The 60,948-nt window shown below is 41.6% G+C and overlaps 1 protein-coding gene across 1 annotated transcript; it reads left to right on the top strand.

Moving 5' to 3' along the window:
- Positions 1–18,611: 18,611 nt before the first annotated feature.
- Positions 18,612–56,415, top strand: CNOT10 (CCR4-NOT transcription complex subunit 10). Its single transcript, XM_020799481.3, has 19 exons — positions 18,612–18,841; positions 19,601–19,695; positions 21,867–22,028; positions 23,391–23,541; positions 24,587–24,729; positions 25,140–25,226; positions 27,589–27,672; positions 28,315–28,432; positions 30,249–30,398; positions 31,612–31,814; positions 32,694–32,815; positions 34,272–34,445; positions 40,496–40,576; positions 49,928–50,041; positions 50,532–50,662; positions 51,543–51,578; positions 54,069–54,196; positions 55,039–55,114; positions 55,839–56,415. Exons 1-19 carry the CDS (start codon positions 18,820–18,822, stop codon positions 55,991–55,993), a joined length of 2,232 nt encoding a protein of 743 aa, XP_020655140.3. The 5' UTR covers positions 18,612–18,819; the 3' UTR covers positions 55,994–56,415.
- The last annotated feature ends 4,533 nt before the right edge of the window (positions 56,416–60,948 follow it).

Raw genomic sequence — 60,948 nt, forward strand, 5'->3', positions numbered from 1 at the left:
CTACTCTATAGAACCACTTCCTAAATGTACTTTTGGTTCTTAGAACCATTTGTTGGCCTGAGATGAATGAAGAAGGAGGGGCCAGGTGATCAGCAACGAGCGAGGGGGAGGGGGCACAATTAGCTGCCTCCCTTCCCGCACCACACTGAGCCGTCTGAGGTGGGGTGTGGGTGAGAGAGATAAAATTTATTTATTTATTTATTTATTTATTAGTCATTAGGACATAGAACCTGTTGTTAATTTTTTTGAATCCCACCACTGGTTGCAACTACAGTAGACCTATTTAAAGCAATGGAACTTATAGAGGAGTTGACTTACCAAATCCCCACTGATTCAATGGGTATAGGTTAGTGTGACTTTCTATGCTAAGCAACAGGATTTCAGCCACTGTGTCAGTAGAATCAGCCTCTAGTTATTTTTAACATTCTCTCGAAGCTTACCAAGCAGATACAGTTTTAATCCGTTCAAGGATTTCCAGTTATTCCTAGCTTAATAAGAGAGTGTGGTGAAACAGAAGCATTAAAGTGCTGAAATAAAACTCTTCTTTGTACGCTTTAGAAATAAAAGTGAACTCTAACTTTAATATATTTTAATAATTATTTATAGTCACATTCAGGTCACTAGGATAGGTAGAGTTCTATCCCATTAGAATTTTTATTTGAAAACATTGTCTGCTTTCCTAATTCAACTTCTGACCTTGTTTGCAGCTACTCAGTGAACCAGAGTGGCATGAGAGAGGCCATTTATCAGACAAGCACTTGAGTTTCAATTATTCTGAATTGCTCCATATCCAGAAGGTGTTCTATATCTCCAGATCTTACTGGATTTTACTGTACTTTCTGTACCACAGTAAGTTAATGAAGGCATCGAATGTGACACTATATACAAAATAAATTTTTAGCAAGGAAATTCCCAAATCCACTTTGCTAAATTTGGCTATTAGGAAAAAAAATACACAATTCTCAGGCTGTATAACTGTTGTAATATTTGGAGGCTTGTGTAGGTGTTTTGTGCAGCATCTTATTGGAGGAAACTCTTGGGAGACTCTTAAAGGACAGAAAGACAGTATCTATATGTAAGAATAACATAGTTAATAAATACAGCCAAAGATGGTGAAGGAACAAGGTGGAGAAAATAAATGAATGGAAGGATAGATTCACTTCCAGTGTCTGCTTGAAGAAGAATGTTATTTTATTAAAGGAGGCAGCTTTTCCACATCTTCACAAATGTAAAAATCTAAATGTAAAAATCGAAACACCCAGAGAAATGAGTATGGGGCAGGAGAGCAGAGAAGCACCTTTGAACTATGCTTGAAACTCTAATTAGATGCCAAATAGCAACTTTGTATGAAATACAGTCATCAAAATGGGCTATATGTAGCTAAGAGAGGGGGTGGATATCTATCCCTATTCCTTCATTCATTCCCTCCCTTGTTTTTTACCTGGCTTTGCCTTTGCCTCTACTTTTCTTTCCTGTGGTGGTTCTTCTTCCAGCCCTTCTCTTCCAGGCCCCTCATTTCTTGCACTCTATTTCAATGACCTTGCCTTCCACTGTATAAGTCAGAGGCTGAAACTTGTGGTCCTCCAGATATTGTTCAACTCTACTGTCTCTTGGCCCAAGTCACCATGACCAATGATTAGTGAGAACTGAATTGAACAATAGCAGCAGAGCCACAGGGTTTCCACTCCTGATATGATCCTGCCAATTCTGCTCGCCACTCCCATTTCACTCTGGGGTCTCCTCCTTTTTCTATACTCAGTAGTTTCATTTTGCCTTCTTTGGGCTTCAGATTCCACTGAAGTCCCGTTTTCTGGCTGCACACCCTGTGTCACAGAGCAGCAGCCCTTTTCCCATAGAGAATCAAGTCCTCTTGGGTCCAGCTGAGTAATGTTAATGAAGGGTAAGTAGATCTGAAAAACAAATATGACTTTGTGCTAATGTTTTTACACTCCACTACATATCATGTGAACTGATCAGGCTCCTAGAGTTGTGAGTGAGTCCTGGGGCAATCCATGTTCTTCTTAAATCCTGTGTAGTTAAAGTTTTGAGAAGTGCTGCTTGAAGTATTAAAGTGGGATGGGCAACATGCAGCTCTTAGCAGCCATGCTGTTTGGAGAACTGCAGATGTGGCACAAAAAAGGGGTGCTCTAAAATCCTGTAATGAGATCATTTCACAACTGCATCATCTCTGGCATACCTGCATGCTCTCCTGGACTCCTAAAGACTGCACTGCATAATTATTTGCAATATGGAAGGAAGATCTAAGGCAGTGGTTCACAACCTTGGGTCCCCAGATGATGTTCTCGGGTGACAGTTTGCAGAAATCCTGGCCAGCAGAGGTAGTGGTGAAGGCTTCTGGGAGTTTTAGTCAAAGAACATCTGTGGACCCAAGGCTGGGAACCACTAGTTTAAGGGATAGTCTCACTTGACAGAGGACAGCCTTGCTCTGTACATATTGCAATAAAATAGCAGCTTTGTTGACTGTGATGTTATGGGAAGAGAAGAAGTATGAAAACACAACTTTTTTAGTGCTCTAGATATGAGTTTCATGTGATTTTTATCTGATTTATTTTTTAGTTTTCACATTCACTATACAGGCATGGATACTTTATATAACAACCATGCCACTTGGCAGGATATCAGTAGTTTATTATAAAATGGCTTACTATTGTTGCTGAGATAGAAGATGCTTTATTCCCCTGTGTATTTTAACCTAAGGGCAAAATACCACAACACTGTTAAATTCAGCGGTTGATGATTTTATAACAAATTTGACGATCACATGCATATTTTGTTTTTGTTAGATGGATAATGTTTTGTGCTCTGCAACAAAGATTTAGAGTTTGTTACCTGAAGGTTTTCAAGATAATCCAGGCCAAAAAAATTTACTGTATTCTCGAAGGCTTTCACGGCCGGGATCCGATGGTTGTTATAGGTTTTTCAAGCTGTCTGTGACAGAACAGACAGAGTTCTGACTCCTGTCCTCTGAAGATGCCGGCCACAGAGACTGGCGAAACGTTAGGAAGAAAAACCTCAAGAACATGGCCAGACAGCCTGAAAAACCTACATCAAACATCAAATAATTTAAACAACAACCTTCTTAATTTATAATATTGTGGATGATGGGCATGCATATGAGTATAAACAATACTATTAAACATTTGGGGGCACAGCCTATTCTGGACTCATCCTGCTATTTAGAGCAAGCCATGTAATGGAGTGCCAGTACTGCACTCCGTGAGCTTTCTTGTTTGTTACATAGCCTTCATAAGCACAGACCCTTGGGAAGAAGTCATGAGCAGAATATGAGATTTGCACAAGCTCCCGCAACAGCAGGAGGCAAGGGAAAACTCCCCTATGCTGTGGGTAAGATTTGAGCAGGATGCAAGCCCTAGCAGGAATGACAGCAACCATTATACTTGCTGGGTGTATGTTGCCAGCCTCCCAAAACTGGGAGTTTTTCCCCCTCCTCGTTCTTGTTTGTCATATTACGTTTTTTAGGTAGGATTGACGTCAGTCTGGGACAGTGGTGGGATTCAAATAAATTAACAACAGGTTCTATGTCCTAATGACTAATAAATAAATAAATAAATAAATAAATAAATAAATAAATAAATAAATAAATAAATAAATAAATAAATAAATAAATAAATAAATAAATAAATTTTATCTCTCTCACCCACACCCCACCTCAGACGGCTCAGTGTGGTGCGGGAAGGGAGGCAGCTAATTGTGCCCCCTCCCCCTCGCTCGTTGCTGATCACCTGGCCCCTCCTCCTTCATTCATCTCAGGCCAACAAATGGTTCGAAGAACCAAAAGTACATTTAGGAAGCGGTTCTATAGAGTAGGTGAGAACCTGCTGAATCCCACCTCTGATCTGTGACCATTTATACTGGATTTCCTAGAAATTAGCTGGTCCAGAAGCAGTTCCAAACTTTACCAAGCTACTGCCTGTGTGACATCACAAGGTGACATTCCCAGATTTGAATCTCGGGGAATGGGATGCTGCTGACTTAGCAAATGCTAAATTGACTTGTCTATTTCCCATAAGATGTTTTCCAGTCTAGTGATACAAACTAGCCACTATCCTGTTTTGAAGTTCCACCTGTGCAGTGGGAATGATATTACAGAAACTGGCAGATGGCTGCAAATTAAAGAGTTCCTCTTTCAATTTAAGGGTTTGTACAACTTTCACATAATACAAAAGTTACAGTCTCCCTGACATTGAAAAATAAACTTTTTAATTAACTGGAATCTGCTGTTGCCAGTGATGTAACTCATGTTGCACAGGTGGGATATGCAACAGGATAATGGCTGCTGAGCTCCATAATGCGTTTGGTTCAGAGGTGGGAAAAGTTACTTTTTGGAACTATGACTCTAAGCTCTGGTATTATGGAAACTGGTCTAAGTGTAAATATCATTATTCTACAGGAATGGGTATTTTGACTCCTTAAGTATGCCATGTGGGAGGTGAGGAACTTGGCAACATACGTAGCGAATAGGGTCTTTTCCTCTGCCAATTATTTTTGCAACAGAATTGCATGTCTTCTCTGTAGGCACCTTACCAAGGGAGCTATGTGACTGCAATACAAGCTTTCCTTCTGTTTATTTTACTCCAAAACAGTGTTTGTTGTGAGCAACAAAATGGGATTTGAATCACTGCCTATAGCAGTGATGGCAACCTATGGCACGCATGCCACAGCTGGCACGCAGAGCCCTTTCTGCAGGCATGCGAGCCATAAGTTGCCAGATTGCTATTCCCTCCCCTGCAGCCAAACCTGCAGCCACAGTACTGGCACCCCAACAGGCAGCGGTCCAGGATCCGGAGCAGCTGCCACTCATGGCAGATCCAGAGTGGGGTCTTGAGGCACCTCTGTGCCTGAGTTCCCCCTTCCACCACCACTTCCGGCTCCAGTTCCATCTCTGCTGCAGCCCACCGCCTGCTGGTTTTTAAAATTTCTTTTTCTTTCCCCCCCTAATTTGGGCACTCACGTCCAAAAAGGTTCACTACCACTGGACTATAGGAATGCCTGTTGACTGGCAACGCCTTGACCATTGCTGCCTGTATCACTGGGCAGAAAGTTTGGCTTCATGGTGGCATTTCTTTATGTGTCGTGGACCTTGTGATGCAGGGTGTGAGCTGCAGCTCTGTCTACATCTTCTTTGAATTCATGGACAACACATGGACATAATCCTTGGCACAACACCTGAGTATGGGATTTGAGAACATTGCTAGGCTCCTTTTGGCATGTCCATTAATTTGATGCCCTTTGGGAATTTTCTGAGAGGCGTTTTCCCAGGCTGAGCATGTAAAACAGGGGACAACTTTGGCATATCTGAAGGCACATTCTGTCTTGCTCTTGGTTCTCTCCATGGCATGGAACTCCCCATTGCACATAACCAGAATTTATTGGACCAGTGACAACCACAAATGCAGGGCAGGGAGATACTTCCATTTTCTCAAACTTGTCTTTTTTGTGCTAAAACAAGGGACAAATGCATGCCCCTTTGTGTTAATTTTAGCACAGAAATGGTTAAGGGGGAGAGAAATCCCTGCTACATTACATACTGCCAAAACTCATGGGCAACACTGGGTGGTTCTGCAGGCCACAAAAACAGTAGGGGGCCACCTGTAGGCCATGGGCTATGTGTTGCCCACACCAGATACAGTAACAGTAGTCCCCTCCCCAAAATAACTTTTCCCAATCTCCAGTTTAGATGTTTGATTCCAATTTTTGTCCATTTTTTCCTAGTGCTATTAAAGAAATAGTAATTATATTAGTTTGTAAACAAAGTAAGAGTTTCTTTTTTAAAATCCCCATATTAAATATTTATATTACTTGCTCTTACAGGAGCATAAACAGTGGAGAACATCACCTTTCATCCAAGATTTCCAGCATGTATTGCTGGCATTTCTATAGATTTTTTTGGAAGACTAATATGAGGTATTAGTAGTTACCCCATCACTGGTCAAGTTTATTATAGTGAACTGTCTGTGGGTCAATGGCAATGCACATTTTAGATATACCGTCATGTGAAAATGAAAGTATACCTTCTTAGAATGTTATGGTTTTACGAATCATCTGGTCCTTAGTGGGTTTGAAAATTAGATAAATACAGTCTCAGATGAACACATGACATATTACAACATGCCATGATTTATTAACAAAAATAAACTCAAAATGGAGAAACCCTGTGTGAAAAACTAAGTACATCTTATGATTCAATAGCTTGTAGAGCCACCTTAACAGCAGTAACCAGATGTAATTGTGTTCTGTATGACTTTATCAGTCTCTCACATTGTTGTGGAGGAATTTTGGCTTACTCTTCTTTATAACTTTGCTTCAGTTCATTGAGGTTTCTGGCATTTGTTTATGCACAGCTCTCTTAAGGTCCCACCACAGCATTTTAATTGGGTTGAGGTCTGGACTTGGAGCCATTGCAACACATTGATTCTTTTGTTTTTCAGTCATTCTGTTGCAGATTTGCTGGTGTGCTTAGGATCATTGTCCTGTTGCATGACCCAGTTCTGACCAAGCTTTGGGTGTCAGATGTCATGTTTTGACTCTAGACTGGAACACTTTGGTATACAGAGGAGTTAATGTTCAACTCAATGACTGCAAAGTGCCCAGGTCCTGTGGATGCAAAACAAGCCAAATCATCAGCCCTCCACCACTGTGCTTTAAAAAATAATACCATCCCAACTTGTTTGCGGTGACATGCTGTGTTTGACTGTTCTCCAAACATGGCACTGTGCATTATGGCCAAACATCTCCACTCTGGTCTTGTCTGTCCAAAGGACATTGTTCCAGAAGTCTTGTGGTTTGTCCAGGTGCAACTTGGCAAACCTAAGACGTGCTGTCATGTTCTTTTTAGAGAGAAGAGGCTTTCTCTTGGCAACCATTCCAAACAAACCATACTTGTTCAGTCTTTTTCTAATTGTACTGTCACTAACTTTAACATTTATCATGCTGAGGCCTGTAGAGTCTGAGATGCAATTCTTGGGGGTTTTGCAATTTCTTTGAGCATTGCATGGTCTGATCTTGAAGTGAATTTGCTGGGACATTCACTACTGGGAAGACTGGCAACTGTTTTGTATGGTTTCCGCTTGTGAATAATCTTCCTCATGCTAGAATGATGGACTTTTAATTGTTTGGAAATGGCCTTACACTAGCCAGATTGATGGGCAGCAATAATTGCTTCTCTATGATCACTGCTGATGTGTTTCCTCCTTGGCATTGTGTTAATACATACCTGAATGTTCCAGACCAGCAAATTGCTAAAACTTCAGCTTTTATAGAGGTGGCCATACTTGCTGATAATCTCAAGGTCTTTGGTTAGTGGCACCTGGCTGCTACATAGCCTCTTAATTCCTGTGGAAGCAGTAAAGGTGTACTTGGTTTTTAACACATTGGCTTTATTTTTGTTTTAAAAAAATCATGGTACAGTGTAATATCTCATGTGTTGTTGTTCATCTGAGGTCATATTTACCTAATTTTCAGATGTGCTACGTAGCAGATGATTTTTATTATGTCATGACACTTAAAACTATAGAATTCAGAGGGGATGTGCTTTCTTTTTCACACGATTGTAGAAGGTCTGACATTCAGTCCTTGCCATTTGAAGTTTGGTCTTGGAAGGACTGCTGTCTGAAATCTAAAATACCGACACGGGTATTTTAGCTCTGATTCAGAGCAAGATTGCTTTCTAATTTTCCTCAGAAGTTAGGAAAGGGATCTTCATTCCATAAAGATCTCATTTGGTAAGTTAAACAAAGATGTTTGTTTCAAATTAGCAAAGCTGGTCATGTACCTTCTCAAGGCTGACAATGGTTCTTTCCGAATTCAGTGACAATGACTTTCTAAATGGAGGAAAAGGCACAAAACTTTATTAAAGAGACAAGAGACAGTAAAGTGAAACACAGAAGCAATGAAAGAGAAACCTCATACCCAAGGTTCCTGCTACGCTGGGCACGCACAACTCAGCTACCCTGTGCACAGCTCTCTTTCTTCTTCTCCATGCAGAAATTGCATGAGGTTCCAGTCACAGTGGAACCCTGTGTGCAGGGGTTGGGGATGGAGTTGTGCACACATGCAAGGGCAAAGCCAAGTGTGTCTGTGTGTGTGTGAGAGAGAGCTGCCCAATGCGGCTGAAAATTAAAGGGTACCTTGCTCACACCTCTTCAACATGTTAAGAGCCCCTAAATAATGTAGTGGATGATTCTCTAGGAGTCATTTATTATCCAACACTTCTCAGGAGTCAGGTCGACACTGAAATTTGCAAATGGTCCAGATCTGTATACAGTATATACCTTATATACCTTTTTGTGTCAGTGCGGATGTTCATGAACGCATGTCTCTGTCAGCCAACTTCTCAGATGTTTATAATGCACTAACTGGCAAAATGATAACAAGGCATCTCACTAATTAGCAAGCTGATAACCAAACCAGACATCAAAGGATGACATCTTTGGACATCACAGCATAACATCATGCCATGTGGCAGAACGGTGTGTGGCTGCTGCTCTGATCCTTGTAATTTTATGGCCAGAAAGGGAGCTTGTGTGATTTTCAGCCTTGGATGCCTGACTTGACTGGCTTTAGATATTATCCACTTCATTGTAAGTTGGGAGGGGCACCGTTTGCTGTTCTGCTTCAGGCACCAAAATATCTTGAGTCATTTTGATGTAATTAGCAACTTATGTTGCGTTTACAAAATAATCCCATCACGAGGGCTTAGTTTTCAGTCTGTAACATGTTTGAATACTAAGCCATAAACTTACGTGAGTATAGTGAACTGTTATGATGTTCATAGGATTTTTCTCCTTGTGAGTGATTACTCTGAGACCAAGCACATCTAGGATCAGGAACAAAGCTTTCTACTCAAGAAGGTTCAGCAGTTCTGTGCCTCAGGATCAAACTAGATGTTAAGAGAATGGTATCCCCTATGATTAACCTGGTTTTCCTCCTGCAACAGGATTTTCTGAGAGGTACGTGAATCTTGAAGTATTTTTTATATTAAATGGAAATAATCTGACAATGAGGTGCATTTCCTTATGAAGCACAGTGCCCCATGGGCCGATATTACCCCAACAACTGAAGTGATACATAAGGGCCTGTCACTGATGGAATCCTCAAGCAAGATTTCTTTCTCGGTGACAACACTATTCCAGATTCTACTTGCCTCATATTTGTTGAGTATTGAAATAGTACTTAGCACTTTACTAAGATGTCCTTCGAATATATATATATTCTCCTCCAACCCATGATGCTTGTAAAAGATAATCAAGGACAGGCTTCTAAGGACTCGGTTGCCTCCTTTTGGTCAATCCAGAAATAATTAATTATAATAATGAGGAAATGGAGAAGGAAGTTTCTGAGCTGATTGGTTTTTTTGAACCAGACATATGGCCCAGGAGAATGACCTCTTCCAGGGCTGTTAGTGATATTTGCTTAATATTTCCTTTAAATCAGAGCTATTTTGTGTTATTATTGACTTAAGTCAAGATAATAATTCTTTTTTTTTTTTTGGATCATTTGGGTCCTGAATAAATATTTTCTCTTCTATGGAGGCTAAAAAATTTACATAACAAACACACAGTGCTGTTCAGAAACACACTGCCCAAAATAGTGTACTGATGCAGCATGTCTCAGTATCCATGTATACCCAACAATATGATGTGGTTCTCCGCCTCGCCACTGATTCCACTCTTTGTCCAGCTGGTCTCCAGCAATCTCTACTGAGATTCTAAGCATAAAGCTGCTTTCAGAAACCCTGCACAGTTACTCACTTGGCTTTACTAGCCTTGTCAGTGTTAATTGGATTTGTGATGCAGTCAGCTGTGTATTTCTTGACTTCGCTTTCCCTGTCCTTCCCTCCCCCATTATATATTCCCAGGGACTCTGGGAGCTGTTGAATTACAATACAGTATAGAGTTTCTAAGGGTCTGTCCAGACAGGGGAATTTGGAGCTGTTCACATTTAAAAGGCTCTTATATTCAGTGTGATCTATTTTATCTCTCATTTGAGCGATCCTTCCATTCACAGTAGAGATGTTTATTGTTCTGTGAGAAGGGACCATACAAGTCCTTGGATCATTGGTTTACTTCTGTGTAAGTGTATCCGGTTTACTGGTTTACTCCAAATAGTATTTACCTTGTTTACTTATGAATAGGGTTACCTGGTTTTCTTATGTGTAAGGAGGCAGCTGCAACAGCTGCCAAGGACACTGGTGGCATGAGAGGGAAACATTGGGGTGAAGGTTGGGGAGATAGAAGACAGTAACCCCCCTTTTCCCACCTTTCATCTCAGCCAAGACTCTGCCAGGGCTGTGCAGACTTTGTGGGGGTGGATCCCATGGAGTCAAAATAGCACCCCCTTCCCCACCTTTTCTCAGAGCCATCATTCAGCAGGCTGCAGTGACTCTCCTTTTTCTGCTGTTAAATAAAGTAAGTGGCATATTAAAGAAGCCATTCATCAGCTTAGCATGATATTTAGAATTGCATTGCATCAGTTAGGAAAATATTTTTTGAAAAGAAGACAAAAATAGAGGAGGGGCTTTCTCTGTGCTCCCTTTTAATGTCACAACCCACCTAATACAGTGGTGCCTTGATTTACGAACTTAATCCGTATTGGAATGGCATTCATAAGTCAAAATGTTTGTAAGTCAAAGCACCATTTCCCATAGGAATACACTGAAAACCCAGTAATCCATTCCAGCTGAAGAAAAAAAAAATACCACGATCCAAATAAAAATAAAAATCTGCAAGCCCCTGGGGCTGCAAAAAACAAAACAAAACACAAACACAATCCCACCGTGCAAAAGCCACCCAAAACAGTAAAAAGCAGCACACTAACCTCCCCACGAAGCCTCCTCTGAAGCCTCCCCGTCATGATCAGCCACCTGGGCCCCACTGCTGCCAAAACCACCATCGGCGGGGAGCCATCCAGTAGCTCACCCAGCCTTCCTCCGCCGGCGGTGGTTTAGGTGGCGACGGGGAAGAGTGGGTGAGTTCCTGGACAGCAGTTTCAGTGGCGGTGAGGTGGTTTCAGCGGCGGCGGGGATGTCTCTGCGTGTGTGCGCGCGTATGGGCATGTTCTCGGCTGATAAGTGCCGCCCGGGGACCCCTGAGGCTGGACGTGGCCAAGGCCCAGCTGGTGCCCACAAGGGCTGACCATGACAGCTTCCCCCTGCAAAGAACTCGCCCCCACCCCTGCGTGCCAGGTTTCCCACCCCCGCTCTGCTCCTGGGACTGAAGGCTCAGGCTCAGGCCCTGGAAGCCAGGATCCCCCTTCTCCCTGGAAGGAAGGAAGGAACCAACCACCCTCCCCCCACCGCTTGGCCTGGAAAAAGGGACACACACCCACATCCTCCTTCTCCCCCACCCGCCGTCGGCCCTGCTCGCACTGGGAGCTGTCTGGTAGCTCACCCGGCCTTCCACTGCTGCCTCTTTGCCACCAACAGTTAGCTTTTTTTGAATTTCCCGCCCCTTTCTCCTGCCTTTTTTGTTCGTAGGTCAAAGCTCCGGCTGCAAGTCAAAGCAAAATTTTGCGGCCAGAGCTGTTCGTAAGTCAACTTGTTTGTAGGTCAGGGCGTTTGTAAGTCAAGGCACCACTATTCATCACTGAGTTGTCACCTCAGATAACAGGGCCCACAGCTCCATTTGGGTGCAAACTAGCCATCAGCACAGGCCTACACAATGAGATAATTAGAAATGTGCCAAATTGTACCAAAAAAAGAGAGAAGCCCTAGGGATGTGCCAGAAATGAGTAGGACAGCTCTTAAAGAGGCATGATGAGTCCATCTGAGTAGAAACATATGTGAAAGGCACCATTTGGTTTGAACCAAAAAATAGCAACACTAATCCAAATACCTGTCAGGACAGGCCCTATGTAGAGATGGGCATGGATAGCTGATTCGATGGTTCATGCTGGCTCATTTACTGGCTGAACTTGGAACATCTCCTCTGTTGTGGTTCTCAGGCATTAAAGGCTCCCTGCCCAAGTTCCAAGGTTCCAATAGGCTTCCACAGATCAAAGGGGATCCCAAGAAAGCCTCAGAACCTATGTGTGTGCACATATGCAAAATAGGACACTTCAAATGAGCAACAAAAGCCCATAGCTGATATGTATGCAATAGAATTTCAGACAAAAAGACTGTGGAGTTATTCCATGGCACCAGGAACCCTCATAATTTCTCTGGTTTATCTCCAAGAAATGAGTTTTGGAAGCCCAGTTAGAATGAAAAGGAGGAAAAAAAAGATGCTGGGGATCTGAGTTAAGAAAGCAAAGGATAGGGCAAGGCTAAGGATAAAATAAGAGATGAAGGAAAGGCCCTTGCCTAAAAAGCTGGAGAAGTCCCTGTAAACACAACTGACATGATGAATGAATAATCTGACTCAGAATAAGACTGCTTCCTTTGTTCTCTAAAAAAGTTTTTTAATGTATAGAACAAAGTTAAACAGATCATCATTTTGCCCAGAGTCCCATGTGAAATAATTTAATTACAGTGTTCTGTGTGGGCAGTATTAGGTGGTCACAATACCTTTAAAAAAGGGTCTCATCTGTTAGCTGAATACCAGCACGGAGACTAATAGGACAGTTCCTGTGAATCAGAAATGTTTTGCAGTTGTTATACTGGAAGTACTTTCTGCATCTGCCCAGGTTGGATTTTTTTAAGGTTCAAGAGGAGGTTCGTCATCTCTGCAGCAACTTATATATCAGTAGACAGGCCCAATTTGTTAAGTACCAGCTGTTATTAGTCATGTAGGTTTTCAGCATCTATGCACATGTGTTTGGATGAAGAACAAACTGATATATTACTTTGTTGAGTAAATTCCAAACAAATGCTGCCTGGGAAGGAGTTTAAAAACATACACAAGTCATTCCAGTCCCCACAAGCCATTTGCAGACTGTTTGAACCCACCTTAGGAAGCTTGCTTGGCACAGAACAACTGCCATGAAACTTTGGGATTCTAATATATAATTTTTCTAACTATCCACAAAATTTTGGTGCACAACCTAAGGAAGATGAATTATCATCGAAAAGTAGCTGTCTGATGTTTGCTTAATTTCTTTAGTGGTCTAATAAAGGCATCAGCTGTTCCTGCAGATATGTTTCACTGTCTGGAAATAACATTCAAAGAAAGTTTAACCGTTTTGTGCAATGATGACAAGATTTTTCTAACTGTATACGGTATTATGCTTCAACATACTACCACCTAGTGGAAATATTTTTAATTACACTTTTGTTTAGTCATGTCTGACTCTTCGTGACCCCATGGACCAGAGCATGCCAGGCCCTCCTGTCTCCCACTGCCTCCCGGAGTTGGGTCAAATTCAGGTTGGTAGCTTCGATGACACTGTCCAAACATCTCATCCTCTGTCATCCCCTTCTCCTCTTTCCTTCACACTTTCGTAATATCAAAAGGGTCTTTTCCAGGGAGTCTTCCCATGAGATGGCCAAAATATTAGAGCCTCAGCTTCCAGTGAGCACTCAGGGTTGATTTCCTTCAGAATGGATAGGTTTGTTCTCCTTGCAGTCCAGGGGACTCTCAAGAGTCTTCTCCAGCATCACAATTCAAAAGCATCGGTAGTTGGAGCATTCTTTGGCACTGCCCTTCTTTGAGACTGGGATATAGACTGATCTTTTCCAGTCCTCTGGTCACTGTTGAGTTTTCCAAACTTGCTGGCATATTGCATGTAACACCTTAACAGCATCATCTTTTAAGATTTTAAATACTTCAACTGGAATGCTATCACCTCCACTGGCCTTGTTGTTAGCCATGCTTTCTAAGGCCCACTTGACTTTACTCTCCAGGATGTCTGGCTCAAGGTCAGCAACTACACTATCTGTGTTGTCCGGATATCAAATCTTTCTGGTATAATTCCTCTCTGTATTCTTGCCACCTCTTTTTGATGTCTTCTGCTCCTGTTAGGTCCTTCCCATGTTTGTCTTTTATCATGTCCATTTTTGCAAAAAATGTTCCTTTAATATCTCCAATTTTCTTGAACAGATCTCTGGTTATTCCTTTTCTATAATTTCCCTCTATTTCTTTGCATTGTTCATTTAAGAAGGCCCTCTTGTCTCTCCTTGCTATTTTTTGGAAGTCTACATTCCATTTTCTGTAGCTTTCCCTATCTCCTTTGCATTTTTCCCCCTTCTCTTCTCTGCTATTTGTAAGGCCTCGTTGGACAGCCACTTTGCTTTCTTGCCTTTCCTTTTCTTTGGGATGGTTTTTGTTGCTGCCTCCTGTACAATGTTATGAGCCTCTAAACAAAGTTCTTCAGGCACTCTGTCCACCAAATTGAGTTCCGTAAATCTTTTCTTCACTTCCACTGTGGAGACATAAGGGATTTGGTTTAGATTATACCTGACTAGCCCAGTGGTTTTTCCTACTTTCTTCAGTTTAAGCTTGAATTTTGCTATGAGAAGCTGATGATCAGAGCCACAATCAGCTCCAGGTCTTCTTTTTGCTGATTCTATAGAGCTTCTCCATCTTTGGCTGCAGAGAATGTAGTCAATCTGATTTTGGTGTTTCCCATCTGGTGATGCCCATGTGTACGGTTGCTTCTTGTGTAGTTGGAAAAGAATATTTGTGATGACCAGCTTGTTTTCTTGACAAAACTCTATTAGCCTTTGCCCTGCTTTGTTTTGAACTCCAAGGCCAAACTTACCTGCTGTTCCTTTTATCGCTTGACTCCCTACTTTACCATTCCAGTCCCCTAGAATGAGAAGAACATCTTTCTTTGGTGTCTGTTCAAGAAGGTGATGTAAGTCTTCATAGAATTGGTCAATTTCAGGCTCCTCAGCATTGGTGGTTGGTGCATAAACTTGGATTACTGTGATGTTGAAAGGTCTGCCTTGGATTCGTAGTGAAATCATTCTATCATTTTTGAGACTGTATTCCAGTACAGCTTTTCCCACTCTTTTGTTGACTATGAGGGCTACTCTGTTTCTTCTACGGGATTCTTGTCCACAACAGTAGATATGATAATCATCTGAATTGAATTTGCCCATTCCTGTCCATTTTAGTTCACTGACACCCAGGATGTCAATGTTTATTCTTGTCATTTCCTGTTTGACCACATCCAGCTTACCAAGGTTCATAAATCTTACATTTCAGTTTCCTATGCAGTATTTTTTTTTTTGCAGCATCGGACTCTCCTTTCACTTCCAGGCACATCCACAGCTGAGTATCCTTTCAGCTTTGACCCAACCACTTCATTAGTTGTGGAGCTACTTGTACTTGTCCTCCGCTCTTCCTCAGTAATATGTTGGACACCTCTGCCCTGAGGGGCCCATCTTCCAGTGTCATATATTTTAGCCTTTTGTTTCTGTTCATGTGGTATTCTTGGCAAAGATACTGGAGTGGCTTGGGAATTCCTACTCCAGGTGGATTTCGTCCAGTCAGAACTCGTCACCATGATCTGTCTATCTTGGGTGTCCCTGCATGGCATAGCCCACAGCTTCTCTGAGTTACTCAAGCCCCTTCGCCACGACTAGGCAGCAATCCATGAAGGGGTTAATTACACTACCATAAAAAGACTCACATATTTATTTCAGTGTGAACTTTCATGTATTACAAAATTCTTCCTCAGACACACAGAATGTAATAGTCTGGCCACAAGTACATAGTAGTGAGGTGGGGAACCAAACAAATTGGCGAAAAGAAAGAAAATGGCATTGGTAAAGAACTTTCATGACAGTAGTGTTATTTACACTCATAATAAACTTTCATATTATAATGGTACCTATCATCCTGTTAACTGACCCCAAGGAGCTTGGCTCTCAATTGACACCAGTGATAGGTCACTACCTTTGAAGTGTAGTTGGTGATATTTTCAGGAACTTGTGTTGAGGTTAGATAAGGAAGAGGACTTATCGGCTGTAACTTTGCAGAAGTTTGGAGATAAAATCAGTGTATGTTTTAATACGTGCGTTCTGTTGTTATGTGCTATCAAGTCAGAACTGATTTATAGTGACCTTAATAGGGCTTTCAAGGTGAGGTAATTAAGGAGTGGTTTTATCAGTTCCATTCCCCCAGTTAGCTTCCATGGCTAAGCAAGGATTCAAACCCAGGACCCTTGAGCCCTAGTCCATAACTGTATCCGCTATCCCACATTGGGCATCCATATTAATCCAGATCTGTTAAAGAGAATGAAATGTTAAAAAAGTTTATTTTGTATGTTGCCATTTCTGAGGTCAGAATTATTCCCATTTATATAATGTGGAAATGGTTGCCATATACTTTATATCTGAGAATCCCTGGAAATGGTTGCCATAATTCAGAGTTAATTTGACAGGATGCATTTATTATTATTAATCGCTTACGTAAACATTCTCCCATTTGCCCAATGTAGAATACACAGGGACCCTGCTAGCAAATGTCACATTGGCAGATGAGTAAGTAAATTAGTCCCTGATGTTGTGGATGATATTCTTAGGGCCTATAATAGTGATGCTGGAGAATATGTGAGGACACAATTGGCACCTGAGTTTGCAGCAGGGTCTTGTTCTCATCTTTTTATTTTTCTTGTGTGGCCTGTTATGTTTCAATAGTTGTTTAGGACTAAGGGAAAGTTCAGTAAGCAAATACTGTAGATGCTGGTTGCCGGGAGCCTTGGAGATGGAAGTATTACTGTGACAACCAGCTGAAAATCAATGTTATGAATAGTCTCAGTTGGAAGCTGCAAAAGGCTAAACTGTAGGAAGCTGCAGGTGGCTTACTATACTGGCTAAAAACCTATGATGTTTTGTCATGTTCTCTTTTAAATCATTCTTGCAGTAGGTTGTTTCTGTGTACCCACCCTGCCCTATCTATTTGCTCCCCCCACCCCTGATTGAGAGGATACTGTACTTTTAAGAAATGGCTGCTGTAAATTGATGGGATCTGAGTCACTGTCCTGTGTATCTGAGATGTAATTATATTGGACATTCTGGTTGTAGACAATAGATTGAGTGGTGTGTTCCAGCTGGTCAAGGGCTTAAATAGAGGGCATTTAATATGTAATGAATTAGAAGTTCTATTTTCATTTCATTCAGAAGGACACTTCCTATCATGAAAAAGGAATTCTATATGACCACACCAAGGTTATAGCAATTTCCATCTTAATGTAAAACATGAGTAATTGCTTCTCAGTAACCCATAGAATAATATATAAGAGGGAACAGAACAAGACATATTTACTGCCAAAATAGAATACGTACAAAATTGATAGTTGAGAGTTGGGCAAGTGTAAGGCTATTTATCTTAAATGCGTCACTTTGCACACTATGATATATTCTGGATTCAGCAGCAATGGGTTTAAAACTGGCAATGCAGAAGGTTACTGATGTGTTTGGTGTCCCTGGGTATTTTTCAGGGGCTCTCGATGAGGTATCCTATTCACTGTATAAAATTTGAGAATATGATGAAATAATCAAACAGAAAATACTAAGCTTAGGTTTTTGAGATCTTAGCCTGCCTTTTACCATCCTTTTTGCCATCCATTTCACCACCTTCATTGCCATCTGTTTTAATTTATCCTGCTGGTTATATTTATAGAATGTATGTATTATTTTATTTTTTATCGTGTTTCAATATTGTGCTATTTATCTTGTTGTTAGCTGCCCAGAGTGGCCTGGTTGCCAGATGGTGTGGGGTATAAATCCAATAAATAAATAAGCTTCCAGAAACAAATGTTCACCCCAAAATTGATGCCAGAACCTGGAGTTGATTCTTTAAGCATCAATCTTCAATTTAGGACTAAAGAAATGAAACTTACCATGGTCGCTAAAAACAGGAAAGGTCTGGTTAAAACCCTGAATGAGTTCATTCTTCACTGCAACATTTTGTTGCAAACTCCTCACCCCTCTATATCTCATAAATGTTGGGAGTTTCTGCAAACTTCTCACGCTGCCTTTAGTAGCATTGGCTGGATCCTATGCTAATAATAATAATGTGCCGTCAAATCAATTCTGACTTATGGCAACCTTTTTTCAGGGCATCTTGGAATGATGCAACTTGCCCAAGGCCACACAGACCCGGTCTTCGCCTGGGAGGCGGGGTGGGAAATCATACTCCCAAAAGAGCTCCAAACCACTGAGCTATCTGCTGTTTTTTCTCTTGGCGGCCTCCTTGGGTCTTCTATGGGGAAGAAAAGCAGCATATAAATAATATAAATAAACAATGTTTATTTCATGTCATATTTTTTTGCCTTCAATCTTTTGGATCTTGAAAATAAAAATTAAGGACGATTTCCCAACGCTCAACGTATGGTACACCCTTGGAACACAACCCCTCAGGCTCAGGCTAAAATTAAAAAAGAATGAAAAAATAATGAAGACAAAACCATTGTAACCCCCTTCTTTATTTGTTCCTTTTTGCTTGACAGGCTAGCACAGACAAACCCCGCTGCCTCTTCTCAAACCCGTCTCAGAGCGACTATGGGCTGCCCACCTCTAACTCCGCCCACCGGCAGGTGACTCGCAACACCTCCTCTTGCCTAAAACCGCCTAGTTAGGCCAAGTTGACCAATCCTTACACCGCCCACTCCGTAGGGATGCGCGTGACGTCACCGCTTGCGAGCAGGAGAGAGAACCTGATTGCTAGAGAGTCCTCTTGTCTTCCGCCCAACCCGGAAGCAAAGGCTTGGTCCCGTCAGACGCTGAGGGGTGGCGTTCGTCCGTGTGTTTTCCACCTTATCCTTTTTTCCCTCCTGCTGCCGGGGGGCTTCTGAGGCGGCGCTTTTGCAGAGGTGGCGGAGGCCATACCACTCGAAAGCCTCTTCAGACAAAAAAAACACCCCAAGATACCACTCTCGCCTCAGACGGCAGCCATGGCAGCGGACAAAGGCGGAGGTAAGGACAAAGAGGCGACGTCTCTCAGGCACTCGCAACGCGGAGTGGAGGGACGGGAGGAGATACTGGTTTTCTATCCCGGAGGCGGAGGCGAAGCAAACTCCGTTGCTGGCTCCTGCGGAATGAGATCCTCGCCCTGTTTCTCTTTATTTATATCGGTTGAGCGCCTTGGGTTTGGCAGGTGGGACCCGTTCTTTGGGGTGTTTAGGTTTGGGCTTTTGCGGTTCTGAGGGGGGGGGGGCGGCGGCGGAGCCAAGACCTCCACGGAAGACTGAGCATCCCATTTCAAACTGAGAGAGGCAGGAGATGTTCGCTGCCTGAGAATCAGGTGACAGCCACAGGAGGAAGCTAAGGTTGCAGCTTCTCCCCTCACCACGAGAGAGTTGTGACGAAAAATAGCACGAACATAATTGAGGTGCAAAGGAGAATTCCCGATCTGACAGCACTGTGGCGATGATGCCACTTAAAGGTTTTGGGCAGCACTGCCTTCACAATAGAAACGCTGGCTAATGGTGTGGGAGTTGTGCACTACTAAATCATCCGGAGGGCTTGAGATTCACCACTGCTGGGGACACAAGGAGGTATCATTTATTTCCATTATTTATTTCCATCTTGCCATATAAAGCAAAAGCCGAGAAATGAAACCAAGCTATCAGGTAACAAAAATGGGAATCTTAGATCAAGACATATTGTATTTAGAGTAGCTTAAAGATCTGATTAGAGTTAACTATTATTTCTAACATGTTGCTTGTCACCCAGATCAGGGAACAGAGAAACACGAAGGAGCAAGTACCTCTTCTGGCATTACTGATCAAGAAAAAGAGCTGTCAAACAGTGCACTGCAAGCTTTTATGGTAATTATTAAGATAATGAGTGACTCTTCTTTTGTTTTTAGTGCATTAGATAGAAATTACATGTGGTAAGAGAGCATGTATCCTACTTTATTTCCTGTGGTAGCAGAGGTGATAATGTCATAATAATATATTACACCAGACGCCTGACTTTTATTATGAATTTGTTATGTGTCTTACAAATTTGCATTGGGGTGAATAATTTTTTAATATGGGGCAGATAGAGATTATTTTTGAAGTTTAAAATGGGTTTTAAAAGTTTGTAGTAGAATTTTGTTTTAAAAGTCATCAGTAAAACATTGAATGTTTCCCTTTAAAATAACATAGCGGCTATTAAATCTCATCATCAGTGTGATGCAACAGCAGCTGAACAAACTTCAGTGCTTCTCTCTGGTTGATTTAGTGTACTATCTGGAGGTGAGCAGTTCCCTTCTCTGGTTTGTTCCCTCCAAACAATCCAGAGAAATAAGGTGTGGTTCATTCTTGGCTTGCTGGGAGGAACCAACCCAGAGAACAGATGCAGTTCACTCCAGACAGTACAGTAAACTAACTGGGTATTAAACCTCTGGTTTGTTTAGTTGTTCTTGCTGCATCCAGGAGCAATTAAGGAGTATACACCAGTATGTTTCTTGTTTATGACAAGACAACATTCCTTTAGATCTCTGAATAAAATAATATGTAGAAATATATTGGATATTATTAACATTCTGTTATATAGGGGCCAGACTGTATGGTACAGGTAGCCTGTGACTAAGAGTCAATTTACTGCTAAAAATGTTTAATGGACCTGTTACAGTCAGAAACACTTTTGGAAATTAGCTTGATTTGTTTTGGGCTTTGCAAGTATAATTGCTTGGTCACAAAAGTCTGCCTGAATCACTTCTCTACAACAAGGATCTCCAAACTACAGCCTGCAGGTCACATCTGGCCCACCTTGCCTTTTTATCCTTCCCATCAAAATGCCACAGGTTCAGGTCTGTTCCCTTCAGCCTGTATGTGTATGTGTGTGCGTACATGTCCTTCAGTGCTCAAAAATATGTAAAATATATATTGTCCTCATGCTGAAAAGTTTGGAGAACCGTACTCTAGAACAATTGTGTTTTTTAAGCATTTCATGGCAGGCTATTTGTAGTATGTAGTTTGACTCTGAGTCCAGTAAAATATAAGAGTGTTGTATTGCTGTTTTGTCTAGTTCTTACTGATCCCAATATTCTGCTACATCTACAGGCAGATATATATAAAATAGGCATTACAAGGTGTCGTCTAAACTAATAAAAATTAAATAATCTGAAATTGCACAATGTATTCCCTCTTTAGTGATGTAAAATGTTGTAATAAGTAGTAAAGTTGGTTTAATTATCAGATTTGAACTATTGGTTAAGAAATGTGCTGTTGCTGAGAAATTTGATATGAATCTGGGCTTTCTTTTAAATAAATGCACCTGGTTTATGTATATGTGGGAAAGATACTGTTTGGCCTTCCTGTCTGCCATTTTCCAGGTACAATAATGTTAAATTCTCTGTTGTTGTTTTTTTTTTTTAGAAAAGAAATTAGTCTAAGCGTGGTACAGTAGGACCCCCATATCCACTGGAGATTGGTTCCAAGCTGTCTCCTGCAGATACTGAAAATTGTGGATAGTAGTGAATGCTGTATATACAGCATGGTAAAAGGGGGAAAATCAGGAAAAATGATTTTCACATGTATTATCACAACTGGCTACAAGTATTTACAGTATGGTTTCTGATTCCTTCTAGTGGCTGTTCTGGTAATATGTGTGAAAATGTTTTTGTCCCTGGGTTTATTTTTTTTAATATTAATATTTTTAGACAGTGGATAAGTGAATCAGTGGGTACTGATCCTGTGGATAAGGGGGTCCTACTGTATATCTGTATATTCAAATCTTTAAATGACCCTGAACACCAACTTTTGATTCGAACAAGATATCCCACAAAGGTAGTTGAGTGGCCAGTGTTTGCTGACTTATGGCAAGCTGTGTTTGAGCAAACATAAAGTTTTTGTCAAAACAGTGTGAATAAGAATGGATCACGTGTGTTATTCTAGAATGGGGTGTGTAGCATTTGAATGTAATCAAATGTATATGATTAGTCACAACTGCTTAGGCATTTTACTTTTTAAAATTTGAAAATGTATCTCCCTATACTTTCGACTTACAGGCTGGAAACTATGATGCTTGTCTACAACACCTTAGCTATCTGCAAGAAATAAACAAAGATGACTATAAAATAGTTTTGAATATTGCAGTAGCAGAGTTCTGTAAAAGTAATCAGACAACAACAGATAACTTGAGACAAACACTTAACCAGCTGAAAAACCAGGTACTGTACTGTTTTTATTGAATCCATGTGTGTGCTGTAGCTTTTTCTTGTGTTGCACTTGGAGTTCTTGTAAATGTTCTCAGTGCCACAGTCCTATGAAGACAGTAATTTCCAAAAAGGAATGGAATTTTAAAGAATGTTTCTTTAAAAACAAAAGCAGCCAAGGTAAATAGATGTCTTGAATTTTAAAACCAGCCTTCTCAGTATATACTTCCAGCAGTTACTGGAAAAGATCTCGCTTTGTAACATCTGGGAAGGTTCTTTTTCTCTTGATAGGTGAATAACTCCAAGTAAGCTTGATTAAAAATAATTTTAGTTATCAAAAGCTGTGACCCTGTATACTTTTGGACCACAAAATCAATGGTCTTAAAGGTAAATGTGATAGATAGCACACATTCAGTATCTTGGATGTCTGGAAATGCATGCTCAGATTTTTAATGGAATTGAAAGAAGATCAATAAATCTATGAGGATTTCTGATTCCTCATATTTGATGTGATGAAAATGTTATTAGCAAAACTAGGTGCTATTTGGCCCTTAAAGGTGATTGACTTTATTTCAAGTTTTTAGAAAGGAAAACAAAGACAGACTAGTGGTCACCAGTGAGTAGTGTGGAATAACAGCTTTGAATTACAGTTGATACAATATATTAACAGAGAGTAAAAGTGGTTAATGCAATATAATATAATCATTTGCCATCAAGTCAATTCTGACTTATGGTGATCCTTTTCCAGGGTTTTCCAGGTAGAGAATACTCAGAAGTGGTTTACCATTCCCTTATTCTGGGGGTACCCTCGGACTGTACAGCTTGTCCAAGTTCATACAGGCTGGTTCCACTCATAGGAGGCGCAGTGGGAAACCAGACTCCGAACCTCTGGCTCTGCAGCCAGATACCTAAACCATTGAGCTATCCAGCCAGCTAAAAGAGGTTAAAGTTGTTTCAAAGCAGTGCATTTAAGCTCTTTCTTCTCCATTGATTGGTTTTGGTTACATGTACAATCTTCTGCTATATGATTTAGGGGGAACAGAGCAGCTCAGACTGTTACATAATTGCAGTAACCATGTGAAAAGCTAATTGTGCGAATTTGTTCTTTTAATTAGAGTCTCTTTGCCATTCATTTCAGCAATGAAATGTGCATGCACTGTATTTTGTTTTATCATTGTGAGAACCCAGAGTAGGACCAAGGATATACTATTTGCTTGTATTAGCACATTCTGGAATGCTTTGGGAAATCTTAGTAATAAGTAGTTAGGAATTTGTGTGGGCCAGTCTTCATCATAGGCCAATGTGATTTCATTTGTAATTGTCATTATAAAAATCAATCAGAAAGTTTGTGTTTGATCTCTCTTTAATATTTTCCAGGTTCATTCAGCTGTTGAAGAAATGGATGGCTTAGATGACGTTGAAAATAGCATGCTTTATTACAATCAGGCTGTTATTTTGTATCATTTGCGGCAGTACACAGAAGCAATAGTAATTGGAGAGAAGCTTTACCAATTCATTGAACCTTTTGGTAAGGGTAGCAAAAAGCTGTTCTTTCTCCTTTTTATATTTCTAGATAGATTTCACGCAGCAATTTCATAGTTATTTGTATATATTATAATTGGAATTAGCTTGTGTATTTCAGTTAGGATTGTTTGCTCAGTTTAAATATGTATACAGAGAAGAAAATAGTTTAATGATGAAAGTAGAACTGAGCCGATGTTTCTCAGAGACATCTAAAGGTGCTATAAGCATAAAGGCAGCCGGGAGTTGTATCCATAGTTGTCTGTGTCAGGTCCTTTTTATATGCAGAAATTCAGAAGTTTGTAAAATCTAGTGTGTGAGTGGTTTTCTCTGGCATTTAATGCCATTCAGGAATACTATGTTCGGTTTGAATCCTTGAAAAGATAAAAAAAATCTTCCCAAAATAAAATGATATACCGTATTTGCCGGCGTACAAGACGACTGGGCATATAAGACAACCCCCCAAGATTTCCACTCAAAATATAGAGTGGATGGCTCTGCTGCGGCGCTGGCGGCAGCTGCCCGGGGCCCACCCTGGAAGTTCATGGCCAGCGAGGAGGAGGGGAAGCGGGCGGGGGGCGGCAGCAGAGGAGGAGGAGGGGAAGCAGCTCTCTGGGGGCTGGCGAGCGGGCAGCTGGCTCAGCAGTGAGGAGGGCGAGGAGAAGGGGAAGCGGCTCTTTGGTGGCGGGCTCAGCGCGCAGGGCGGTGGGCAGCCCGGTGGCAGGCTTTGGCTGCTCAGGCATGGCTGGCTCTGCTTCCCTCCCTCCGTCTGGACTGCCCACCTCCCTGCCTGGCTGCCTTCCTCCCCGGCTGGCGCAGCCCCACGTCACTCATTCAACGGCGGCAGCAGTGGCTCCTTCCTGGCCCAACTGAAGTGCACCTGGCATATAAGATGACCCCCCCCCCCACTTAGAGGCATTTTCTTTGGGCCAAAAAAGTCATCTTACAAGCCGGCAAATACGGTATGTCTATGACAATTTGTCATCCTCTGTCATATCCCCTATATTCAACCATGTAAGGCAATATTAAATGTTTGCTGTTTTATTTTCTAGAGGAAAAGTTTGCCCAGGCAGTGTGCTTTCTGCTGGTGGACTTATATCTTCTGACCTGCCAAGCTGAGAAGGCTTTACATTTACTTGCTGTATTGGAAAAAATGATTTCACAAGGTGGCAACAACAAAAATGGAAAGAATGAGGTGAGTCGATGAGAATGTGGCAAATTTCATGCAGCTTTCCATTTAATAGCCATGTGAAATAACCATGGAATTTGATGTAGCTCAAATTGGAAGTGGTCACATAAGCAAAGGTATTGATTTTTCCTGGCTAAGGAATAATTTGCATCTCATAGACAAATTGCCTGCTTTCTTGTGGCCTCTTAGCATCTGAGTTAACAGGCAGAACTGTTTTTTTCAGGGTCACAGATGCCCATTTCATGTTCTTTTCTGTCACTTGTTTGCTGGTAATTGTTCTTGTGGCTATACAATATGATTAAAGAAGAGGATGCTGCCTCATGAGATGTTCCATGAGTTGCACTCTATATGTTTTGTATAACAAATGCTCATTGGTTTCAAAAACTGATAATCCTTCTACCTCAATTTGTGATCAGTCAGGTAATAATGCCAGTAAGGATGCTTCTAATCACAAAGCTGAAAGTGGAACCCTAACAGAAACTGCCAAGTCTAAAATACATCAGGTGAGATTAAATTTGGGATTCTTTTTTTCTCTTCCTCGTGAGTATATTTAATATATCACTTTAAAAGACACTACATTGATTTTACAGGTCATCCAGGCCTTTTTCTGATGTGTACACATTTAATTATTCTGCTTTGTGTATACCCTTGGATTAGACTAGGTTGGGCTGTTTGTTGACTGAAGCTGTAGCAGCTAGTCAGTGTTCTGGTGATTATGGTTGTGCCATTTTCAGCTGCTATGATTTAGAAAATAGATACTATTTGCTTAACTTTTTTCACCCTTAGCTTAATTTAGAACAGTGTTTCTCTACATGATTTCACAATCGAAAAGTAGCAACTATGTACCGTTTACCAGCCTGTTATTTAACACAGTGGTCCCCAACCTTGGGCCTCCAGATGTTCTTGGACTTCAACTCCCAGAAATCCTGGCCAGCAGAGGTGGTGGTGAAGGTTTCTGGGAATTGTAGTCCAAGAACATCTGGAGGCCCAAGGTTGGGGACCACTGATTTAACAGACATTTTAATGTGTATTTCATAAGCACAATAAAGCAAAGTGTGCTGCTTATATACCACCCCATAGGGCTTCAAGCACTCTCTGGGTGATTTACAAGTTAATTATGCAGGCTACACATGCCCCCCCCCCAGTGAGCTGGGTACTCATTTTACCGACCTCGGAAGGATAGAAGGCTGAGTCAACCTTGAGCCAGCTACCTGGGATTGAACCCCGGGTTGTGAGCACAGTTTAACCACTGTGCCACGAGGCTTGTCAATAACTTTTATAAATGTTTTTGCTTTGTACTTATGCATTTGAAGAAAAGGGACTGTGAAAAATGGGCTAACTTCTCAGGTCTCTCTCTCTCTTCTTAATGTGTACAGTGGTACCCCGCATAGCGACATTAATCCGTTCCGGATTATTCATTGCTATACGGAAACATCGCAATGCGGGAGGGAAAATCCCATAGAAACGCATTAAACTTTGTTTAATGCATTTCTATGGGGTGAAAACTCACCGCTATGCGAGGTTTCCTCCATAGGGCCGCCATTTTCGCCGCCTCGGTAAGCGAGGGTAGCGCGGGCGGCCATTTTGGAACTGCCAATCAGCTGTGTGAAAATGGGGCCTTTGGGAGGAAAAGCCCCCATTTTCACACAGCTGGCCGGCTGGGGCGCTTCGGAACGACGGCGGGGGAACCCTTCCCCTACGGCCACTCCAAAAGGCCCGCCGAGAAAATGGCAGCCAGCGCTTCGGAACGGCTGCGGGGGAAGGCTCCCCCGCCGCTGTTCCGAAGCGCCGGCCGGCCGGAGCACTTCGGAACAACAGCGGGGGAACCCTTCCCCTGCGGCCGCTCCGAAGGGCCTGTCGGCCAGCGGCTCAAAGCGGTGGTGGTGGCGGTTGTGTGTGGGGTCTGGATGCCTTCCAGTACTTCGCCTGGAAGGCATCCGGACCCCCCCACCCTGCCTCCGCCACCGGGAGCCGCCCCGCGCCCGCCTATCCCAGCCATGCTCGGACTCCCAGGAGTCCGAGCATGGCTGGGAAACCGGGCGTGGGGCGGCTCCAAGCGGCGGCGGCAGGGTGGGGGGGTCTGGACAGCTTCCAGTGCTTTGCCTGGAAGCCTTCCGGACCCCCCTACCCTGCCCCTGCCGCTGGGAGCCACCCCGCGACGCCTATCCCAGCCATGCTCGGACTCCTGGGAGTCCGAGCATGGCTGGGATAGGCGGCGCGGGGCAGCGGCAGGGTAGGGGGGTCCGGAAGGCTTCCAGTGCTTTGCCTGGAAGCCGTCCGGATCCACCCTTCCCTGCCCCCGCCGCCGCTGAGAGCCTTCCGAGCTCTCAAAGGGCTTTCTCCAATGTTGGAGGGGAGCCCTTTGAGAGCTCGGAAGGCAAATGTCGGTGGTCGGCGGTGGCTTCGGGGTCCTTCCGAGGCTGCCGCCCACCGCCGACATTTCCCCCCACCTGCTGAGCGGCGGGGCTCCCGCTGAGCTGGGGGGAAATGCCCCCTTCGAAGGGGAATGCAGGCGGTGGCTTCGGAAGGACCCTTCGGAAGGGTCCTTCCAAGGCCACCACCGGCATTTTCCCCCAAAAGCGATCGCAGAATCCACATCAGTATGCGGATTCGTTGTTAACTGGGGCACTCGTTAGGCGAGGCACCACTGTATTTAATTACCAACATTGTTTAGGATGCAATCCTTGAAATCTGAAACTGTTTTACTTTAGCTTTATTTCATTCAGAATGTCTTCATCTTTCAAACGTCAATCAGTAAGTTGTATTATTCATGTATGTCACAATATTTTGGATCCCTATTTAGTGTAACTTCTAAATAGTTGTCATAGTGTTCTTTTGATAAAATTACATACTTGCTTTTAACAGTATAAGGTGCGAGCCTATATTCAAAAGAAGTCTTTAAAAGCATGCAAGAGAGAGATCAAGTCAGTTATGAATACAGCTGGAAATGTAAGTATGGTAGATTTTGGTTGTTAGTGACACAGAGTTGTACTTCTGAACTCTAAATTTCTCATTTTATCACAACATAATTTGACCACGATATAATAGTATTATCTCATTTTGGGATTTGAGACAAATTAATATTTGCTGTCCTCAGTTCCCCGATTCTGAATTGTTATGCCATTATTTATACTCATTTACTCTATAAGGGTGCTATAGAGTTTGATAATTTAAAATATCTAAACTAACTCTCATGATGGCTTCATTAACTGTTTAGCTTTGCAGACTTTTGGGGACCATAATGTTTCTTCCAGAATTTTAGCTGGGCAATAAAAACAGTACCAACATCCCTCTTCAAAACACATCCTTAAAAAGTACTAGTCCTTGGAATATTTTCCCTTCCTAGCATTACTGTTACTTCCTACTCAGCTTCTTCCCTATAGATCTGATACCTTTCAAAAACAAGGATGTATATATTTTTTTGATATTTCTATATACACATTCACCTACATTATGACCCACCTCAACAATCCTTCAAGGCACCGATGTGGATCATAATATGTTGCTTCATGCCCTACATTCTCCAGTGTATTTGCACGCCAGCTGTCTGCTTCAAGGTATCATTAACTTCAGTTTCTGTGCTTTCCACAGTCCGCACCTTCACTCTTTCTGAAAAGCAACTTTGAGTACTTAAGAGGCAACTATCGGAAGGCAGTAAAGCTGTTAAACAGTTCAAACATTGCTGAACATCCAGGATTTATGAAGACAGGTAAAATGAATTTATATGTTTGGTAAAACAGTACTTCATTTGACACTCTAGTTCCTTTTCTTGAATTAGTTTAAAATATTTTGAGCAGACAGATTTCAGAGAGGCTAACACTAAAATAAATTTGTTAATCGTAAAGGTGCCACAGTATTTTTTGTTTTTGTTTTGTTGAGAGGATAAAAATATGTAGACTTACAGGATAGAATAATGAGCACTGAAGTTGGGTGGTTTTAAAATTGGCATACAGTGGTGCCCGCTAGACGCTTACCCCGCTAAATGACGAAATCACTTGATGACTTCTTTGCGATTGCTATAGCGATCGCAAAACGATATTTTCAATGGGTGATTTTCGCTTCACGATGATTTGGTCTGTGCTTCAAGGACCATTTATTCGCAAGATGACGATCTTTACAGCTGATCGTTGGCTCGCAAAATGGCTTCCCGCTGTTTTCTGGACCCATGCTTTGGAAGACAGCGAACGCAAAATGGCTGCCCTATGGAGGATCTTCGCAAGACAATCAGGTATTTTCCCCATTGGAACGCATTAACCAGTTTTCAGTGCATTCCAATGGGGATTTTTCCCCACAAGACAATGATTTCGCTGTACAGCGATTTCAGGGGAGCAAATTATCATCGTCATGCAGGTCACCACTGTATTCTTTGTAGATATAGTCATGTTGGTGTGTGAGAAACTGAATGGTCCAAAATGCACTGCACACTGTCAAATACAGTGGTGCCTTGACTTACGACCATGATCCGTTCCAGAAGATGGACGTAACTCGAAATGGTTGTATGTCAAAGCACCATTTTCCATAGGAATGCACTGGAATGGGATTAATCCGTTCCAGCAGAAAAAAAATCACCAACCCCCCTCCAAAACCCCCACAGCCAGCGCCATCGGAACACAATGGGGCTGAAAAACAAAGCAAACAATACATTGTGATGGGGCTGAAAAACGAAGCAAAAAAACCCCACACACCCCACAGTCAGCCCCATCGGAACACGATGGGGCTGGAAAAGACACACACACAGCACAGAAACATAACCCCCCCCAACCCAAACCCACGCTGCAAAACAAAGTGAATGTACTCTAGAAAGCAGCACCAGGCAGTCCCAAGCCGCCTCCTTTTTTGGGGGCGAAAGAGCTACAAAGAAGCTCTTTGCCGACCAACGGTTAGCAATCTAATTTGAATTCCCTGCCTTTTTTCCCTGCCTCTTTTGATCGCAACTTGAAGCTCCAGCCGCAAGTTGAAGCAAAATTTTGCATCCGGAGCTGGTCGCAACTCGAAATGGTCGTATGTCGGGATGGTCATAAGTTGAGGCACGACTGTAGTCTGTAAAGGCAATTGAGTTTTTGTTTTTAGTTTATGAACCTATGTAATCTTAATTTGGGGCTGAAAACAGAGATCTGAAAATGGACAGAAAGTTTCAGTTGAAGATTATTGACCAGCCAATGGGAGATGTTTGCACTTAATCAAGGGGAGAGATTTCATAAATGCTGTAAAACTCCATGACTTTGAAATTGTTATTTGCTACTTCTTCACCATAAAGAAAAATTGTGAAGAAGTTATTAAATACTACAGACATTCTTCTGATAGTGTTTTTAGCAAAAATACTTCTGGATTTCTATTTTGAAGTTAGGCTTTAACTTTGGCTGTTATGCTACCAGTCGAATTAATTGAATTAAAAGAGCCAAATTGTCATTGATGAGTGGGATAGCTATTAAAAATGGAAATAGCTAGAGTAACTCCTGAAATGTTACAGCCCCTTTCCCTTTCAAGGACTAATTTCATTTCTCTCTTTGATTTTTTTTCTTTAGGTGAATGCTTACGGTGCATGTTCTGGAATAATCTTGGATGTATCCATTTTGCCATGGGGAAACACAATTTAGGAATTTTCTATTTTAAAAAGGCCTTGCAGGAAAATGACAATGCCTGTGCACAGCTTGGAACAGGTGGCACAGATCCAGGTGAGGTGGACTAATAACAAATGTACTATCAGAGCAGATTTATGGCCCACAGTTTTTAAGATACATCAATGTCTGTTAGGTATTGAATAGAGATGGTCACACCTGTTTGTGCTGGTTTGTTCTTTGGACAAACAGATGTTTGGCAGTTCCCAGTCCTGCCTCCGGGCGCTGCCTTTCAGTCGGAGTCCACTAGAGGAGGCTGCACAGACACCTGTTCATCCAAAAGACAAACTGATATGAACTGCCAAACCAGTGGCATGTGCCTATCTCTAGTAGTGAATATGCAGATTTTTTAAATAGCTTTTTCCAACTCAGTTTACAATGAAGGTATGGAATAGAAAACACTGTTCTTTGTTTCCAAAGCAATTGTTTGAAGGGGTATATTGATTTCTTCCAGATTAAAAATTCAGAGTAACGCATCTGATATTTAGGTAGCTAAAGTTAGTAAATGAATCTCAAGAACCACTGTTTGTACAATGAACCTACATTCAGTTAATCCTGCATACAGCAGTGTTCGGATAATTTTTTTTAACTAAAAACTGATCACAAGCTGAAGTTTAAAAAAGAAATACATGCCCAGTGTGAAATAAATAGACCATATATAGAGCCTATCCACCTATTTTAGCTGAATTAATTTACAACACCTGTGGTACCATCAAAATCTCAAACATTTGTTAGAGCCATCAGTACCACCTATGAGATAAGTAATTGATCATGTGAATAATATAATTGCATGAACAGTGTAACAGCTGAACTAAGGAGTTGCAGAAGATCATGGGGGCTATTTTTCTGATTAGAAAGGTCAAGCACACAGACATACATACAACCTTTATTTTTATAGAAGTAGTTGTGGAAATTTGCTCCCTGCTACAAAGATTTTCCTTTTAATAAGTGAATAGAAACACTTTAAAACTTTGTTACTGGTTCTGTGCTTCATTATTAAACATACATCAAAAGAGGAAGGATTACTCAGCAATGCCTATCTTACTTGATGCTCATTGTGCTTATAGTATGGAAGGTAATTCATCCACTGTAGTGAACCCTAGATCCTTTTCTACAAAATTCCAAGTAGCAGCAGGCAAGAATGGCATTAGTCAATAGCATTAAAAATGGATTCCCCCCTCCTCTTCTTGTCTAACATAACCTAGTGCTGGTCCTTCTGCCTTGTCCTTTTATGACTGCACAATTAATGTTGTTAGGTTCTTTTTCACAGGTAAAAAATTCTCAGGACGACCAATGTGCACATTATTGACTAATAAGCGTTATGAGTTGCTATATAACTGTGGCATTCAGCTTCTGCACATTGGGAGGCCACTAGCTGCTTTTGAATGCCTAATAGAAGCTGTCCAAGTTTATCACTCGAATCCTCGCCTCTGGTTGAGAATAGCCGAGTGCTGTATTGCTGCTATTAAAGGGGTAAGAATAATCTTTGTGTTCTTTGTTTCAGAATAGTTTACAGACACATCAAATATGCTGTTCTAGAAGTTGGATATATTTAATCTGTCACATACTCAAAATCATCAGCTGTTTGGCTTTCTAGATGGGCAGACCGAAATTTTAGAAAGGGGTAGAACCTTTAAATGTATTTGGAAATTATTATAAAATATGTTGATATACTGTTCTACTTTTTTCTTACTTTTGAAAAGTCCCAAAGTGAGAGTTCTGCTATTTCTCTTTTTCTTCTCCCAGCCTTTCCAGGTGGCTTGCAGTGTCTGCAGTAGCTTTCAGTTTCTAGTATTTGGCAGAGGTTCTGTGAGATATACATGATAGAGTTTAGGTTTGGTTTGAACACAATCATAGGTTGTGGTTTAAAGTTACATGCAGGAGCAGTAGTGACGGCTCACACCCTGTCCTCTTCCTAATCTGGCCACGAAGAGAAAATCTGAAGTATTTTCACACTTTTACAATAGGAAGTTTCTCATTGTGTCTTAAAAGGGGGTACTGTACTTAGGGAAGCCATATCACAAAGCAGTGTTTGATGCTGGCTTGTTCAAAGGATTGTTTATTCAGAGTGGCCTGTTTGCTTCAGTGGTGGGGTGAGGTAATTGAACAAAGAATTCTGATTAGTAGAAGTGAAAGTGCTTGTAGCGCTATGGGGCGGTATATAAGTCCAATAAATAAATAAAATAAATAAATAAAGTTTCTTATCCCCTCCTTATGGCCATATAACAGAATGCGAAGGAAACATAAATTCAAGGCTTGCTGCATTACAACAGTAAACTATAATTTAGGGTTGGGTTAAAACAGAACCAAAGAAGAAATGCCTCTTGGTAATGCCTTAATTTGTCATTCTAGAGTTCAGAACAAGAAACAAAGGGCCTTCCAAGTAAAAAGGGCATTGTACAGTCCATTGTTGGCCAAGGCTATCATCGTAAAATAGTATTGGCATCACAGTCTGTGCAGAACACTGTATATAAGTAAGTCCTTTTGTATAATTTTCTATTGGTATTATCAGAAAAAGGAGTCAGCAGGCTGAAAATGTTTAAAAAATGTTCTAAATTATTTTGATTTATTGCTGTTTTTTTAATTGGGCAGGGAGACTGTTGATTTAGAGAAAATAACTATGTTTTCTGCTGCAGTGTTTTGTGAATGAGAAAAGATACTTTGTTTTTCCAGCAGAGGGCTTTTAAAATATTGCATGTATATCAATGTTTTGTCCCTCTTACTTGCACTTAGTATTTGGCTTTGGGCCATTAAGTTGGATTCTGAACTTGAAATCTAGGAGGTTGTTATAGTTTTATAATAGTAATAATAGTCTTTGATCTGCAGAGCTGAAAGGGTATCTTTGGATCATCAAATCCAGCCCCAGTCAAGCAGGCACAGTGAGGAATCAAACTCCAAACCACTGACTCTGCAGCCAGATATCTATACCACCAAGCTATTCAGCAATTTTGTTATATAAACATTTAACAAACATCTACTAAATATTGTGCTTCCCCCCCCCCATCGGTACCAGTTGGGAGTTGCAACTATTCACTTCCATGGATCCCTATTCCCCTTTCAGAATCGTAATGACTCATATGAGGGAGTTTCTCCCTTCCTCTGTTTTAGTACAAAGTCAATATATTCTCCCTGTAAATCTGTAAATTTATCCTTACTTAGCACCCCATTCTTAAATTTAATGTTACATGTTAACTTATCATTAATAGCTATATCCCAAACTTTCCTACACCAGTAATTTAACTGGAAATTATATCTTATTTTCCAGTTTCTCAAGGTAGTCTTGTTACTGTTAACAAGTTAGAGATAAATTCTTCAGTTGTCTGATTGCATTCTTTTCAAATATTGATAAAAGCTCTACTTATTTCATTCATTTCCTTAAAAAGCAATTCCCCAGAATGTTGAGACACCCCACACACAAGACACACACACAACACACAATATGGAAAATTATTTTTCTCATCTGCAGCTTCTTGCATCTGCGTCTGCCACAAGTGGAGTGTGAATGCATTCCACCAGTGGTGCCAGAAAATTCTGGTTTCTATATACTAATGTAGTGAAATGTAGGGTAGCCAGTGTGGTGTAGTGTATAGAGTAATAGACAAGGACTTAGGAGACCTGGATATGATTCCTCAGTTTTGTGATGGAAGCTCACTGAGGAATGGAACTAGTAAAATCATTCCTTAAATTCCTCACTTACCTTGAAAACCCTATTAGGGTCACTATAAGTCAGTTTTGACTTGATAGGACATAACAACATAATATAACACAAAGACTAAAATCCAGTAAGTAATTACTGGAGCAGGGCCATTGAATTGGGGATTTTGTGACTACTCCTCCATAAATTCCATTGTTCAGTGGGATTACTCCAGTTGTGATTTACTGCTGGATTTCAACCACTGAGTATTAATACTTTGTTTATTCTTTCTCAAGTGATGGTCAGTCTTCAGCTATTCCGGTAGCTAGTATGGAATTTGCAGCAATTTGTCTAAGAAATGCCTTGCTGCTGCTTCCTGAAGACCAACAGGAGCCAAAGCAGGAAAATGGATCAAAGGCTGGGAACCAGTTGGGAGGGAATGACAGCAGTGAGAACAGTGAAGCTTGCAGGTAAAATGGCAAATGTTGGTCATTTCTTTCACTTACCTTTTGCTCCTTGTCATGTAAGGGCAGGGATTCCATGGCTCCTAGCTGTGCTGTGGGAGCTGAACAACGGGAAGGTTGGGAGTAATGAGAAGCGATTTAAACAAATGTATTGTATATAAACAAAATCCAGCATGTATAAAAGCTTTTGAAGTAAGGAACTGTAATTGTATCACTATTTGAAGACATTCACTTATACCTCTTAACATCCCTCTCTTCTAAACTAAATATACTAAGTTTAAAAGTTGTAGCTGTTTCGGCTAATAGGTATCTCACAGTAACCTAGCAGTTACCTTGGACATAGTACCACTTACACAAAGCACATACACATATTGGCTGTACTATTGGAATGAAGATTTTTACTGAACCAACATAGTATGAGGAACATTTGTGTAAATCATAGACATGAATTAGTCAGGGATTCATGACATTGAAGGTCTGATCAGTAGCAGCTTTAGATACTTGGGGCTGAACTTTCTGTCTTTGTTGTTAGTTTCGACTTATATACCATCCCATAGTGCTAGAACACTCTCCAGCTAGTTTACAACATAATTTTGCAAACAACAACTTGCCCCTTCAAGTGAGCTAGGTAATCATTTGACTGATATTGTGAGGAAGGAAGGCTCAGTCAGTCTTGAGCTGGCCAGCTGAATCAATCAGGATCAAACGCAGGTCATGACCAAAAGCTTGACTATAGTACTGCAGTTAACCACTCCACTATGAAGATTTTACCAGGAAGGTTTTATTTGATCCCTATGAGAAATAGGAGCATGCAGGTGACAGGAGTAATGTGGTGCAAGAAGGCCTAGTGCCAGAGGTCAGGGAGAGAGAGAAAGGCCAGCTATTATAATAGCCAGTGAAGAGAGAGGGGAAAAAAGAACAACGAAAGAGGAAAAACAAGAGATCTCTTTTTAAATATTGTAATAATTTATTATTTCAGCTTTTAACTTTATTTCTTTTAATACTGTAAACTGCCTTGGATTATTTAAGATAATGACATATAAGTATTTTAAATAAATAATCTCTTCCAGAAGATCCAAAAAATCAAAGGGCAATTTAAGCCCAGGCTGAAAGACTGTCAGGGAGAAGCACACTATCTGACCAGGAAAAACTAAAGAGAGGGTAGAAACAGAATACTGAAGACTTGTACAGAACAGATAAAAGGATGACATTCCTTTGAAGAGGAATCCTATGATAAAGAATTTGCAGTTCTAGAAAATGAAGTAAAAGCCACTCTGAAAGCAATGGGAAGAAATAAGTCACCAGGGGTAGATGGGATACTGATACAGTGGTGCCTCGCATAACGGGCACCCCGTTTAATGATGAATCTGCTTAGTGACGATGTTTTTGCGATCGCATAACGATGTTTCCTATGGGGGGAAATCGCTTTGCGACGATCGGTAAGCTGTTTTGCTTACTGATTTTTGCATAGCGATGTTTTTTCCCCAGCTGATCAGCGGTTCCAAAATGGCCGCCGGGTAAAACAGGGACGGATTGCTCGCATACCGGGCAGCTAAAATGGCCGCCGTATGGAGGATTTTCACTTAAAAGGTAAGTTTTAAGCCCATAGGAACGCATTGAAGGGGTTTCAATGCATTCCTATGGGCTTTTTAATTTCCCACAGCGACGAATCCGTATAGCGACGATTTTTGCTGCACGGATTATCGCTGCTATGCGGGGCACCACTGTAGAACTGTTTCAAGCCACAGAGACTGAATTTGTTAAAATCCTAACAAGAATATTCCAATAAATGCAGAGAACAAAACAGTGGCCCACAAACGGGAAACAATCAATATACATCTCAGTCCCCAAAAAGGAGATGCCAAGGAGTGCAGTACTATAAAATCATTGCACTAATTTCCCATGCAAGCAAGGAGTTGCAACAAAGTCTTTTACCTTATATGGAACAAGAAATGTTGATGTTTAAGCTGGATTCCAAAAATGAAAATGCACTTGAGATCATATTGAAAATATCTGTTCGCTGCTGGAGCACACTAAAAAATTCCAGAAGATGATCAGTCTATGCTTTATAAGCTAAAGCAAACCCTTCATGTGGATTATCAGAAACTGGATTGTTTTAAAAGAAATGGGTGTGCCTCAGTATTTGATCATCCTGTTGTATAACCTGCAGTGTAGACAAGAAGCTACCATTAGAAAATAATATGGAGAGACAGAATGGTTTCCTCTAGGCAAAGGTGTCAGACAAGGTTGCATTTTATTTACTTACCTGTTCAGTGTGTACACAGAATATATTCTACAGAACGCTTGGGTAGATTCAGATGAAGGAGGGGTGAAAAGTAGCAATGATTTGAAAGAACTTTTAGTGAAAGTGAAAGGAGAAAGTGCCAAAGCAGGATTGTAGTTGAACCTGAAGAAGACAAAAATCATGACTAGAGAAAAATTACACAACTTTATTGTTGACAATTAAGAAACTGAAATATTGAAAAAAAAATTATACTTTGAGTCACTCATCAATCTAAATGGAGACTGTGACCAAAAAATCAGGTGAAGAGCAGCAATGAAGGAATTAGAAAATATCATTGGGTATAAGAATGTGTCACTAGAGACCAAGGCCGTGATCATCCAGTACATTCCTGATTACTATGTATGGGTGTGAAAGCTGGACAGTGAAGAAACTGACAGTTACTAATAATATCTAGGCCCCTAGTTTTGAATTCTTTTCTTGCTTACCAATGCATGCCACATAAGTTGACAGTTGTTTCTATAAAGCATATGTAGAGGACAGTGTGATCATAGGAAGGTTTTTTAGTGTTATAAGAGGTTAGAAATTTCAAGTGGTATGATGATCCTTCATATGCCTTGTTGTTTAGTTGTTAAGTCTTGTCCAGCTCTTTGTAACCCCATGGACCAGAGCATGCCAGGCCCTCCTGTCTTCCACTGCCTCCCGGAATTTGATCAAATCCATGTTGGTAGCTTTGATGACACTGTCCAACCATCTTGTCCTCTGTCATCCTCTTCTCTTCTTGCCCTCACACTTTCCCAACATCAAGGTCTTTTCCAGGGAGTCTTCTCATGAGATGGCCAAAGTATTGGAGCCTCAGCTTCAGGATCTGTCCTTCCAGTGAGCATTCAGGGTTCATTTCCTTCAAAATAGATAGGTTTGTTCTCTTTGCAGTCCAGGGGACTCCCAAAAGTCTCCTCCAGCACATAATTCAAAAGCATCAATTCTTCGGCGGTCAGCCTTTATGGTCCAGCTCTCGCCTCTATACATCGCTACTGGAAAAACCATAGCTTTGACTATGCGGACCTTTGTTGCCAAGGTGATGTCTCTGCTTTTTAAGATGCTGTCTAGGTTTGTCATCGCTGTCCTTCCAAAAAAGCAGGCGTCTTTTTTGTGGCTGCTGTCATCATCTGCAGTGATCATGGAGCCCAAGAAAGTAAAATCTGTCACTGCCTCCCTATCTTCTCCTTATATTTGCCAGGAGGTGATGGGACCAGTGGCCATGATCTTAGTTTTTTTGATGTTGAGCTTCAGACCATTTTTTTGTGCGCTTCTCTTTCGCCCTCATTAAGAGGTTCTTTAATTCCTCCTCACTTTCTGCCATCAGAATGGTGTCATCTGCATATTGTAGGTTGTTGATATTTCTTCCGGCAATCTTAATTCCGGCTTGGGATTCATCTGGTCCTGCCTTTCGCATGATGTATTCTGCATATGAGTTAAACAACCGGGGAGACAATATACAGCCCTGTCGTACTCCTTTCCCAATTTTGAACCAGTCAGTTGTTCCATATCCAGTTCTCAATGTTGCTTCCTGTCCCACATATAGGTTTCTCAGGAGAGAGATAAGGTGGTCAGGCACTCCCATTTCTTCAAGAACTTGCCATAGTTTGCTGTGGTCCACACAGTCAAAGGCTTTTGTGTAGTCAATGAAGCAGAGGTTGATGTTTTTCTGGAACTCTCTGGCTTTATAATCCAGCGCATGTTAGCAATTTGGTCTCTAATTCCTCTGCCCCTTCAAAATCCAGCTTGTACTTCTGGGAGTTCTCAGTCCACATACTGCTGAAGCCTGCCTTGGAGGATTTTGAGCATAACCTTGCTAGTGTGTGAAAGGAGTACAATTGTACGGTAGTTGGAGCATTCTTTGGCACTTCCCATCTTTGGGATTGGGATGTAGACTGATTTTTTCCAATCCTCTGGCCATTGCTGAGTTTTCCAAACTTGCTGGCATATTGAGTGTAGCACCTTAACAGCGTTATCTTTTAAGATTTTAAATACTTCAACTGGAATGCCATCACCTCCGCTGGCATTGTTGTTAGCCATGCTTTCTAAGGCCCACTTGACTTCACTCTTCAGGATGTCTGGCTCAAGGTCAGCAACCACACTCACACTGGTTGTCTGGGACATCCAAATCTTTCTGGTATAATTCTTCTGGAAGTCTGCATTCAATTTTCTGTAACTTTCCTTTCTCTTCTCTGCTATTTGGAAAGCCTCGTTGGACAGCCACTTTGCTTTCTTGCCTTTCCTTTTCTTTGATTTTTTTTCGTTGCCAATGTTACGAGCATCCATCCATAGTTCTTCAGGCCCTCTGTCCACCAAATCTAGTTCCTTAAACCTGTTCTTTAATTCCACTGCATATTCATAAGGGATTTTATACCTGACTATCCCAGTGTTTTGTCCTACTTTCTTCAGTTTAAGCTTGAATTTTGCTATGAGAAGCAGATGATCAGAGCCACAATCAGCTCCACGTCTTCTTTTTGCTGACTGTATAGAGCTTCTCCATCTTTGGCTGCAGAGAACATAATGAATCTGATTTTGGTATTGCCCATCTGGTGATGTCCATGTGTAGAGTTGCCTCTTGTGTTGTTGGAAAAGAGTGTTTGTGATGACCAGCTTGTTCTCTTGCCAAAACTCTATTAGCCTTTGCCCTGCTTTTGTTTTGAACTCCAAGGCCAAACTTACCTGCTGTTCCTTTTATCGCTTGACTCCCTGCTTTAGCATTGCAGTCCCCTATAATGAGAAGAACATATTTCTTTGGTGTGAGTTTTAGAAGGTGTTGTAAATCTTCATAGAATTGGTCAATTTCAGCCTCTTCAGCCTAGGTGGTTGGTGCATAAACTCAGATTACTGTGATGTTGAAAGGTCTGCCTTGGATTTGTATTGAAATCATTCTAACATTTTTGAGATTTTATCCCAGTACATCTTTTCCCACTCTTTTGTTGATTATGTGGGCTACTCCATTTCTTCTACGGGATTCTTGCCCACAATAGTAGATATGATAATCGTCTGGATTGAATTCGCCCATTCACACCCATTTTAGTTCACTGATGCCCAGGATGTCAATGTTTATTCTTGCCATCTTCTGTTTGACCACATCCAGCTTAGCAAGGTTCATAGATCTTACATTCCAGGTTCCTATGCAGTATTTTTCTTTGCACCATCGGACTTTCCTTTCACTTCAGGTGTGTCCACAGCTGAGCATCCTTTCGGCTTTGGCCCAACCACTTCATTAGCTCTGGAGCTACTTGTCCTCCGCTCTTCCTCAGTAGCATGTTGGACACCTTCCGACCTGAGGGGCTCATCTTCCAGCGTCATAGCTTTCAGCCTTTTGTTTCTGTCCATGGAGTTTTCCTGGCAAAGATACTGGAGTGGCATTGCCAGTTCCTGCTGCAGGTGGATCTCGTTTAGTCAGAACTCTCCACTATGACCTGTCTATCTTGGGTGTCCCTGCACGTCACAGCCCATAGCTTCTCTGAATTACTCAAGCCCCTTCGCCACAACAAGGCAGCAATCCGTGAAGGGGTGATATGCCTTAGTATTAGTCAAATCTCCCCAAAGTTTAATCTCAAATCTTAGAATGAAATACTGTTTTCTGTTTGCAGTCCTAAACACTGATCCTTTTACATCCCCTTTTCAGCTTGCTTGGCTTATGTTTGTTGTGTTTCCGCCCCTGAACAACTGAATTGATGTTGCTGTTTGTTATGAATTTTCTTAATCTTATTGTTGCACTTTTCCCTTCCTCTATTTAAAACTATTACTCCTCTTGTCTTAATTTCAGCGGTAAAAGTCTCGAGGGAGATAAATTTGTCCCTGCTCCGCCATCTTCTCCATTAAGAAAACAGGAATTAGAAAATTTAAGGTAGGTTTTGCTGTTTCAGAATTTAATATCTGGCATAGCAAATGTATATAAGTTATCACAATACATGGGTCTTTCTTCACAAGAAAGTTAGCTTACATTTTTATTCCTATGAGAATGCAGCCTATTTTAAAGGCATATGATACAAGTATATCATTATTTTTTATATCTGCGCAAAAAGCGCTAATATGGATGTTCCACACAGCTATTTAGTAAGGATAGAATTTTCTGTACTACAGATACATAATTCACCATTCTGGGAATTCTGTCTACCTTGCCAGACACCTTGCAACCACCTCAATGTGTTACACCTGGAAGAAAGACCTAAATTAGAAGGCTTTGAGGTTTAGCTACGCCAAGCTCCCCTGAGCCTCCTGTTCCTTCCCCCGTACTAGCTGGAAGCTTTCTTTCTGAGAAGGAAGTTTGGACAGAGCTTCACTTAGCTAAGCCTCAATGCCTTTGAGAAAAGGCCTTTCTCCCAGGTGGCCCTGGTTGAGAATGGCTGTCTTAGAGGCTGTCTTTACTGTCTAGTTCCTTCAATATGCTTCACAAAGTGACCTAAAATAAAAATGTGTTGTAGCTTCACAGAAAGAAAGTATTTGGTACTTGTTTGTATATCCTTTGTATTAAACTTCAAATTAAATTGTTTGCTACTGCTGTTGCTTTGCTGTGTGCAATGCCAAGAAAAGAGCAGGGCTTTTGAAGAAAAGATTTGTATCTTTTGTTAGTAGCTGTAAACCAAATGTTAGCCTCATAGATTATATAGGTATCAGCAGTTAAAGTTTGCCCATGTATAGTGGTTATTGTGTCTGTGCTTCCCAAACCTTTGAAATCAGAACACCTCCGTTCTGAGGCACATAGATTTTCCTCTGTCCTTTCACAGAGCTCCATCAGCCCCTGTGACACACTCTTTCACAGGAGTGTTGGCAGGTAGCCTGTTGCAAATTACCTTGACCTAAATCCAGTTGCTAGCCTCAGTTGGAGTAGACCCATTGAATCAATGGCTGAGTGGAGAGACAGCAATTCTGTAGACTTTGGAATCAGTGGGTCTGCCAGTTGGGACTGTTAATGGGATTCAGGCCCTTGGGTTTGATTTGTCTGAGATTTAGCTCCTAAAAGTTCTTCCTTTTATGTGTTGAGTGGCATCACTTGTCAGAGAATGAGCAAACATGATGGTAGCGAAAGTCCTGTTTATATCAAATGTTTAAAAATGTAGAGTTTTTTTCAGGTGGATATATGAGCCATGAAAAATGTTGCAAATTAGCATCAGAACTCCAAATTACCTTTTAACCTATTGCAAGCAGTATCATATATGTGTTGTGGGTATCTACTTATTGCTAATAAAGGTCTTTGCTTTTAAGATATCCTACATCTAAAAATATAGCAGCTATGAAATATATAGGTTTCCTGCTGAACAAGAAATTGCCAATCCTAGTATAGTGGAATTACTTGTATGCAGCTTAGAATTTGAATCAGACTGATTAAAATTATGATTTAAATTGCTGCTCAGGAAGAACTCAAGATTAATCATGTGACTCCCGTCTGAAAGGATACTCTTGCTTTCTGTAACTTTAAGGCATAATTTTCATGACCCAGATACAGATATTTTTTAGAAAACCCATAATATATGATTTATTTTGTAAAACATTCATGTTAATTTTGCAGTTACATAGTAACTGATTGCTTTGGTAACAAAGCTCATTGGAACAAGTATTTGTGAAGGCGCTGAAAGGTGAACAATCTCCATTTCAACAGGTTAATTATGAATATTTAGAGGATTTTCTTAACTGACTCTATAAAAATAATTTCCAGTCACTATACAAGCATGAAAATAATTTTATTTAAGTGAAACAATACTGTTTTGTGGAGTTTTCTTTCTTCAGCAGCAAATTTTTACTATTTCACAAAGCAACTCTTTAAAAAAATTAGATAAACATGTGGAGTAATTTTCTCTTTTACTGTGTGGAAGGGCAATTGTGCTAGCAGTTGTCTCTATTTTCCAAGATGTCTGTTGTACACCCCGTTCTTCACTGGTTTCACAGCTGCTTGTGCAACTGATCATGCAGCTAGGTGTGTGACAGACACCTCAGGAAAAGAAGACAGTCACTGGTACAGTTGCCTTTAGGTGCATGTTAAATCATGAAGGCTACTGACATTTTTTTCAGATATTTTAAAATAATGTTTATTTCTGATAGAAGCAAAATAGAAATAAAAAGTTTTTAAAAAGAGACCAAAACACCTTAATGGTGGCACCTTTAAAAATTAATCTTTCTGTTTTTTTTAATGTGAGCTTTTGTGGACAAGTTCACTTACCGTATTTTTTGCTCCATAAGACGCACTCCCCCCCCCAGAATGTGGGTGGGAAAGTCCCTGCGTCTAATGGAGCGAAGGCAGCAATTTCGTCCCCGCTGGCCCTGTGGGAGGGAGCGTCGCAAGGGTCCGGGTGAGCCTTCCAGGATCCTTGTGACGCTCCCCCCACCCCCACGGGTGAAATCGCCAGCTTCCAGGTGGGGGGAGCGTCGCAAAGGTCCTGGAAGGCTCACTCGGACCCTTGCGACGCTCCTCCCACCCCTGCACAAATCCAGCACTGGCAAAATCGCCAGTTTCTGGGAGTCTTTTGAGGCTTCCCTAGCTTCAAAAGACTCCCAGAAGCTGGCGATTTCGCCCCCGCTGGCCCCGTGGAGGGGTGGAGGGAGCCTTGCAAGGGTCCGAGGAAGCCTTCTAGTACCCTTGCAAGGCTCCCCCCACCCCCCCCCCACGTGTCCAGCATGGTCGAAATCACCAGCTTCTAGGACCTTTTCTGAGCCTTTAAAGCCTCAGAAAAGGTCCTAGAAGCTGGCGATTTCACGCACCCCTGCCCCGTGGGGGGTGGGGGGAGCATTGCAAGGGTCCGAGGGAGCCTTCTAGGACCCTTGCCATGCTCCCCCCACCCCTGCACAGGTCCAGCTCCGGCGAAATCGCCAGTTTCTGGGAGTCTTTTGAGGCTTGGGATGCCTCAGAAGAGTCCCAGAAGGTGGCGATTTCACCCCCTCTGACCCCGGGGGGGGCAGGGTGAGTCTCTAAAGGGTCCGGGAACACACCCTAGGATCCTTTGGAGGTCCCCCTGCCCCCCCCCCGCTGGGCCAGAGGGGGGAAATCACCAGCTTCTGGGACTCTTCTGAAGCTTCCCAAGCCTCAAGAGTCCCAGAAGGTGGCTATTTCACCCCCTCTGACCCCCGGGGGGGCAGGGTAAATCTCTAAAAGGTCCTAGGGTGTGTTCCAGGACCCTTTAGAGACTCACCTTCCCCTCCCCAGGGGTCAGAGGGGCGAAATCACCACCTTCTGGTACTCTTGAGGCTTGGGAAGCTTCGGAAGAGTCCCAGAAAATCACGTTTTTGCCACCTCTGACCCCTGGGGGCCAGGGTGAGTCTCTAAAGAGTCCTGCAACACACCCTAGGACCCTTTGGAGGCTCACCCTCCCCCCCGCCGGGCCAGAGGGGGCGAAATCGCCACCTTCTGGGACTCTTTTGAGGCTTGGGAAGCTTCAGAAGAGTCCCAGAAGGTGGCAATTTTGCCCCCTCTGACCCCCAGGGGGGCAGGGTGAGCCTCCAAAGGATCCTAGGATGTGTTCCATAAGATGGACCTCTCCATAAGGCTCACCAATTTTTAGGAGAAGAAAACAGATTATTTTTCCTGTTTTCTTCTCCTAAAAATTTGGTGCGTCTTATGGAGAGGTGCGTCTTATGGTGCGAAAAATACGTAATCAGATACAGTGGACTTATCCAGGAAAGTTCACATTTTAAAAATATAAAAGTCTTTAAGGTGCCACCATGTTTTTGTATTTTTTAAACTTTTTATTTCTAGTTTGCTTTTATTTATAATATCTGCACAGACTCACACAGCTACCCCTCTTACAACTAAGTTTATTTACTGCCCTGTAAAGAATCAGCATCTCAAGAAAACTATTGAAAGTAACCCTGGAGATTCTAATAAAGCTTACCAAAATTTCCTTCTTTTCATATCTGGAGGTGGAAAGGAGTGCAAGGAATAATTTTATTCAGAGTTAGAAAATAGCACTGATCGGGTCTGTTATTTCTTATCTCTGTTCAGTATGTTCTTGGTAATAAATATGCATTTTTGGAGATATAGACCTAGTTAGATCTCTGAAAATTTTTCTGATGACATCTTCTAGACCAGGGGTCCCCAACCCCCAGTCTACAGCCTGGTGCTGGTCTGTGGCCATGGCAGGACCAGGCTGTGGAGACAGATCTCCCACCCCCTGCATGCACTCCCCCCACACGCATGGCTTGCCACCTGCACGCACGGATGCTCCTCCCACATGCAAGCGCACCCCACACCTCTGCAAGCAAGCCCCACCTCTTTGCACATATGCATGAGTGCACGCCACCCCTTTGCGCATGCGCGCAAGTGCACCCCATCCCTTCCTTTGTGCACGAGCAGGCCCCACCCACAAGCGTGGGAGGTGCCCCTCTGTGCACGGACCCCACCTCCCCAACCGGTCCGCAACTCAGAAAAGATTGGAGACCACTGCTAGACTGAATATTTGGGAAGATAGATTAACATACAAGTGAATTTTATCCACTCTGTTTTATGTACCGTGTTGAGACTCCTTCCAAAGTTCTGGAGTGACTTGTCTAGTGGAGCATAGGGCTGCATTCAGACATGGAATGCAGTTCAACCATTCATTTTCCGACTATATATGGGATTTAAAGAAAAAAATGGGCTTGCCAGCACATTCTAAAAAACCCCATTGCATAGCATGACATATTCTTAATAAAATGTGAATAAGATCCACTCCATCTGATAAAGTGGTATGCCTTCTACAAAAGCATATATGCATGCATATAACCTTCAAGATGCTACAAGAGTCTTTTTTATATATATATAAAAGTTTCATCAGTTTTGTTTTTTTGTAGCAGAAAGAAATATATGTGCTTGTGGATAATTACAGACTGGTTTGAATGTCTTATTCAAACCCAGTACTTTTTAGTTCGGTCATATTCACTACTAAACTTAGTAATGTGCAGTACAATGGGCCCTCGACTTACGAACTTAATCCATTCTGGGAGGACGTTCATACCTCGGAAAGTTCGGAAGTCGACCTACCATTTCCCATTGAAATGCATGGGAACGGAATTAATCCGTTCCAGCATTTCAAAAAAATAAAATAAAAAAATAAAAATAAAAAGAGCACCACGTTGGAACTGCAAAACACACACACACACACACACACACACACACACACACACACACACACACACACACACACACACACACACACACACACACACACACACACACACACACACACACACACACACACACACACACACACACAGAGACATAACCCCCCAGTCCAAACCCACCCTCCAAAACCCACATGTGGGGGTACCATTCCCAAGGTTGCTAAGCCACATGGGTGTTCTAGTGAGGGAAAACTCTCCTAGCATCCTGTGGTTGCTTCTGAGGGGAGGCGCTGCCACCATTCTCCCTCCTTCTCATTATCATAGAGAGCTTGCTGTAGAGGCCTTTCCTTAGGCCAATCAGAGGGCTGGATTAATTGCCTTTCCTCAGACCAACCCTAATGTAACCATTGTCCTATCTGGACCCTGTCTACTATCTGTAATGCTGTCACTACCTGTGACCTTGTAATGTTAATAAAAGGACAGTCTCCTGGTGGTAGAGAAGAACGGCAGAATGTCACAGACGGAGAAGACTTCTCATTCTGCTTCCTTGCTGAGTTGCCCACCAGGAGTACTGCTGGCAGACATCCATCTGTGTGTGTGGCTGACTTCTTCAATCTATTGCTAAGGGACTCTTTGCTATCCATTATTTGGTGATCATCACAAAGCCCATCAGCCTGCTCATTGCCTGAACCCCAACACCCACACAGAAAAGTTTTTTTTAAAAAAAGGGACTTACCAGTCCGAAGCCTCCTGGCCCTCTGCTGGCTCCGCGCGGCCGGGGGCGAGCGGCCAGGCGCCCGGCCTGCTCTAGCCTCCTGGCGCTCCGCTGCCTTTGGAGCTTTCAAAGGGCTTCCTCCGATGTCGGGGAAAGCCCTTTGAAACCTCTGAAGACACCGATCACGGGGGCGAGGACCCCCAGGGAGGTCTCCCATGGTGGTGTGCAAGCCCTGGGAGATCTCCCTGGGGGTCCCCGCCGCCGCGATGGGCGGCTTCGGAGCTCTCTGAAGCCAAAAAGGCAGGGAGAAAGTGCAGGAAGTTCGAACTTCTCCTGCTTTCTCCCTGCCTTTTTGGCTTCAGAAGCAAGCCTGCCGGCCAGGGAGAAACCAGCTCCCTCCTTCCACCCGATGGTGAGTCCCCTTCGCGCTGGGCTGAGCTCAGCCCAGTGCGAAGAGGGCTCAGCGTGGGGTGAAAGGAGGGAGCTGATTTCTCCCTGGTCAGCCGGCTTGCTTTTCCAAACAAGAAGCAAGCCGGCCAGCCGGGGAGAAACCAGCTCCCTCCTTCCACCTGATGGTGAGTCCCCTTCGCGCTGGGCTGAGCTCAGCCCAGTGCGAAGAGGGCTCAGCGTCGGGTGAAAGGAGGGAGCTGATTTCTCCCTGGTCAGCCGGCTTGCTTTTCCAAACAAGAAGCAAGCCGGCCAGCCGGGGAGAAACCAGCTCCCTCCTTCCACCTGATGGTGAGTCCCCTTCGCGCTGGGCTGAGCTCAGCCCAGTGTGAAGAGGGCTCAGCGTCGGGTGAAAGGAGGGAGCTGATTTCTCCCTGGTCAGCCGGCTTGCTTTTCCAAACAAGAAGCAAGCCGGCCAGCCGGGGAGAAATCGGCTCCCTCCTTTCACCCGATGGTGAGTCCCCTTCGTGCCGGGCTGAGCTCAGCCCAGTGCGAAGAGAACTCACCGTCAGGTGGAAGGAGGGAGACGATTTCTCCCTGGCCAGCCAGTTTGCTTCCGAAGCCAAAAAGGCAGGGAGAAAGTGGGAGAAGTTCGAACTTCCCGCGCTTTCGCCCTGCCTTTTTGGCTTCGGAGGTTTCAGAAGGCTTCCTCCAATGTCAGAGGAAGCCTTTTGAAAGCTCCAAAGGCAGGGAGGAAGGGCAGGAAATTCGAATTTCCCGCCCTTTCTCCCTGCCTTTTGATTCATAACCCGATCTGTGTTCGCAAGTAGGGTTTAGTACTTGCGATGAGATCGGGTTCATAACCCGAAATGTTCGTAACTAGGACCGTTCGTAAGTCGAGGGTCCACTGTATTGGTTTAGGTTTACAAAAAACAAGTTTGCCAGATGGAAAGTATCATTCATTTGGCTTAGGTGCTTCTTGCATTTAATTTATTATAATGCAACTTTGTTGCTTCTCAGTAGTAATTTGTGTCTTTCCTGAATAGACTTGCATGTGATTTAAGCTTGAGTGTCTAGTTCAGGGTGAGTAGTCTTAGAATTGCAGAGCTGGAAAGGACCCTATAGATCATCAAGACCAGCTCTCCTTGTGGGCTGATAAATCTTCTTGACCAGTCTTTCAGCTGGCAAGTTAATATGATGTGGCAGTTTGCTTGTTCCAACTCTCTTTTGAGATAGCCTATGGGAAGATGGCAACATACCTAAAGAGCAGGGGTATGGAAGGGGCCAGGTTTGTTTGTTTGTTTTGGGATGCAGTCACTTTGATCAAGCCACCAAACCTTTTGTGCTGAGCTTGGTAGTTCTGATGCTTTTAACATACAATATTGAATTTAATATTAAGTTACCTAACATCATCTGCTTACTGTACCTGTGTGTGTGTTTCTGAGGCAAAATAAGTATTGCTGAACTTACTAATAAACAAACAGAACAGTTGGTTTGCTCTGTTGAGTCTAACACAAAGTCATCATGGAGGGAGTGTGTGCCAGAACAGCATATTTTGGATAAGTGCTGCTCAGGAAAAGCTCAAGAAAGAAATTGTGATATTTCTATTCTTGTCATTCTTTGTCCCTTGGTTTCTGGCACCTATTTTGCAGTTTGCTTATGTACATCCAGTTTCTACTTTTGGTTTTTGGACTATGGAGAGAAAGGTTCGGAGCATTCTGTGCTGTCTGCTTCTGTAGAGGATTTTTAATTATAGTAGGATATCAACTTGCCTATCAGTAGTGTGAATCGATCCCATGATTGTCTATTGTTGTAAAACTTAGCAAGTTCCCTTTGCCTCCCCAAAGTGGCATCAAATATATATATGGTCTCTGCAGCCAATTTCTTAAATGCCACACCTCTACTATAGAAACAAGATAGTAGCAACCTAACTCATTGATATGCGGTAAGTAGCCTATTCATCTTGGCAACTGCAGCTGTAATTTAAAGAAGCTACGCAGATGGACAGCTGCTTTCCTTGGCCAGCTTCTGTGTGTCGGGATACAGTGTGACATCTGGGCATGGTGCAGAGGAAATGGGGAGGGAAGCAGTAGAGAGGTGGGTTTTTTTTTTCAGAATCTTGCTTATGTATAATTAAAGTGTAGGCCTACTGGGACACAGGAATAAAGGAACTCCAGGCCCTGCCATGAATTAACGTGGCTTGTTGCTGAACCAAAAGTGGGCTTGACAGTTGCCAGAAGACTGGAGCAATAATAGCCCACCTACTGGCTAGAGAGTTGAATGTTGTACTCCTGCCACTCCCCCAACACCAGCTCTGTCCAAGAAGATCCCCCTTTTTCTCTGTTCCTCCTCCCACACAAATGAATTGAATCTGTTCTTGCAATAAGGCAGGCAAAGGCATATGCCCTGAAGCCAAGACAGCCTGCCTTGAACTCTGCCTTGTGAAGTGGAAAATATCCCAAAGTGCTGTGTTAAGAGGGGAGAGGGGAAGAATTACAAGCTGTAAAAGCCTGACCTAATACTGACATCCTGGTGGGGGCCTTCTGCTTGAAGCTGTGGAATGTATGGCTCAAATTTCAGAGCAAGAATTCTAGGGCCAACTTGGCTTTATTGAGAAAACTGCATGATAGAAATGTCAAAGAAGCATTTTTCTTCTGAGGTGCTATTTGTACTAGCCAAATAAAAGTAGGCTGATGCAATTTCTTTTCATTTTTTGAATTCACTAGTCCTTTTCAAAGCTTTTTAATTTATGCTGTTCATTTCCTTTGTTAATATTTGTTTCATGGGCACTCTGAATAAATGAACCAAAGGCCAAGAGTGGGTGGTACCTGCTAAAAAATTACAAACAAAAGCATGCTAGATTTTGATCCATACAGATCTTCATAAGGCTGGGCATCACAAAACTATGTGCAGCATCTTTTCTTCAAGCTATAGTGAATACATATTTGTATTAAATCTAATGATAGATAAACAGCATAATATGTATCTTTTTTCTTTTTCAAGTATTGCACAATATACTTTTAAATTTTCTGTATCAGTTTATTAAGGTGCCCTTTTCTCTTCCAGGTGCTCCATTCTTGCTTGCAGTGCTTATGTGGCTCTGGCACTGGGGGACAATCTTATGGCTTTGAATCATGCTGATAAACTTCTTCAGCAGCCCAGACTGTCAGGATCCCTTAAGTATGTTTGACCCAGTCTTGCTCTCAACATTATTTAATAGGATGTAACATTAGGCACATCAGGACCTCTGGTATCAAAACTAATTGTGAAGTGGGAATTTTTTTATCTCCTCCTCCTCTGTTTTCCTCTCCCCAATAAATATATAGTTTTGTTACAGGCAAAACTGTGAAATAATTTATACTTGTGCCAGAGTGTGAAGAATGTTACCTAATGAAATAAACTCTTTTCTGTCACTTCACTTTCCTTCAGGCAAATAAGCATGAATGGACACGGGGGTGGGGTGGGTTTGGAATTAACCTCTACTTTCATGTAGTCCAAGTAGTTGTTGTTTTATGCAAACATCTACCACCTTCTTCAGAATTTTTTATGTGAGGGTTAATGGCAGTGAGGTGTTTCCTCCTATAAATACATCCATGTTCTGCTTTCTTGCAACTTCTTGATGCATTCTGCCAGATTGAGCTTTCTAACTAACTGCTCTTGCTGTTTTTAGGTTCCTTGGCCATTTGTATGCCGCAGAGGCTCTCATCTCTCTAGACAGAATCTCTGATGCCATTACTCATTTGAACCCTGAGAATGTCACTGATGTGTCTCTGGGGATTTCTTCAAACGAGCAGGATCAAGGTTAATGAGTCCATACTTGATTAAAACCGTCATGCTTTCAACTGCCTTCCTGCTGTAACTTGTAACAGCTCTGTCTTCTTAGTGCATTGTTATGAAAGGCACAACTCCTGCTTGCATTTTCCTAAATGTATGGATTTCATGTCAACTGCCCTCTCCCCCTTTTCCTTTATCTTACTTTTATACATATCTGTTGTTTCTCTTATGACACTGGAATCCCCAGCTATGCAGCATCATCTCTACTGGTATCAAATATTTACTGGTTTCACAGAATTAAACATTGTTCCTCTTTAAAATGTTTTAATATGGTATGCAGGAAAAATAAAATGCATGTGCATACAGGTAGAAGAGAAAATTAATTCCAGTACATCAATTTCAATTGCAGCTTTCGGTAACAGTTGAGTCAACCAATCGTATTTGCACTGAATGATGCTAATGTGTTGGGTGTCTATTCAATGTTATATGCTCAAACTCACATAGAATATGGACTATGAATTATTAGAATCCTGTTATTTACACTGGCATCAATGTAGTGAGGTAAACTGCAGCAACAAAGTGCAGCTAGTTAATGAGTCACCATTCGTATGCCTCATCATGTGCTTGTTGTGTGGGTTACGTGCAACAAAGGATACAAGCAGCACCTTATTAACTTGCCACAGCTGGCTTCTACAGTTTATGTCATTGTACTTATACCACTATAACTACTCAATAGGATTCTGCCCAATGCCTTAAGCAGTTGTTAAAAGTTCTAGGTGTATTTTAAATGCCTAGGAGTCTTTAGCATTATTGTTGTTTTTAGATTAATGTTGATTGCTGATGATTAGAATTATGCTTATGTTAAAATTCAGCTTGCTCAGGATGCATTCTTACTTTCCCGTTCCAGGTTCTGACAAAGGAGAAAATGAAGCCATGGAACCTTGTAAGTATCCACCTCTTGTCAAACCAGCATCTCCCTGCTTATTCTATAAAACTGTAGAAGGAAATAACTGAAATGGAATGCCATATCTGTATTTCACTATTTACAATGGGCTATGGATGTGAAACATACAGTGGTGCCTCTACTTACGAACGTCGTGACATACGACCATTTCAAGTTACAACCAGCTCCGGCTGCAAAATTTTGCTTCGACTTGTGGCCGGAGCTTCGAGTTACAAGCAGAAAAAGGCAGGGAAAAAAGGCGGGGAATTCAAATTACTAACCCTTGGTGGCGAAGAGGCTGCTTCTTTGTAGCTCTTTCACCCCAGCAGTTAGAGTGTGTGCGATTGGAGAATGCTTTGGACTGCCTAGTAAGGTAAGGTGCTGTGTTCGCCTTTTTAAAAACTGTTCTGTGTGGGTTTTGCAGTATGGTTTTGGGCTGGGGGGGGTTATGTTTTTGTACTGTGATGGGTCTTGCAGTCTTTGTTTTTTGGGGTTCTCTCCCATTTCCAATGGGTCTTGCAGGGTTTGTTTACTTTCTGCTTTGCATTTTTTGCATTCCCAGTGGGACTTGCATGGTTTGCTTGCTTTCTGCTTTGCTTTTTTTTGCATTTCTGATGGGTTGTGCACGGTTTGCTTACTTTCTGCTTTGCTTTTTTTGCATTTCCGAAGGGTCTTGCACAGTTTATTTGCTTTCTGCTTTGCTTTTTTTTGTGCATTTCTGAAGGGTCTTGCACGGTTTGTTTGCTTTGCTTTTTCCTCGCCTCAGCTGGAACGGATTAATCGCGTTTCCAATGGGTCTTGCAGTGTTGGGTTTTTTGGTTATTTTTTTCTTCGGCTGGAACAGATTAATTGCATTTCAGTGCATTCCTATGGGAAATGGTGCTTCGGCTTACGACCATTTCGAGTTACGGCCGGAGTTCCGGAATCAATTTAAGTTTGTAAGTTGAGGCACCACTGTATGTTCATTTTGCAGCTATCAATGTAATTAATTCAGCACTTTATGAAAACAGCTCTGTCATCATAGAAATTAATTTTCCAGAATTTTTGGAGTGTGTACGTGTTGTATAACAACAACTTCAGATATGCAGATGATACTACTCTGATAGCAGAAAGTGAGGAGGAATTTTTAAAAAACTCTTAATGAGGGTGAAAGAGGAGAGCACAGAAAATGGTCTTAAGCTCAACATAAAAAAATTAAGATCATGGCCACTGGTCCATCACCTGGCAAATAGAAGGAGAAGATATGGAGGCAGTGACAGATTTTACTTTCTTGGGCTCCATGATCACTGCAGATGGTGACAGCAGCCACAAAATTAAATGACGCCTGCTTCTTCGGAGGAAAGCGACGACAAACCTAGACAGCATCTTAAAAAGCAGAGATATCACCTTGCCGACAAAGGTCCGCATGGTCAAAGCTATGGTTTTTCCAGTAGTGATGTATGGGAGCTGGACCATAAAGAAGGCTGACCGCCGAAGAATTGATGCTTTTGAATTGCGGTGTTGGAGGAGATCTTGAGAGTTTCCTGGACTGCAAGGAGAACAAACCTATCCATTTTGAAGGAAATCAACCCTGAGTGCTCACTGGAAGGACAGGTCCTGAAGCTGGGGCTCCAATACTTTGGCCATCTCATGAGAAGACTCCCTGGAAAAGACCCTGATGTTGGGAAAGTGTGAAGGCAAGAGGAGAAGGGGACGACAGAGGACAAGATGGTTGGACAATGTCATCGAAGCTACTAACATGAATTTGACCAAATTCCGGGAGGCAGTGGAAGACAGGAGTGCCTGGTGTGCTCTGGTCCATGGGATCACGAAGAGTCGGACACAACTTAATGACTAAACAACAACAAAAGTGTTGTTTAACAACTGTAAGGCATCTCTTAGTTTTTAGTAAATTCCTTTTTACTTGTTAAATATAGTAAAAGAGAGTTCTTTTATTAATTTGAACACCATTAAATTTTTTTTAAAAAGTGAATAGTTTTACTTGCAGTATGAAGTGATGAGAAGGTGTCTTCAGACCAGACTTCCAGCTGGCTGATATAAATGACCCAAGCTCTTTACTGAAAGGAGTGGCTCCATCCCTTCAGTTTATCTGAATACACAGGTTTGCAACAGTAAATGCATGAAATGTGAAGAACTACATGTTTCCAGTACACAGCAGGAAACTATCCAATGTAATCTTCCCTATGTGTAAATATGTTTTCTTTCGACACAGTGTCTTCAGGTACAATGAATACCAGTTTGCATATGAAGCAGGTCTTGTTAGTAGTGTGTGTTTTCCTTAAGAAATGTAAACTTGGCTGCCAAGAATTGCTATAATAATAGTAGTCATTATCATAATTTTAGAACTGCAGAGCTGGAAAAAACCCTATGGATCATTGAGTTCACCTCTGTCAGAAAGGCATAGTGGGGAATCAGACTAATGCTGGCTACGTAATTATTTGTTGATTATAACAAGTAATCTTTATATAAAAATCCTGTATGTTTTTCCAGCTGGCAAACAAACCCCGCAATGTTATCCCAGTTCTGTGACTTCTGCGCGAACAATGATGCTGTTCAATCTTGGAAGTGCCTACTGCTTGAGAAGCGAATATGACAAAGCTCGGAAGTGTCTGCACCAGGTAAAAGCCAAAAATCAAAAGAACATTGCTGTACTCTCACTCTGAGACAATATCAAAATATGATATGCCACAGTGATTAGCTCAATGTCCCTATGCTTCTTTCGCTTAAGTTTCACCAAAGCATTTTACCCAACATAAAATGTGCAGGTCTTTATTCAGAAAAAGAATGTCTCCCACAAAAGGATTGGGAAGGCCAATAATTCTGATTTCTCAAAAGGCATAAAACTCTTCTCATTCAGAATCCTAGTATCCATTACAGAGCTGTTGCACTTAAAATATATAACAGCAAATGACTGTGCTTCCCTCCAGAATTTAGCAGTTTTGTCTTGGTGTTTTTGGAGACAATGGTCTTCATGTCATAATGTTTCCTAGATACATATATATTATGCTCTAGTGCAGTGGTTCTTAACCTTGGGTAACCCAGGTAGTCCCAGAAGCCCCAACCAGCATAGCTGGTGGTGAAGGCTTCTGGGAATTGCAGTCTAAGAACACCTGGATACCCAAGGTTAAGAACCACTTCTCTAGTAGACTATATTATGCATAATTTACATCTTCTCAGTATTCTGTATCCATTTTTGGATAGATAAAAGCATGATCCTCCAGGTATTGTTCCAGCTTCTAGTGTTCTTCACCATTGGGTGAGCTCTTTAGGACTGGTAAGAGTTGCAGTTCAAAAATAGAGTGCTGCACTTTGTTTACTGCAGTTTATTTCAGATCCCTTCACGGATTACCAGTGATGTTAAACCAGTAGCTTATTTTTCTGTGTTTTCTTACCAACTAGTACTTTTCTCATTACATTAGCTCCTGTATGCATTTATCTTTTTTTTTCCTTTTGGTATAAGGCTGCTTCACAGATTCATCCAAAAGAGATTCCACCAGAGGCTATTTTACTGGCCGTATATCTTGAACTCCAAAATGGTAACTGTTTACGTTGGGAAATTGAATCCCATTTAATGTGTATCACCAGTTTTTGATGTAACTTTATAAAATAAGCGTGTCTAACTAGGTCCTAATGCCTGTGTCTTTGCATCTGTGCTAATCTTTTAAAGCTGGCAACATAGATATGAAGGAGGTTGGAACGGGATAAAAAAGAAAAATATGTAGAATGTGTGTTGTGCCTTCATGCAGCCATTGTTAAAAGGTGGTTTGGAAGGTGTTCTGTTATGGAAGAAAAAGACTGTGGAAATGCTAGTTCCAGCATTTATTCTTGATCTCCATATACAGAATGATAGTATATAATAAGAAAACTTGTTATTTTCAGTGGGAGGTAGCTTTGGAAGCAGTTTTGTATATTCTAACTCTGAAAGCAGAGATCAGTGAGAGGGCCTTTGGGGGACTTGGTTTGGAGAGGTTTTGCCAAGGTTTTGGAATGTGTGTCTAAGGGAATCATGTATTCTATCTTCATTAATAATATTTTAGAAACTGGCGAAAGCCTGTTTTTCTGCTTCTACTTTGTGTCTTGTGGTAGAGAAACATGTTTGTCATTACAATCGATGAAATGTTACTGTTTCTAACATATATTTTAATGTGTCATTTACACTTCTCAGTTTAGGTGGGCCTCCAAGTGGAGGTCCTGTAAAAAACTACCATGGACATAGCTGATGTTCTCATTAATATTTCTAACTGTGAAATTGTTTTTCAGGCAATACTCAACTGGCCCTGCAGATAATCAAAAGAAATCAACTTGTACCTTCAGTGAAAATGCTTTCTGAGATGCGAAAGAAACCTGTATTCCAATCTACTCACCTGGTCCAGCCTGTTCAAATGCCAGCATTCACCACTGTTCAGAGGAAGTGAAAATCTCCTATGAAATTGACTCTCCTAGGAGTCACTTGGATTTTTTTTGGATTTTTTTCTAATTTTAATAAAACTTTTTGTTATCTGCATACATGATGCATTAAAGTGTGTTGCTATGAATTTTTCATTAAAACCATCAAAACAATTAGTATTTTTTAATGTTTTGTGCAAAATTTGTCATGCTAGTCAATGAAGATGTATAAATTATGAATTTTGATGCTAGCAACAGAGTTTTTCCTGTGAATTGTAAGGAAAAGAATATAAATTGTTCAAACTTCCATGGCACCTATTCCAAGTATCCACACTGAAGGCTAACTGTAGTGGAATATTAAAATTTAAGAGATGGTTGCTCTGTGGACAGGAATTTGAGCCTTGTGAACATGTACATTGTAGATTTTTTATAAACATCTTAAAACATGAAATTTCTATGTTTATTTTCCCCCATCTTTTCACAATTTGCTTTTACCTTGGTAGGGGCACATTTCCATATCAGTAAACAACTATAGAATGACTTTGCTTCACAGTGGAAACAGCCATATGACAACGTCTCTGCTAAAAGCTGGTGAAAGTGAAGAGCTAATACATAGAAGCACCTGAGAAAAATACAGATCAAACCTGTAGGTATTGCATTTGTTCAGGCTGAAGTGTCAGATGTGGAAACAGTAACTTCCAGGCCACCTCCCTGGCTTTTTGTACTTTCTCTGTAACCTTAATTCTGTAGGATGTGGGAGGTCTTTTTGAAGTAGCTATGGTGGTTAATTTGATAGGAGAAGGGAGCAGTTAATCCTTTCCCCCCATTGTGTGCCCCTGATTGAAACCATGCCTCCACAAGGTTGTTAGCTGGTTGGGTGACATGCCCCTTAATTGCAGCTGGAAGATGGGGAAAACTGCATCTGGAGGAATGCCCAAGGGGGGACTTTCCTGCTACTCCTCTGATCCTGTTTGCCTTCTCAGAGCTGCTAAGAAAAAGAGGAGATATAGTCTGGCCCTCAGGTTATATGGCTGCCACAACAAAGTTGATTCTTATCAGTTTTGTTTCAGGAACAGTAGTAGAATCAGTTAAGGAACATTAGTAACCTTAAATAAAATGGCAGTGTACTGAGCGTTTATGTTAAACTTCGCTCTAATTAGAAAGTAGGTGCTGAATTAGTTGGTTACAATTTAGGTGCTTCTGAAGCTTTAGCCTACCTGTTTGAAAGGTGAAATTGCTGTTCTTTGCTGAACACACATTGTCTTCAACAAAGGCAAAACCACAATTCAGACAGCATTTAATAACCTTATTGCTATGCAACTGCAACTTCATAGTAAAGAGGCAAATTTTTATATTCAAAAGGGCAATAAATTTGTCCAGCTCCAGCAGTGCTAAGTTTCGACATAAAATGGATAATATGTTAAAAAGGAAAAGGCAATTTCTCCCTTTTCCACTTCTAGAGCAAGGGCTGCTTCCAACATACCAGTTCCAAGAGGCTACCTTTCTTTCCATAACATCTTTAAAACCTGAAGGCTTCATAATTTTTATTTAAAATAGTATTCCAACTATTGGACATAGCTCATGAAGAATAGTCCAGAGGTGGGTCTTAAGATTTCTGCTTCATTAACAAATACACAGGTTCTGTTTTGTTGTAAACTTACACATATTTATCACTGTTTTTAGTGATATCACTATGCTAGTTGATAAAATCCACCAAATGCTTTCTCTATGCGACCAGTATTCCTTACAGTAGCATTGTAAAGCAGGAGTTGGGCAAAGTGCAGCCCTCTAGATATTGATGGACTATGTCTCACAACATTCATAGAATCTTGGAACTGTAGAGGTTGAAAGAATCTCAAGAATAATCCAGTCCAACCGCTTCAGGTACCGTATTTTTCCATGTATAAGATGCCCCCCACTTTTCTAACCCCAAATTAAGAAATCTTAAGTGGGGCTTAGCAAATGTAGGGTAACAAGGATAAAAGTGCTGCAGGATGGCTTTGATCCCTGCTTTCTCCCTTTGTGCTAAGCCCCGTGTGGTTTAGCAAAAAAGGGGGGGAAGGGATCAAAGCAATTCCACGAGTGCACAATCATTTTGATCCCTTTGCCCCTTATACAGCCACGGGATTGCTTTGATCCTCCCTCCTTTTGCTAAGCCCCATGGGACTTAGCAAGCAGAGGGGAAAGCAGGGATCAAAGCAATCCTGCAGCACTTTGATCCCTGCTTTCCTTTTGCTAAGGCTTAGTAAGTGGAGGGGAAAGCAGGGATCAAAGCCCTGCAGGATCACTTTGATCCCTGCTTTTCACTCCACTTGTTTTTTTTCTCCTCAGCTTACTTCCATGTATAAGACAACCCTCAATTTTTAATCTAAAGATTTTAGACAAAAGTATAGATGGAAAAATATGGTAAATTACTGTTTCTCAGCATGACTTCACAAGAAGCCTGTAAGGAGATTAACATACCACTGAGTTCCTTGGAGGAACACAGCTGAGTCACTGCCCACACAAGGTTGTTACGAAGCTATTACTTTCAAAATTTTCAAAAAACGTTCACTGTGTTCCACAAAATTAGGACAAGCCATCTGAAGTGAAGAGACAAACCCCAGAGGAAGTGAAACTCACATTTATTTGATTAAACAAAAATAAAATAAACTGCATAGAAACTTTTTAAAGTCCAGAGAGACCATGACTTTGTTTTAAGGCTGCCAGTAGCTGATACATCGTCTCCTTGCTACATCCTTCAGCCTTCTCCATGGACCACAAAGATACATTCAGAAGCCTCCATTAAAAACACACAAGTTTTAATATTTTTAGCCCAGTTAAACAAAACTTGTGCCTCACCTGATCTGCTTTAATCTGCAGTCTACAACTTCAGAATGCCAGCTGACCAAACGTTAAAAGGGACTCCAACTGGAGAGAAAAAATAACAGCTTTGGCTAAAGCTGGCAGCAGTGTACCCAAGACAGCTTGTTTTGCAAAACCTTTTGCTATGTATCTTTTCTGCAATAAATGTACACCAAAATTAGTAAGTGTATACAAGAGAGCAGGAAACTATTCAATAACCAGCCCAAGATGTACATTTTACAATACAGCAGAATCTTGAATACTTCAAGCAAATAGAATTTTTAAAAAATAAACTTGTTTGAAAAAAAATTGTTTTACAAAGATCATGTTCTGATCTAAATCAATGGAGAAGTTTAGTCTGCAGAATTGTTTCCATGTTGGTATTTGCTTTTGGTCTTAGACCAACTACTTTGTGTTCAGGCACAGAAAAATACTGGAAATGTGTGGGGTTGTTTTTTTTTAAACCACCCAGCCAAGTTGCACTAAACATTTTTTAAAGAGAGTTACATTAGATGCTCACCAACATCTAAGCAGGTGCACAACAGGTGAGGCACAATACAAGAAATATCACATACAGTAAGAAAAGTCACCACCAGTCTGGATGACTTGAGTACACATTACATCAACTATTTTTAAAATGTTCATAAAGAGGAAGGGCTAAAAACAAGATCTCTCCCTGGGAAAGAAGCTACGTAGATTGAGAGGTATTCTATAATGCTACAAAGGAATTTACTGGTTTGGTGGCTTAAAGAACACCATCTATTCTACTACATACATGTAACATTCAGTCACAAAAGCTCTGACAAAGGAGCTTCAAACAAGAACAAAAAGGCAACCTGAGTTTGTAAATTGATACAATCATTGAAGAGGTCTATGACCATGCAGGTAACACAAAGCTTTTTTTAAAAAAATTCTTCCTGAAGAACCATTACTGGTTAAACAAAGATGGGGGGAAAACCCCAATGCAATCCAATCTCGGCTTGTTAACCCGTAAGATCACTTAAATAGACACAAAAGGTACATATTCCACTGTAACATTTACCTAGTTAAACATAGCATCATTCCTAGTGGATTCTTGTACCCATTTCTTCAAACTTTCATATAAACAAAGCTGAGGAAGAGGCAGCAAATCACAGTGTGCCAATCTATAGTGTGCTTCTAAGTTTTGTTGCATACGAGACAGAGTGGGCAAAAGAATTGGTACGAAAAACTTGATGCTGCCTCTAAATGCTTCACTGAGCCAATTCTTGGTAATCCCAAAGTCTCCTTCTCTGCCATTGTAGGCAACAGTCTGTTTTAAACACAGAGGAATATTACTATGTCCTTTCATGGAATTTCAGCTGCTAAGAAGAGTTTTGACACCATGCGTATCAAGTTTCCATACAATTACTTTCAAACAAGTTCCCTATACATATGAGCAGACTAATTGTCCTCTTGTAGAGGAGGCTGCTAGTCCTGAAAACCTCTGCAAATAACCCATTCACTAGGATAGCTGGCTGTGTTACAATACTGAAGGGGGGCGGGGACGGGCGGGATGTGATTGGCCTGAGGTTTCTAAAAATTTCCCTTAATTACAGCTTCAGTACAGGAAGCCAAACATTTCTACAGCAAAGTACCCATATGTAAACTTCTAAGTCTGAATATAATATTTAAAATGAGTGCCAAGGTGCAACCTTAGTTTTATGCAGTCACTCTTATGTTGAAAACTCACTTTTTTCTGATCACATTTTGAGGTAGATGCTGTACTTTCTTCTGAAGTGAGGTAGGAATGTTCACACATACTTTAGGGATTCTGTACCACAGCACATTTTTTGCTGGTTTCCTGAGGACTTAAGGACCAGAAATAGCGTTTGTCTAGCGCACGTACCAGTGTTTATTTTTTACACAGCCCCAAACTGTATGCACATGTGTAAAGATTTTTTTCTAACTACCCTATTACTTTTTGGCACCATTTGGATATACTCATGTTTTAAAATAAAACACAACACTACATAAAACGCTTTGGCACTTCTTAATTTAAACCAGGACTAAACACAGAAATCTCTTGATCTTCAAAAGAAATCAGAGCTATGGCTAAAACCAAGCAGAGGCCTCTTTTCAATAAATTAATTTTGGCTTAACTAACTAAAACAGACAGCAC

This window comes from Pogona vitticeps, chromosome 6, assembly GCF_051106095.1.
Source record: "Pogona vitticeps strain Pit_001003342236 chromosome 6, PviZW2.1, whole genome shotgun sequence".
NCBI lineage: Eukaryota > Metazoa > Chordata > Lepidosauria > Squamata > Agamidae > Pogona > Pogona vitticeps.

Coding starts and splice junctions, on each gene's coding strand:
- CNOT10 (XM_020799481.3), top strand. CDS start 18,820: ATGGCAGCGGACAAAGGCGGAG. Junction 50,042..50,531: donor AGACTGTCAGGATCCCTTAA/GTATGTTTGACC, acceptor TGCTGTTTTTAG/GTTCCTTGGCCATTTGTATG. Junction 51,579..54,068: donor AAATGAAGCCATGGAACCTT/GTAAGTATCCAC, acceptor ATGTTTTTCCAG/CTGGCAAACAAACCCCGCAA.